This window comes from Hevea brasiliensis, chromosome 9, assembly GCF_030052815.1.
Source record: "Hevea brasiliensis isolate MT/VB/25A 57/8 chromosome 9, ASM3005281v1, whole genome shotgun sequence".
Classification (NCBI taxonomy): domain Eukaryota; kingdom Viridiplantae; phylum Streptophyta; class Magnoliopsida; order Malpighiales; family Euphorbiaceae; genus Hevea; species Hevea brasiliensis.
The window spans coordinates 4,441,141-4,502,088 of NC_079501.1; the positions used below are offsets into that span (position 1 = coordinate 4,441,141).

General features: G+C 33.9%; 9 protein-coding genes, 1 long non-coding RNA gene, 1 other non-coding gene and 1 pseudogene across 15 annotated transcripts; 6 read left to right on the forward strand and 6 right to left on the reverse strand.

Moving 5' to 3' along the window:
- Positions 1 to 209: 209 nt before the first annotated feature.
- LOC110640391 (transcription factor MYC2) lies at positions 210 to 2,125 on the forward strand. The gene has a single exon (XM_021791681.2). It carries the CDS (start codon positions 580 to 582, stop codon positions 2,047 to 2,049), a length of 1,470 nt encoding a protein of 489 aa, XP_021647373.2. The 5' UTR covers positions 210 to 579; the 3' UTR covers positions 2,050 to 2,125.
- A 2,299-nt stretch (positions 2,126 to 4,424) lies between these two features.
- On the reverse strand, positions 4,425 to 6,062 carry LOC110640384 (uncharacterized). Its single transcript, XM_021791672.2, has one exon. The coding sequence runs from the start codon at positions 5,474 to 5,476 to the stop codon at positions 4,529 to 4,531; it is 948 nt and encodes a 315-aa protein (XP_021647364.2). The 5' UTR covers positions 5,477 to 6,062; the 3' UTR covers positions 4,425 to 4,528.
- Positions 6,063 to 6,449: 387 nt separating this feature from the next.
- Positions 6,450 to 10,252, reverse strand: LOC110640385 (GRF1-interacting factor 3). Its single transcript, XM_021791674.2, has 4 exons — positions 9,867 to 10,252; positions 8,480 to 8,556; positions 7,216 to 7,300; positions 6,450 to 7,146 (listed from the first exon to the last, which is right to left on the reverse strand). The coding sequence occupies exons 1-4, from the start codon at positions 9,942 to 9,944 to the stop codon at positions 6,760 to 6,762; spliced, it is 627 nt and encodes a 208-aa protein (XP_021647366.1). The 5' UTR covers positions 9,945 to 10,252; the 3' UTR covers positions 6,450 to 6,759.
- Positions 10,253 to 16,797: 6,545 nt separating this feature from the next.
- On the forward strand, positions 16,798 to 17,497 carry LOC110659208 (probable protein S-acyltransferase 12; annotated as a pseudogene).
- Positions 17,498 to 19,513: 2,016 nt separating this feature from the next.
- LOC110659197 (uncharacterized) lies at positions 19,514 to 20,640 on the reverse strand. The gene is made up of 2 exons (XR_002495703.2): positions 20,105 to 20,640; positions 19,514 to 20,006 (listed from the first exon to the last, which is right to left on the reverse strand). It is a non-coding gene; the product is annotated as an uncharacterized LOC110659197 (long non-coding RNA).
- An 8,281-nt stretch (positions 20,641 to 28,921) lies between these two features.
- LOC131183542 (small nucleolar RNA R71) lies at positions 28,922 to 29,028 on the forward strand. Its single transcript, XR_009151590.1, has one exon. It is a non-coding gene; the product is annotated as a small nucleolar RNA R71 (small nucleolar RNA).
- Positions 29,029 to 32,705: 3,677 nt separating this feature from the next.
- On the forward strand, positions 32,706 to 37,899 carry LOC110659235 (CBL-interacting serine/threonine-protein kinase 9). Of its 2 annotated transcripts, XM_021817103.2 has the most exons (14): positions 32,711 to 33,169; positions 33,354 to 33,416; positions 33,640 to 33,711; positions 33,829 to 33,936; positions 34,063 to 34,146; positions 34,389 to 34,442; positions 34,528 to 34,653; positions 34,732 to 34,821; positions 34,976 to 35,098; positions 35,377 to 35,484; positions 35,832 to 35,948; positions 36,066 to 36,122; positions 37,019 to 37,093; positions 37,339 to 37,899. In XM_021817103.2, the coding sequence occupies exons 1-14, from the start codon at positions 32,993 to 32,995 to the stop codon at positions 37,411 to 37,413; spliced, it is 1,329 nt and encodes a 442-aa protein (XP_021672795.2). In that variant the 5' UTR covers positions 32,711 to 32,992; the 3' UTR covers positions 37,414 to 37,899. The 2 variants fall into 2 exon arrangements, with proteins under 2 accessions (XP_058008481.1, XP_021672795.2); XM_058152498.1 differs by lacking the exons at positions 35,377 to 35,484; positions 35,832 to 35,948; positions 36,066 to 36,122; positions 37,019 to 37,093; positions 37,339 to 37,899 and having other exon boundaries at positions 32,706 to 33,169; positions 34,732 to 34,877.
- Positions 37,900 to 39,640: 1,741 nt separating this feature from the next.
- LOC110672786 (3-ketoacyl-CoA synthase 1) lies at positions 39,641 to 42,149 on the forward strand. Its single transcript, XM_021835660.2, has one exon. It carries the CDS (start codon positions 40,364 to 40,366, stop codon positions 41,951 to 41,953), a length of 1,590 nt encoding a protein of 529 aa, XP_021691352.2. The 5' UTR covers positions 39,641 to 40,363; the 3' UTR covers positions 41,954 to 42,149.
- A 587-nt stretch (positions 42,150 to 42,736) lies between these two features.
- On the forward strand, positions 42,737 to 43,381 carry LOC110672813 (uncharacterized). The gene has a single exon (XM_021835704.2). It carries the CDS (start codon positions 42,821 to 42,823, stop codon positions 43,256 to 43,258), a length of 438 nt encoding a protein of 145 aa, XP_021691396.2. The 5' UTR covers positions 42,737 to 42,820; the 3' UTR covers positions 43,259 to 43,381.
- A 640-nt stretch (positions 43,382 to 44,021) lies between these two features.
- On the reverse strand, positions 44,022 to 48,405 carry LOC110672790 (heterogeneous nuclear ribonucleoprotein Q). Of its 4 annotated transcripts, none has more exons than XM_021835675.2 (9): positions 48,252 to 48,405; positions 46,796 to 47,252; positions 46,589 to 46,705; positions 46,358 to 46,498; positions 46,081 to 46,260; positions 45,121 to 45,322; positions 44,688 to 44,866; positions 44,522 to 44,597; positions 44,022 to 44,426 (listed from the first exon to the last, which is right to left on the reverse strand). In XM_021835675.2, the coding sequence occupies exons 2-9, from the start codon at positions 47,204 to 47,206 to the stop codon at positions 44,257 to 44,259; spliced, it is 1,476 nt and encodes a 491-aa protein (XP_021691367.2). In that variant the 5' UTR covers positions 47,207 to 47,252; positions 48,252 to 48,405; the 3' UTR covers positions 44,022 to 44,256. The 4 variants fall into 4 exon arrangements, with proteins under 4 accessions (XP_021691367.2, XP_021691387.2, XP_021691374.2 ...); XM_021835695.2 differs by having other exon boundaries at positions 44,512 to 44,597; XM_021835682.2 differs by having other exon boundaries at positions 46,796 to 47,216; positions 48,252 to 48,400.
- An 858-nt stretch (positions 48,406 to 49,263) lies between these two features.
- Positions 49,264 to 53,837, reverse strand: LOC110672771 (probable L-gulonolactone oxidase 6). The gene is made up of 4 exons (XM_021835642.2): positions 52,942 to 53,837; positions 50,665 to 50,920; positions 50,166 to 50,267; positions 49,264 to 50,085 (listed from the first exon to the last, which is right to left on the reverse strand). The coding sequence occupies exons 1-4, from the start codon at positions 53,608 to 53,610 to the stop codon at positions 49,361 to 49,363; spliced, it is 1,752 nt and encodes a 583-aa protein (XP_021691334.2). The 5' UTR covers positions 53,611 to 53,837; the 3' UTR covers positions 49,264 to 49,360.
- A 3,727-nt stretch (positions 53,838 to 57,564) lies between these two features.
- LOC110672776 (protein IQ-DOMAIN 17) lies at positions 57,565 to 60,615 on the reverse strand. The gene is made up of 5 exons (XM_021835650.2): positions 59,899 to 60,615; positions 59,527 to 59,799; positions 59,057 to 59,302; positions 58,753 to 58,890; positions 57,565 to 58,663 (listed from the first exon to the last, which is right to left on the reverse strand). The coding sequence occupies exons 1-5, from the start codon at positions 60,025 to 60,027 to the stop codon at positions 57,839 to 57,841; spliced, it is 1,611 nt and encodes a 536-aa protein (XP_021691342.2). The 5' UTR covers positions 60,028 to 60,615; the 3' UTR covers positions 57,565 to 57,838.
- Between the last annotated feature and the right edge of the window lie 333 nt (positions 60,616 to 60,948).

Genomic DNA, 60,948 nt, shown 5'->3' on the forward strand with positions numbered 1-60,948 from the left:
ATTTTTTTTTTTTGAAAAAAGGTTTTTTAAAATTCTGAAGGGGGCTTAGGAATTGGGGTTTTGCTCTCCATTCACGTGCGAGTGGGGACTCATCGCTGACATAGCTACCAAGCTTATTTTTACAGGTTCGGCCCCCACCAACACCAAACTACACTTCAACTTGTTTCTTCCTTCTATTATTGTCCCATGAAACCCTTTGCAATCACTGTAAAGTGTTTATTTATTTATTTTTTTTAAATTGTGTTTCTGCCCCAGTCTAATCAATTGCTAGTAATCCAACCATCCGATGTCATTGATTTTGGCAGGTCTAGTTTTCCAATTTTCATGCAACCAAAACAGAAAATTTTCCTCTATAAATGCCTGTTCCTATTTTTTTTTCTTAATTTTCTTCTTGTCCTCAAACGTTGTACTGCGCTTGGCCTGACTCTATCTCTACTCTTCATCTCTCTTTCTTTTTCCGTACCAACGGGAAAGTCTAGTCCTCTCTTCTCTTTCTTTTTATCTGGTTTCTTTTCTTTCTCTTTCGCATCCATTTCCCTCTTTCTGCCTCTTTGACACAATCAGAATTGATCTCAAGCCATGGAGAAACTCATCATATCTCCATCTTCTTCTTCTTCTTCGCTACTCCCTTCATCACAAGAAACCCCAGCTACTATCCAACAGAGGCTCCAATTCATGCTCCAAAGCCAGCCTGACTGGTGGGCCTATGCCATATTCTGGCAAACATCAAACGATGAAACTGGCCGCGTCTTCCTCGCATGGGGAGATGGCCACTTCCAAGGCACCAGAGATACATCCCCAAAACTAACCACCGTCAACAGCCACCTCCAACACCGCATTCCTACCTTCAACTTAGAGAGGAAAAGACCCGTGAATGGAATCCAAGCTCTCATCGGTGAATACCATGACACAGATGGGTCTATGATCGATCACAGAGATGCCACTGACGCTGAATGGTTCTATGTGATGTCCCTCACTAGATCTTTCTCGGCCGGAGAAGGTATTCCTGGAAAGGCGCTTAGCACTGGTTCTTTGGTCTGGTTAACTGGTGGGCAGGAACTACAATTCTACAACTGTGAAAGAGCCAAAGAGGCACGAATGCATGGCCTTGAAACCCTGGTTTGCATACCTACGTGTAATGGGGTTCTTGAATTGGGCTCATCTGATATGATCAGAGAGAATTGGGGCCTTGTTCAACAAGCCAAGTCTCTCTTTGGGTCAGATCTCGCCGGTCTGATGCCCAAAAATTCCAATCCAACCACAATACCCAACCAGTTACTCGACATGAACATTTCTTTCGCTGATATAGGCATAATTGCAGGAATACAAGGGGGAGATGCAGCCCCTGAGGAGAAGTTCGCACAAGAAGATGAGGCAAAGAAAGAGAGTGCTACAGCGGGCCTCTCATACGTAGACTCGGAGCATTCTGACTCAGACTGTCTTTTAGTTGCTGCTACGACTATAGAGAAAAGAACCCCGAAGAAAAGAGGGAGAAAACCAGCGTTAGGCCGAGACACGCCATTGAACCACGTAGAGGCGGAGCGGCAGCGGCGGGAGAAGCTCAACCACCGGTTCTACGCCCTGCGAGCTGTTGTTCCAAACGTTTCCAGAATGGACAAAGCATCACTGCTATCTGATGCTGCGTGCTATATAAACGAACTGAAGGCCAAAATTGATGAATTGGAGTCACAGCTACAAAGAGAGAAATCCAAAAGGGCGAAATTGGAAGTGACTGATAATACAGATAATCAAAGCACAACCACTTCTGTAGATCAAGCCGGGCCTAATTCTGGTGGAACTGCATTTGCACTTGATATTGATGTTAAGATTATTGGTAATGACGCCATGATTAGGGTTCAATCTGAGAATCTCAATCATCCAGGTGCTAGGTTATTGTCTGCACTACGTGATCTTGAATTTCAAGTGCACCATGCTAGTATGTCCACTGTTAACGATCTCATGGTTCAAGATGTGGTGGTTAAACTTCCTAATGGATTCAGAACTGAAGAGGGATTGAAATCCACACTCGTTAGAGTATTAGAACAATAAGATTACTGCTGATAATTGCTTGTAATGTATACGTAATGGTGGACGGTTTATTTAATTTCTTTGTTCTCCATCTTAATTTCTCTCTCTTTTTTTTTTTTTCCAATTTCTTTGTTTTTATCATTATAGATTACGTAGGAAACGCATCCAATGCTCTTGTATGTACATAAAAAATGAATTATTCAAAATTCTAAGTGGGTTGAAAAAAGCGTTGAAAAATTTTCCCAATTATAATAAATATGGGAAGCCGATGTTGGAATATGAGGCTCAGAGAGAATAAACCAAAATTTGTACATGATTTCCCTACTGTTTCCCTTGCCGATGGCAGCAGCACACTTGAAAAGAAACTATATAACTTAATTACAATTCAATGAATAATTAATGATAGTTAATTGTGGTGTTAATGCACGTTCTTTTATGTATGCGGTCTTGTTTTTTTTTATTAGACCAGCTTCAGAATGTTACTTGCCCTTAATTTTTTAAAGGGAAATCTCATATAGAATCATAAAATTACAGTGTAAATAAGAATTTCTCAATATGCTTACAGGAAATAATTTTTTACATTGCTTAAAATATCCACTTCTGTTGTTTCTTCTTTTGTGGACTGGACGATATAAAGAGGAAAATGGATCATGGAATCTAGACCCCACCACGATGCAATTTTAACATGTGTTAATTATGCATTAATACAAAGTGGTGATGAATAACCAATAGAATGAAGGCAGGTCACCCTCTGTGCAATTTGATTGCGGACAATACAAGGAAAGCCTTACCTGCGGTTCTATCGGGGAAAGCGACCACTAGAAAAAAATGAAATTGGGTAATTGAGTGGACCAGGCCCCACTTCTTTAACCCTTTCGTAGGTTATTAAACATGGATCAGGACCACTGCCTTTGCATATGTCAGCAATTTCGACACTCATTTGCAGGCTTCAAATTTCTGTAATAAGGACAAGATAGATTCATTTTCAAAAAAAAAAAAAGGACCCCCTTCCCAATTGTCTTTCTTTTAAATTCATACTTTACATATGTTTGGAATGGTGTGGCTGTAAGAGTCAGGGTGGGCTAAGATTTTACCTGTGAAAAATTTAGCTGGACAAAATGGAACCGAGGATTTCATGGCCTAATAAAATGAGCAATGGCAGACACCATATTAGAAAAGGTGATCAGTCAGCTTCCGTTAGGGCCACCTTAAACCATAATTTTATTACGTACATTTCATTCACCATATTAAAAAAGGTGATTAGTCAGTTTCCACTGAAAGAGAGCCCAGCAAGTTATCATCCAATTCACGATCAGACGAGACTCCCTCCTTCTCTTGGGCCTGAGAGAGAACAGAAAGATTCTTTCCTATTAAAATCCAAGCCTCTAAATTAATAGTTGCCTCTTTTATCAAATCGAAAGGACAATTTTCATGGGTCCAAAAAAGTTGTTCTTTTTCTGGGGTTTGATCCTAGTTTGCTTGATTGCTTACATTGGAAGATTAAGGAGCATTACAGATGGACGATTGATTTGGATTTGACCTGAAATTTGGCATAAGGTCACTCGTCAACGAAAATTTTCCGCAACTATAGTGAACATTACAAATGGAGATTGCATTTGCATGAGTCTTTTCTCATTAAAATTGGGCCACATATAGCAGGCTCTTTTGTGGGCAACACAGGACAAGATGACAACGAAACTAAAGAAAATAACATTGAAAAGACATGAACGATATCAGATTCCAAAATTAAACCACTCAATTTTATTTGTATTTATTGGAATCTATTTAGTTTAACTCTACGGTGAAATTCATTTCATTATAAAATTTATTTATAAATAATTTTTTTATTTGATATATTTTATAATAAATATAAAATTCATTTTAAATAAAATAAATCTTATATTTAAAATAAATAAAATAAAATAATATATAATAAAAATAATAAATTTTATCACTTAAAATATATATAATTCTAAGTTTGAAATTCATTTACAAATTTTATAAATTTTGATGAAATTTAATTTAGATACAATAAATTTTATGATATTAATTATTAAGATTTTAAAATAAATTTTCACTCAAACTAAATACTAAAATTTTATATTTATAAATAAATTATGCATAATTTTATAAAATTTATTTATATCAAACACTATCTAAATATATATATATAAAAAATTAAATTAATTAAAATTATTTTAATAGAGACAACCATGAGCTAAAATAATTGAATTAACAGTTTTTAGAATTATTCTATTTCAGGCAATATAAAAAAAAATTATAATGAATAATGTCACAATTAGTCATACTCAAATAAATTTATGAATTAACAAAAAAAAATTAAACTAATAAAGTCAAGTCACACCATTAAAAATAAGAAATTGTACAAGTGAACTGTATTTAAAAATATAAATTCAGATTTGACGGGTATTAATTTTTGGGAAAAAAAAAAAGCAATAAAAGTGAGTATTGACATGACAGCAAAAATTTACGTAATTAATTAATTGGAAGGAGCTTGTGCGGAATCGATCACCCAATGTTGACCATTCGTTTGGATTTCAAGCCCATTCATTTGAGCAAACAAATTCACTGCTCTTCTTACTCCTCTATTATCAGCGGCGGTAAAATAATCATGTCCAAATATTATCCCACCGGGTCTCAAGATCCGATATGCTCGGTTTATATCCGCCCAAGCCGAGTTAAAATCATGACCCGCGTCTATCTCAATTAAGTCTCCATACACGCCCCACTCGCACAGTTTCTCCAGAGCAGACCCACTTGAAAACGGCACCGGTAAAACCGTTTTGCTGGCATTCATGTAAATTACATTTTGCATGAACTGATACAGCAGCATGACGTCACCGTTTACTATGTCAATGTACTTGAACCGGTCACGAAACCCTGGCCACCCTCGAAAATCGTCAATACAAAGAATTTGCGAGTTCAGTCCGAGTTTACGTGTCAACTCGGCCATGTGGAGAGCCGACGCGCCCAAGAAAGTACCAACCTCTATGATCACCTTAGGCTTCACTTTTCGGATGAGGTTTTCGAAAACGGCACCGTAGGATCCCCATCCCTTTAATCTTTTGATGCGAAGGAGACTTCTAACGTGCGCAGGGGGGAAATTGTCATAAGGCGAGGTGGCGTTATAAATTCGGTCAATAATCGTTTGACGGACGAGTCTAGAGGAGACCCGCTTAGCGCAATGAGTCGTAACTCGAAAGTTGTCGAGTTGGGTGGGGATGCTGTTGGCGATTCCAAAGATAGTGATGGCAGGCTCCGGAGATGATGGTGGAGGGAAGCTGGGGGATGGGGCTGATAAGTAACCCAAGGCATAGGCTAGCAGAAACAGGATAACATACGCCACGGGAGAATGAAAGAACTTGAGAGAGAAACTTGTTTTCTTGCTCCCGTGTTGATGATGGAAAGGCTGTTGCTCTTCTTTCATGTCTGTGTTGAGTAGTTTCTTGGTTTAAAAATGAAAGAGTTGGCTAAACTTAGTGGTGAAGATAATTATGTTATATGTATTGGGTTTCTTTGCTATTTGTTTAATGTTGAAAGGATTGCTGGAAAATAGAGAACCAACAGGCACCAATTTTATCCAGTATTAGAAGGAAAACAAGAGAAGATAAGAGCCTTTAGTAAGAGAGAGGACGATAGTGTTGCGAGATTAATACTCAGATGGGGGAATTGGAAAGGACCAGGAAATGTAAAGGCAAAGCTACAGACGTGAGAACTGTGAGGGCCATAGCCTGTATTTAATCAAATCGTTTTCCGTAGTCTTTTGTAACTCTTAGATAGTTTATTTTCTTTACTTGGAACAGGTCCCTTGACATCTTCTTTCATTGTCAAATCTTTTGTAGGTAAACATCAACATTCTGTATTTTAATTATGGCATATGAGTCCAATTTGGCCTTAAATTCAATTGTTATGACGATCGCTTTTGAATATCCTTAGCAGCTGGCTGGCACATTACATTGAACATATTTTGTATCGGATCATCAACAAAATTTAGAGTAGACAATTACCAGTTTCTTGCGCAGCAAATCTTTAATGTTTGATCCGATATATATTCTCAAATTTTCTTCTAAATTTCGAGTCTAGCGAAAAAGCGAAGCTTCATGATTACGATTACCCCGCTTTTTCTCTTGGGTCTGACCCTCAACGTACTCTTTCATTTAGGGAAAGGTTCCACGGTATCATTATCTTGTTTTATATTCTTTCCTCTTCTCTTTAAGGTTCTTTTTGTTTCCTTTACGGTTTTCATGATATAGGCTTGAAATGAATCATTTGCATCGGCTGGCATCACGTGATGTATTCAGCAGACCAATGTCAGTACTCAACAATGTCAATAACCGACGAGTTTTTAACAATGGAGCGATGACTCCCCACAATCGCAACAATGATTTCTGAGCCCAGAATTCTAAAACACCATCGCTTGCATTAGTAACCATTGCAAAACGACAAACAATTAGCGAGCACAATCTTCCACATCTTCCTTCTACAATCTACAGCTGTTTCTCTCAATTCCTGGTTTGCATTTAGATTCACTGGCATATCCAGACTCTAACAACTTACCTACCTAATTTGTCAAAACTAGAAAGAAACCAGGAACATCCAATTCTTTGTTCAATCTATTGAGAAATCACAGAACAATATCAATTCTGCGGTATGCAATGCCTAACTATTAACAGCCAGAGGTATCCATGTAGAACCACTGCAGAGGAAATGTCATTTTGCGCCCTCAGAACCATCACCACCACTGTGCCCGGCAACTGAATTCCCTTGACCATCAGTAGCTGATGCCCGAGCATCAGAGGCATCCTGTTTGCTTCCCCCACGAACATCATTAGAGCCTCCGGTTGCAGATGGGCCACCGCTTCCAAGAGTTGCCTCAGTATGCAAGGGATGCATGCCATTGTTGGCCCCCATGGGTCTCATTCCCATTTGCCCTTGAATGGCTGCTTGGTGTAACTGATGAGGATCCTGCATTTGATGAGGATTATTGAATTGTAATGGCATCTTTGGAGGGAAAATGCCCGACTGCTGAGCCATTGCTGCTGCCTGAGGATGTTGCATGTAATATGCTCCTTGCTGCATTGCAGGCTGTGGGGCCATCTGAGAGTGTAGGTGCAGATGAGCAAGAAGTGTGAGTGTCACTAAACTACTAAAAGATCAACTGCATACCTGGGGAGGCATTGTTGGTGCCTGTGGTTGTGCATCAGCAATTGCAGCTAAATACATTAAATTCTTTTGCAGCTGGGCTTGATACCTAGATCATCAAAATCTTACATAGACACAAATGTCGGATACACAAACACACACCAGACATGAAAAAACACTAAAACAAGAACTAGAATGCATGTACACATAAAAAAAAAGATAAGCTAAAACCAAAACCATCTAAGAACTCTTTTCTAGTCCAACAAAATTCAAGTAACTGCCTGCAAGCTTTATAGAGTTATAGATATGCCTCTTTTACTACCAATTTTCAAATGCAGTCTGAACTTGATTCTAAACACATTTCACATGGAACATCAACTCATTGTAGGCTCATTGTGTGATCATTAACCATCAGAGTCATTGTAAACATCAAATTTATTGTTGGTCCCCACCAACAGGAAAATAATGAAATCCACCAACAGGAAAATAATGAAATCTCAGATATTTCTGTAACAATAGTGCATCAACATATGAAGCCAGTGTCTGAGCATTTGAAATTCAATTCCAAAAGCCCATGTTCAAATAATACTTATCTCCACATGATGTTTATTCATCCTAACCGTAACAGCATTATAACAATAAACAAACACTTGAATCAAGTGAGATGAAACACCTGCAATAACAAAATGGTTGTCAAGTTAAAGTCATGGTCTGTAATAGATTAGTAGCCAAACCCTGTAAAGTGCTACATGCACTCCAAGTTACCCATATCATTATCATTAAGAAAACATTATCTAAGATCATAACATCGCACCAGAGTCTACAATTCTACCCCATTTCCAACTGGAGGAAAAAAGTTGTCTTTACCTTTCTTTTAATTGATAACTAAGAATGGATCATAATTAATATTTCTAATTCAGAATCAAAGTCATTAAAAGATCAGGTAAAAAATCTAATGGTAGAATGCCCATGTAACTCCATGTCCTCAACAGAAGATGATCTCATGCTTGAAATTGCATTTACCAATTTAAATATGTTGCCAACTGTTAAAAATGCTTATGGGTTTTCAGGATTCCAAAGTGGCATTGTTCTGAATACGCGCTGAAATAAAAAGTAGAACAGTTCCAGTCCCTAAGGACCCTCAACATTACTTAAAATGCACACAACTACGACCTGGCATTATGGTTTAAAACACACAAAATTAAGAATATGCATAACAACTTCGCACAGAAGCATGAACAGGATTGTGTTGGCACACAAATGCAAATACAGAGAATAAGGCACTTACTGGGCACATTCAGCAAGTTTTCCCAGGTTTTGATTGTCCAATATCGCCATGATCAATTTTTTATTTTCATCAAGGTACTGCATTAACAAAGATGAGTCAAACAACAATGATATCCATATCAGCATACAATCTATCCAAACCATTCATAGCAATAGCCCTGTTTATAGGGTTCAACACTCAAGCAGAACTGAATTTATTAGCCATGTGGACTGCTAAACACTTTATCCACTTGGAAGCAATTTAGTTGGTAGCAGATATATACGATGAAATACTTATTTAATCAACAAAATTGAAGGAGAATAAGTTCTGGAAATGATGTGACATGGTTCACAATATGGAAGAGTTATTTAAAGATTGCTTGGTCACACAAAAAAGGAAGCTTTTTTACAAGTCAATATGCCAGCCAGAGGAAAACAAAATATAGATAGTTCATAACCGAAAGATTATTATCGGATCTTAAAAGTATATTGGCACAATAGCTTATTTCATTATTTAAACAGCCATATTGCATGGTACAAGCACCCTTGGATTCATTTACATCCCATAAGTACGAAGAACATCCATCTGTGCAAGAATGAATCATACATAATTGAATGATAAAGATTTCATTAAAAATAATGCAGGTTCATAACTAACTTGCATATCACTATAAATACACAAACGTTGAAAGAGAACATAAAGTCTCATTTCAGCGAATGAACATAAAATGGGCTTTCTTAGTTTCGAACTTCTAAGTTCCATTTAATCACCGCTAACTACTTGTATAACTTAGTTTTCTCTTAATTTAATCCACGTGTCCGTTTATTTATTCAGTAGTCTTAACCAATTTGAAAAGGAAAAAAGAAGAGAACAAAACTTAAAGGCTGAAGAACTTTAATAGCTGAAACCGACATTTAATACATAAATATTCAGAAGCTATTATTAACTTGATCTCCTTCTTAAAAGTAAATTGTCATCTGCATAAAATCCACAGTTATCAGTCTATCAGAGATATATCTGCGTAACCAACTGATTAGGCATAGTACAAGGTCTACTAATAGAAAACATAGACCAAAAAAAACAGCCTTAATGATAATATGGCATTAAATGATAAAATTTGCTTGCATAAAACAACTGCCAAACTCTGAGCTAATAGGAGAAAAATTAATAAGCCAACCATGTATTCTTGTCCCTTTAACGTGTACTATAACTTCAATTATTCGCTTTCAAAAATAGGCCCCCCATCCCCATCATAAACCCCTCAAAAGCCAACTATGGCGAGACCCATATTTTCAAAACCAATTATCAAAAGCTCAAAATCATTTAATTGACACAAAAGAACACACCCATATCCGCATTTATGCACATAATACGCTATAAATGAAGAAAGTTGAGAAAAAAGATATGCCTTTTGGATCTGCTCAGTGGTAATGTTCGCGGGTGGGTATGAAGGCATCACAGGAATCATCTGCGGTGGCTGCTGCATCTTGTATTCCTATCTTTTAGCTAAAAAAAAAACTTACCCTCGTCACAAATGAAGAAAAAAAAACCTCAAATTGATAAACCCTAATCCAAATATAAGGACAAAGTAAGAAATAATCGCAAGCATGAATAAGGAAACAGATAAAGGGAGGTGCGGCGGGCACCTGCAAGCGGGCAAGTAAGTGTATTTGATTGAGGACTAATCTTCAACGGCGACGAGGTTTCTGCAGGAATTTAGGACGGAAGGTAATTACAAAATCTTTCAAACCATTACTGTCCAGCAAAGTATAAAATAGTTTAATGCATTAAAAAAAATAATTTAAAATTAAATTAAATAAACTTAAATTATAAAATATTAAAATAATAAAATATTTTATAAAAACTGATATTTTTTCCTTAAAATAATTTTAACTCTCAATATTCATTGCAAAACAGATGCTTGTCTGTCTCCTTAACACAACAATAACTTCGCACTATGCTTGCGTCATTCCGCCAGTTTTTTTTTTTTTTTAGATAAAATATTTCATTCAGTCTTATAATTCGTGATATTTAGACTAAATTAATAAACATTTAAATTCTTTGTGAAATTAAAATTTTATGGATATAATTAAAGTATATTTTTAATTATTCTTAGCTTAATTTAATTGACTCTCATTAAATTGGTTGTGTGTATTTTTTATCTAAATATTAAAAATGAGGGCCATATTCTAATAAAAATTCTAAAGTTGGTTAAAATTGTTGCATCATTAAATAATTTAAGCTTATATTTAAATTCTTTTAATTTTATAATTTGTTACTTACTTCTCAATTTTACTTTTTGAGCCCATATTATTTTACGCAAAAAAAAAAACATAAAAAATTAAGTTAATTTTTAATAATTTAAGAATAGAGAATTGCTTAATATTTAATTTGTGAGTAAAATATTCAGAGGGATTTATTTTATATTGTATTATTTAATTGGCCTAATAATTTTAATTTTTCTAAATGGGCTAATATAAAAAACTAATATCATTATTAATTTAAATAAGAGTGATTATCCACACTTTGTAGAGTTTTGACACAATATTATTCAATAATCAATATATATTTGATAATTTAAACTCTATTTTAATTAAATCAAAGCTCATACAAGTAAATTTTTATTTTTATTTTAAAAACCCCTTATAATAAGTATTTTTGAATGTTTATGATTTAACATTTTTTCATTAATATGCTATTATTATGCTTTATTATGTTTTTTTTTTTCGGTGGACATTATGTTTTTCTTTTTTAATAACTTATCAATTAATTATATAACATTTTTTAATAAAAAAAAAAAAAAAAAAATATATAAAAAAAAATATAAATCCCAATATTTATTTCAGATCGATTCGATTTACTAATAAAAAAATTTATTAATTAAGGCATAAAATTAATATTATATATTTATATTTTTTATTTTAAAAAAAAAAAAAAAAAAAAAAAAAAGAGAGTAAATAAAAAAATAAAAAAAAGGGTAAGATGATGTAAAGAAGGAGGACAAAAAAAAAAAACTACTCTAAAGAAAAAAAAAAAAAATAATTTTTTTTTTTATTTAATTTTAATTAATTTAATTTTTTTTTTTTTTTTTTTTTTTTTTTTTTTTTTTTTTTTTTTTTAAAAAAAAAAAAAAAAAAAAAAAATATTATAAAATTAAAATAAAAAAAAAAAAAAAAAAAAAAATTTTATATCATAATCAATTAAAATCAAGTGAGGACGTTAAAATATAATAATAAATTAAAAATTACAAATGAAATTAATAACTTGTATAAATTAAGATACTATTTTTATTCATCTAATTTTTATTTTATAATTCTTTTTTAAAGTGTAAAATTATTAAAATTGAAATTATTAATTATATATATAATTATAAAACAAACTCGAATATTAAAAAGTTTTTTATTTTTTATACTTAACATCTTTTGACTAAAAAAACTAATTTATAAATTGAAAAAATATGGCATTTTTGAAGAAATAAATTAATAATATTTAGAATAAAAAATTATTAATATTTATGCAGTGTAATGATATCAACATTAAAAATATTAATTTATTAATATTTATTAGAATTAATTTTTTCTTACCATCATTTTTTAAATAATAAATTTATTTATTTATTTATTCATAGATGTCATCCTAATTTATTATTAGAATGTGAACATGAAAATATTATCATATGGACACTTAATTCATGTACATTTGTTTTCAAGAAGCAACAATATGAAAACAAAGCCTTCTGATAAAAAATAAATTAAAAAAAAAAAAAAAAGTCAACTGACCCGTATCAGGTGTGCGTAAATTAGCTAATGGCAAAAGCGTATTTTTACTGTTCCTTGAAAATGGTAAAAGTGTTAGCTGATTTAGTAAAAGTGTTGTCTGATTTAATTTATTAGTATGCTGGGCATAAAACCTTACAACGAAGAACATTAACCTACACATACATCCATTCTCCTCAAAAAAATTGGAAGAAGAAAATAGATACCTCTTACAAAGATTTGAGGAATAAAAACACAAAATTTTTATACCTAACTTTGCATATAAAAATACTGTAAATGAGTGAAGAACACATTAATTTTTGAATAGATTAGTAGTTCTCTACCATCTGTAACTTGATGGTATCACATAAGTTCAACTTAATTTTTACGTGAATCCAGATAAGTTGAAGCAGAGACGTTCAAGAAAGTGTATAGACATTACAATAGTTAGTTGGTATGAGCTTTAGTTCATTGCTTATATTTATGGAAGATTAAAAAATTTATTTTACTTATTTTAAATTATAATTATTAAATTTAACATCTTTAATTTAATTAATATTTATATTATTTAATTAATTAAATATAATTTAGATAATAATATTTAATATATGTTTAATTTTTTTCTTAATAAGTTTTTTTTTTCTTTCATTTGAGTTGAGATGGATTGGGTACATGATTGATACTCATTCATGTGAACTCAACCATTAAAATGCAATTATCCATTTCTTTTTTTTTTCTCTTAATAGGGAAAAACATTTCTCTCTCTAAAATACCTTTTCTATTTTGTCTAAGTCTTCAGTAACAGGGTTTTCTAGGTTGCGAGAAGTTCTAGCCTCTTGGCCATCCATCCTCCCCCTATCTCTTTGTTTATACTCTGTGTTTTCCTTTAATCGGTTTTTTTTTTTTTTTTTTGTTATCTCTTGCTAATGCAGTTTTAGTACCCCTTTTGTAATGGGACTTGTATTGGTTTTGTTGCATGTTTGGGTTATAGAACATCAAGATCGAGAGAGATGCTTTGTCATGACTCAACCTATTGGCCGGACCGACACTAGGACCTGGGCCAGTCTAAAGCCCCCAAGGCCCGTAGTAAGCCTAACTATTCCTTAACCCAACTCTAAAACCCATTTGGGCCCAATTTCAAGAATTCAATTGAACAGAGTCCGACCATAAAGTGGACCTTTCAATGGAGAGTTTTTGACTCATTCGACTTGTAAACACAATATATAATCAATTGGAGAGCTCAGCTCACCCTCCACATACTCAAATGTCATAAAAAATAAATGGGAGCACAGCTCCCTCATTCAGTCTAACAAACATGCATATAATAATAAGTTTATAGGCCCAACATGACAATTATATTATAGTCCCCAAAACAAATAAATATTTCTAACACATGCGAAAATTTTAGGAGTTAATAGAATTACACAAACATTAATAAACAATCTGTGAAGGAGAAAAGCAAGTTAACCACAACAAAAATCCTTCTGTAGCCTGAAAAATAATGAACAGGAGTGAGCGTTTGACTCAGAGAGTAAAATATCAATTTTAACAATAATCTCTATAACTATTTAAAGCTAATGCACCCTGTAGAGTGAAATGAAACATGAGCAATATTTTCATATCATAACAGCAAAAAGGTAATTTGGAGCATTCACATACCCAGTAATGTCAAATCATAAATATATGGGAGCTGATCCCCTATACAGCTCTCTTTAATCCAACCTGTGCCAGCGAAGAACTCAAGCCGGACTTTCGCTTAATAAACCAAATCGGGGTCCCAGCGAAGAACTCAAGCCGTGTCTACCCCGAAGGACCGGGTCCCAGCGAAGATCTCAAGCCGTGTCTACCCATCCTATCCATAACCAACACCACATCACACGCACGCCAACGCACGCACACTGCTCCAAATTATCACAACAACATCCATGACACTTTAACAGTTGTGAATGCAACATAAAACGTGCTTAGAGTTTAACTACATAGATATATGCATATGAGTGATGCATGGGCATGCTTGAACATATAATAATATCGAAATTACAATTAAAATTAATATTTTACTTACAGACTTAACAATGATCACCTGGCGGTGAGCGGAGCAAGAAAGAAGTCTCGACTCATCTGACAGTTTTATTACAATCATTTAATAAATTTGACTCAATACAAACTAAGAAAAAGACCAAAGACGTCTTAAGTTGTGCCGAAAATTCGGCAGAGTCTCCCCTATAATATTTGGGTTATAGAACATCAAGATCGAGAGAGATGCTTCCCTTTGAGTTGTCCTTCCCTGCAGGTTGCTTTGAAACTTCTAAGTGCAGATCAGCTGGTAGTCTCAAAGCAGTGGTATCCTGTTGGTCACTTTCTCCTACAGGGAAAGTATGAAAGGCATGTATTAGCCAAGCCTAGTTCCCGATTTCACCCAACACTGCTTCGAGTCTTTGTTCTCTCCCGATGTTGCTGCAACCCTTCACCGTTTTTGGGTTTGAAGACATGTTGAGCATGGGAGAATTTGAATTTGAGTGGGGTGTTTAAAACTCCCCATAAGGATGTTTTTATTCTCCCTTGCTCTCTTCAATTGATTGGCAGTTTTCTCATTGGCAGCCAGTAACTGATGCTGACAAAGAGGAGGTAGTCTACTGTTGAAGACGATTTTGGATCTTACCTGGTTCATCCCTAGGTTTTCTATCTTTGGGCTTGAATTTAGGTTTGAGTGTTTGTAGCAATTTTATTTTGTGCACTGGGGACTTGACCTTGTATTTTTATATTTTATATAAAGAAATATATTTCTATTAAAAAAAATACAATTATTGTAACAACTTAATTTTTTTTAAAGAAATATTTTTAATTAAACTGTTAATTTATTACTATTTTATTCATTGTGTTAAATTAATATTTTTCATAATAATATTTTTATTTAAATGAATATTATTTTACCTATATTATTTATTATTATTATTATTATTTTATTTGTTATTTGTATTATTATTATTATTAAATTCAATTAGAGTTGTTTAAGATTAAATTATATTATATGTAAAAATAATTAAATTTCTTTAGTGTATAATTCTTACTGTTATTACCAAAGTTTTATTTGTTTTAAATATAATAATAGTAGTTTTGACCTATTTGAAGAGATAATAAATACCCAGATGAATAAGTTAGAAAATTTTAGGGAGTTATTATGTAATTAAAAGTAAAAAAAAAAATCATTTTTTTTTTTTTGCAAAACAGCAACAGACTCCTCCCCCGATGGTCTCTCCTCTCCCTCTCGTCTTCCTCCCTCTCCCTTTCTTTTCCCCTCCGGCGAGACCAGCACTAGGCTGATGACGTTTTGGTTGGCTTCCAAGCGGTTTGTTGACAACGAGAAGGCTATTGATGGCAAGGATGGCAGCTAGTTTGGGCGGTGTGCACGAGACGCGCATGAAGGGATCAGTGTCTTCCAAGGCTATTTTTGGCCATCTCTAGCGACGATAAGACATTAGACAACAACAGCAGGCTTCTGGTAGCTCAGGGTTCTTTCTCCGACCAAGAAATGCCGGTTTTAATAGAGTTTCTAGCAAGTTGCGAAGATAGAGAAAGATGAGAGAGAAAGTAGTGGCAGCAGATCCCACTGCCAATTATCTATTTTTACAGTTAGGTCCTGACAATTATCTATTTTTAAGATGGTATTAGATTTTTTTTTTCTTTAACTTTTGAGAGACCCATGATAATATGAATTTAATATGCATTTGTAAAAAAAAAAAAATTAATAGGAAATTAAATTATGTTGATTAATTCATATATTTTTTTAAACATATAAGCCAATTAATTAATTTTACTAAAATATAGGGATCAAATAGTAATTTTACTAGTATTGGCTAATATAAAAATTAATGAAAGGATTAAATAATTTAATAAAAATAAAATATATAAATTAAATAATATATTTTTTAAAATATAAATATTAAATAATTAATTTTAAGTAATTTTTTCTTTAATATAATAATTACCTCATTATACTGCAAATCACATTTTTTTAAATGATAATGACACTTTCTCCTGATAGGTTTTCATGTATGATAAAATAAAAAAAAAATCATCAAAATAAAATTATAAAATTAACTTAATAATAATAAAATTATTTTTAAAATAATGAGATATCAAATTTATTTAAATATTTAGTTTCCAACTGTATATTAACAAGATATTTAGTTTCCAACTATATATTAACAGGTATCAAAATTGTTATGATTGAATTTTAGAAGTTGTTTAATGGTTGTTAATTTTTATTTATGCTATAAAAATAAATGGAATAATTAATAGTATAATTTCTTCACAAAATTTGAATTTCAGTTAGAATTTAATAAAAAAATAATAACAAAAATTTTGAACAAACTTTTTTTATCGAAAAGAATGTTAACATGGCAATTTGAAGATCTATACAAAGTACCACAGTAAATAATCAAACTATCATTTGATGAGAAATATGAAAAGAGTTTTTATAAAAACACTCAATTTAATTAAAAGTTTAAATTTATAAATATCAAGACAAAATACATTTTAATAACCAACTGAAAAAAAAAAAAAATAGAGCGCCAAACCAGGATGGGCCGCCGCTTTAATCCGGGGGTATTCAAATTATGTTCTGGTCTCAAAGTTTCTCGGCTACATGATGATCCTTCTCGTCGCCAGAATAATCGCCGTCTCCTACTACGCCGTCTTGGTTATTACCTGAGGCCCGCAGTTGCTTCGCGGCGGTTTCCACTCCCTTTCGGCTATCTTGATGGTTGCAGTGTTTCATATTCTGGTAATTTTAACTCTTCAATTGCAAGTGCTCTTGACTTTTATTCTTCTCTGTTAAACAAGATAGAAATGAAAAATGCAGCTCGTACACTTATTGTGGAGCTATTTTAGAGTAGTATTCAAGGACTCTGGTTCCGTCCCTGAGAACTGGAGGCCAGTACGATTGGAGGAGAATTTGGAGGGAGGTAGCTGTATTAATGAGTCGGATTATGGAGCACCTGAGAATTTGGGCTCTACATTTTCTGCTTCTGATGGGTTGGATAGGAGACCAGCTGTAGGCTATTGCAATCACTGCCCGAACGGCAAGCCGCCGCGTTGCCACCATTGCTCTGTTTGTAAGCCAACTCGTAATCTTTTTCCACAGCTTATTGATTTTAAATGCATATTTTGATTTTAAACACTTATTCAATTAATACTTTTTAACGTGGTCTGGGAGATTTTTGTTATTCCTTTGATCTATTTATGTTTTCCCCTAGTGAATCATTCTAACGTCCATGACTTAGGCCGGAATCAGAATATTGAACAGGTGGCATTATATCTTTAGTTTGTTCCATTTTTTATACATATTATATGATATAAGATTCTCTATTATCTTGCTAATTATTTTATGTAACTAATGCATGTATAATTGCTGTTTTTGGGATTATATTGGTTGATCGTACCTGTGACTGTGAGTTGTTTATTTGTGATTGCAAGAATTGCAATAGAAGACACAAAATTAGGATGATCCTGCTTCTACTGAGCAAAAATTAAAGTGTCAAGGAATTTGCAGTACTTAATGTTGGAGTTGGTAGAAATTGACACTTGCCTTCGGCTTCCTTTATTTATATATATTTGTTTTCTTGTGATAATGACATTTGAGTAACTAAACTTTATGAAATTTTTCTATTTGAGTTTGGAATTTTTTTTTTTTTAATATTGTGCAGTTTAGTGAATTGGAAAAGAATTTGCAATCACGTAAAGGTTTTCTTTTTCTCTTTTGGTGGCTTCTTGCCCTTGGTCTCTTCTTAAACATAACTTCAAATTTCACGCTGACAGAAGTCATTTAATAAAGCTGTTACTTAAATCTTTTATGAAATTTTGTGGTCATTGAAGCATTTTTCCTTCTAGATGTGGTCTTGTGTTCTATTGGTATTGGTTCTGTTTTTCTTTAAGGTATTTGGCACAAAGAAGACATTATGGTTCGTTCCTTTGCTCTCCAAGGATCGTTTAGACATCATAATTGCTCTTAATGGCCTAGATTTCTCAACAGTCTCTGATGTTGAGGCTTGGTGAGTTTGTGAACCTTCCTCGTTTCAGTTGTCGCAATTTCTAGCTATATATTCTTAACATATTTTTTTATTATTTGGTCTCAAAATGTTCTCTTAATCTGTTAGATTCATATATTTTCAAATCATTGATTGTGAAAGAATAAGGTTAATTAGAAATTATTGGCATGGACAGCATTGTAAATTGGATATGATTTCAGTGTGGGCATCGTAACAGGTGATGCATAGTTATAATTATCAAAAGAAAGCACGCATTTATCAGATAACAGTAACTAATTTGTTAATTATTTCATTGACGTGACATTATAAATTTTACCTGTATGCACCTTTCCTTTTGGATGAATGTATGATTATTAAGATCTGGAGGCTATTTCTGTGTCATCATCAAATTATGTAGCCTCTTTGTCTCCAATATGCAATGCAATTATTTATCTTGCATTCCAGAGCCTGATTGTAAGAATCCATTGATTTTCCTTAATTAAAGTAATCAATTTTGTTTGATAGGTCATTTTTCCAATGTAAAACAAAATATAAATGAATTAATTCTATAATTTCCAAGTAGAAGGTTGAACTTCTCTTTGTTGAACAGTTGTTTTTGGTAATCCATGGGTTTACCTGTCTATTTTTCCATCCCAAGAGATCATCGTTATATTTTCATGCTCAACCAAGCAGTACAGTTGCCAAGGGATGCACACCCACCAAATTGGTGAAATTAATTTTCACATAATGATTTCACTGTTATATTATAAGTCATTAGGTTTAGAGAGTGATGAGATTAATATCTTATTAATTATTTTAATAAAATAGATTGTTACCTTGGATTATCTATCCGTGTGCATTGGTTTAGTGAAAATGAGTGAGTGGCCAGGTGTCACAATACACAGTGCAGGATTAGGACAGGCTCAGATATGAACATAAACCATAACAAAAGTAGAAACTGGGGAAGGCAACATTCTTGGCTTAGCACATCATCCCCTGTAATTTATCAACTACTTTATCATATCACCATTTAAAACTGCACAAGTTGGAACCTGTCATCATGTATACCTCACGCTTATTAATTTAAATTATTCATCCCATCCCATCTTTGCTTATATCTTTAATTTTCAAGCTTCAATCATGCTTGAACAAGAATAATAATAAATATAAAATTGCCAGCATTCATTTTAGTTTGTTTATCCATTAGCCTGCTCCACACATGCTATTGCACCAACTAATCAAAACCTACATTTCTTTGCTAATTGATCATATGTCCAATCAAATCAATTTCATTTTGACCTTAAAATTTATGCTTTATATAAGATGAACAATAATGCACCATCAGCAAAAGCAAATCCTAATATATAACAGCGAGTGATGTAACATATAGCAACCCAAATCAATTACACACTGCAATTTCTTTCAAGCATTTCTCTGAGTCTTCTAATGAAATGATGGCTTGACTCCTTTTGGAGTTGCCGTCTTCCGAAATACAGATTTCTGAGACGAAAAGAGCCACCAAAATGATCACTGGAGTAACAAGAAGAATAAGACCAAAGGGCACCATCCATAGCTGACTACTTGTAAGGTGATACTCATACTCCCAATAACCCAGAATTAGCCCTCCTGATAGGCTCACCAAAAATGAGCACAAACAAGCTATGCACGCCTTCAAAATTTTCCTGGGTTCTTTACGATCACTCTCAAACTCTTCATTTTCCTTGCATGTTCCCATCAACTACAACCAATTCTTGGAGTTTTCCCCTGAAATTTTCAAGAACAGATTGAAGAAATCAAGAAAAATGAACGACTATCATTAACCTTTAACCAAACTACATATAAAAAGAAGAAAGAATACACACCTCAGTCAGTTTGAAGGAGAACCAGAGGGTGTGGGAGCTTGCTTAAACTGCTTTTTAAAGAGAGGTATGGCATAGAAAAGATAAAGAACCGTAGAATATTAGACTGAGAGTTCCACGAGTCGTGCAACTATCCAAGGAAAAACTTGATTGAGCCACCCACCAGACGTGCCTTGTTATCAAATGTTAACTGAAAGGTATATATAAAGAAGAAAATAGAATACGTAGCGTATGACACTAGTGATTGATGTAGATATCCGGGGTAGATTTCATATGTTTTTCAATTCAGTTGTCTTCCTAGTTGTTGGTTTGGAGAGTAGTGGATTTGTTTTTTTCCAGGAAATAGTTGGCTTCATGCTCCCAATTTTTCCAAGAAAAAGAAAAGTCAATTGCCCACAACAAAGCTCGTTGCTGTCCAGTTTACATGAGGTAGGTCATAAGTGGTATCTCTTTTCTTCCTTTATCCTTCATTAAAGGGAGAGATATATGTATTTGTTTTTCCTTCTCCCTACAATAAATTATTCTTTTTTTCTTTTTTAATTAAATCTGATTAGATTCAGATTTAAAATCTCACAATTCTGAAAACTGGCTTAACTATAACTAAATTCTTTTAATCTTCTTAAGAAAAATATTAAATTAAAAATAAATTATATATCTTTAATTTATTAGTCATTACGCTTATAATTTAATCATCAAATATCTTAATGCAGGGATTTGGATATTTAAAACCCAAAAGAGAATAACTCTCATTTTCACGTATAAAAAAAATATTGCAATTTATTTATTTATTTAGGGATCAGTTTATTATCCCTTACCAATGCCAATAAATCAAATAAATAGGCTTATATTCTGGTAAAAAAAAAAAAACAATGGGCTTATATAATTTTACAAGCTGATCTAATGAGTTATAATTATATAAAGAAAAGTTAATTATAATAAAATAAAATAATTATATTAAAAAAATTATTTAAAGTTATGATCAAATACATCTTTCAAGTAAACAAAAAGAAATAATAAGTCAAAAGCTTTTTTATACATAAAAAAAAAAAGTTAAAACTAATTTAACTAAAACAAAATAGACTTTAGTCATTAACTAACCAGAAATTTCTTCTGGCCAGGCCTAATCTTACCTTTTTCTAGGTAGGAGCTTTGTGTGCACAGTTGTATGAAGGCTTGAGGGAAATTAAATACATACATACAAGAGGCAAAATCAGAATTGTATTTTAGGAAGCCAAAACTTAAACAAGAAGGCCAATTAATTATACATATAAAATCTCTTGTTGAAAGATACGAAATTTTGCCTGCAGTAGCCCTGGAACAGGTGGCACCTCCGCCAGTTACATATAGGGATGCCTCGCATCATATAATAATAATAAGTTAATCAAAGGTGGCCAGCCCAAAGCTTTTAGTTAAGTAATTAGCTAACTTACGCAATAAATTAACCCTTGTAGTGTTCTTTCATAAAACCTTCATCATATATAAAATAGCCCAACCATTTAAAAGAGGGATAAAGGGAGAAGAAAAAAATAATATTAATTGAATTAGAATCCTATGCAATGTAGAAGTTCCCGATTACTATGATGTATAATATTTTAACTAAACGAGCTTAAAAGTTTCCATGTCTTTGCTCTGCCTTCAAATCCTTTAAATTCAATCCTCTCCAAGCATGAAGTCAAGCAGTGGGGCAGAAATTGATCTTCACAAAGTGCAACGTAAATTAAGATATATATATATATATATATATATATATATATATATATATATATATATATATATATATATATATATAGTAGATGGTCATTAATTGTTTCATCTGGATTGAGTATGAAAACTTTCAAACTGGATGTGATCTTGAGAATCTGTCCCAAAGTCAACCATCCATTGCCGATAATTTCCACTCGAATTGAGACGAAAATGATGATAATTGATAATGCCTATCGATTAGTAGTACATCAGCAAGCATCACGCAGATTCCCGAGGCTGCTCTAAAATAAAAGGTCGCATGAGGCCAGGCCCGGCCCAGCCCAGCCCGTTTAAAGTAATATTTAATAAATTTTAATTATGAAAATATTAAAATAATAAAATATATAAGAATCCATATACCCATCCTTCAAAATGCAAAGAATTTAATGCTTATCCAAGCTTTCACCGCTTAGTCATCAAGTCAATTATCATTCAAAATCCCCAAACCAACCAATCAAAAGAGAAAGTCATGCTCAAAAGGAATTCTAGGACAATCAATAACCAAAGTGTCTCTATATAGAATGATGGAATTAAATGAATGAATGGATAATTTTCCAATCCCATAGGCAAATTCCCTACTCCTATCTTCACTAATGTAGCAAGTACTATCAAGAGATCAAAGGTCTTTTTAGGGATGTAATTGGGCTATGGGGTTCAAAATGAGGCTAAGAATAAAAATGGGTAAAAAGGGTTCAAAGCATGAGAATATTTTCAATTTTGAAACATAAGGTACACTTCTTATTTTATTATATATTTTTCTCTTTTTTTATATATATGAGGGAGAGAAATACACAATGAGGATTGTCAAGTGCTAGCATAGTTTACAAAACACATAAAAATGGAGGGACATTTGATTCATTAAACTTGTATTTTGCATTTTCTTTTGATGATTGTCCTTAAAATTTGCCACTCCCAAACTCATTTCTTTTAATACTTTGGGTGGATTTCTTTTATTTTGAATGACAATGGTGAAAAGCACATATACTAGCACTTTTACAAGGTGACAAGCATTTCTTCTCCCTTTTATTGCATTTTTTTTTCTTTTCTCTTTTTTTTTTTTATGTACCTAATGTTATAAATAATTATTCTCATGAAAAGGGTTGGAGTGTTTGGTTCATTGGCTAGGTAATAATAAGGATTTCAAGAAAAATTAGGAATAAAAAGGCTCAAAGGGGTTTGCAAGGGTAAATTTTAATTAGGAAAAAGGGCCAAAGGTTTAAAATGAGAAGGTTTAAATCAAAGAATGCCTAATCATCTCTCTTTTCAAGAAGGTTTAGAAAATTTGTTTTAGGATTGGTGAGACATCATTTGACTACCTTATATCCAATAACTCCCTCTAAACACTTCCATCTCTAAAGGACTAGTTGGGTGGCTTTTTGGCTAAGAAGATATAGGCAAGGGATAAACACTTCAAAACCTTGCACCTCTTAGGAAACTTTCAATCCACAAACCCAACTAAAGGTAAGTCAAATCACTCTCATAGGCAACTTTTCAATACTCAAAGATTTTAATGCATGATGCATGATTCCTAAAAATGAGCAATGCATTAACTAAATAGAGGAAATCTATTTGTGTGCAATGTGTACAATTTCTAAGTGATGTATAATGTGTGTGTAAATGTGTTATGTATATGTATGTATGTATGTGTTAAATATTTACAGTATATGTAAATGGAATGGGGTGAGATGCTCCTATACTCAAAATATGAAAAATGAAGTAAAAATCAAAATGTAAATTAGACATTGTCCTCAATGTCTCAAGTAGTGCATTATCAAAACTCAAAGTAAACAGGAATTACGAATTGTGAGATTTAAAAGCCAAAAAGAAAGAGTTAATGAGATTCAAGAAATAATGGGATGATGAATGGCAATAAACATTTGCATAAATATTCAAAAAGGACAAATGTGCAACCACATGCAAATATAGGCAGTATGGACAAATATGAAAGCAATGGAAATCAAAGAAAACTAATGTAATAGCTATCCAATAAAACTTCAAGAAAAAAAACAAACTAAAATTGTTTGAACATATTTACAAAGAAAAAGTCCTACAAGTTTGAACAAAAGTAACTAATCTAGTTCTATTGTTTTGCCCTTGTCCATAGATGTGGCTAAAAATGATGGTGAGGAGGTGATGGAGGTGGAGGAGGCATAAGATCATGAGTCATTATCTCCTTCAATTCTTTTATCTCTGGTTTCCATGACAAGGTCAAATAGGTGATCATGACGATCCTTGAGGGTATCAAGACTTCATATCCACAAAGTATATATCATCACTAAGCCTTTCAAGGTAGGTGAATAAGGCTTTAGTGTTGAATGGATGAAGAGGGTTGTGTAGTGGGTTGTTGTGCAATGTCGTTGAATCTGTTTTGGAGAGGTGTGTGGCATCAAAGTATAAAGTATCTGGATGCTCTTAGGATTAAAACCAAAATGATGAGCCCACCCACGACAATGTCACCTATGGATTTGGTGGCAATATGCAACACATGCTCACAAAAGAAGTAACCAGAGAAACTTTAACCTTGTGAAAAGCGCACCATAGCATGAATAATTCAAGATAGTGCTAGCAATGAGCCTATGAATAAACCTAAGTGTCTAGTATTTGAGAGGTTTTGGAGGTTGGTTTGTGATAATTCTCCAAAATTGATTCCAAATACCTTTGTTTGCTACCTCTACTATGGTACTCTAAATAGACCATCAATTGCAAACACAAGAATGCTATCAAATTCTTCAAATGAAAAATCTCTAAAGTGTCACAAACATCTAAATATCATAATTTGCTTAAAATCAACATCATGCAATTTCGAATGAGGAAATAAATTCCAAAACTAAAGCTGGATAAACAATTTCTTGCTTATGCACAAATTCCATCCAACCCATACCATCAAGATAGGCAACCACATTGTCAAATAAACCAAGTGATTGGAGAGAGTCTGCAGAAATATACCTAGTGGGTTGCACCCTCCTTCCCTTAAGTCTCTTAAAGGTTGCCTTGTGAGTTACATCATGAAGGGACCAAGGTAATTTTGATACCAGTGAGGCTGCTGACGTTTGCTTTTTGCTGGAAGAGGGTGATTTGGCTTGTGTGGAGGCTGAAGTTTTGGGGTTTTTGGGTGGTGGTTCTGAAAATGGGGTGGGTGGTTCTGAAAATGGGGTGGGTGGTTCTTTACGCTTTGAGAGAGGTGGTGCAGAAGCAATGGGTCTCGTAGATTTCGACCTAATTTTCCGCTTGTAGGTGGTTGTGGGAGGTGGTGGAGGTGTTTCTTGTGGAGGGGAATCGGGGTTGGGAGGCCGCATTGACAATGGCGAAACCTGGAGAGGAGATGTAGGAGGAGAATGGGGAGGCGACTCCATGGGTTCCCGATAGTGTGGATGGAGGAGATGAGGGTGAAAATGAAAAATGCAGGGAGAAGTTAGGGTTTATGCGACGAAAATATGAGTGAAGAAGAAGGGGAGAGGAAGAGGTATGCCGGAATAAGGGTCGTGGGGGGGGAAAAGGGAATGAACAAGGATATCGGGAGGTGGAGGTAGGAAAAAAAAATATTGCCAAAAAGAAGTTTTAAACTGGACTTATAAAACTGCATAAGGGGAAAGTGAATGTGCATAGCTTATGCACATTGCTTATGCACCTCTCAGTTTTGGAGTTCATGTGAGGTCATTGCTTAGGCTATGCACCTTGCTTATGCACCTCTTTTGATTTTTGGAGAGTTCGTGCATAAGTTATGCACTCTCCTTATGGAGAGAAAATGCAATATTTGAAGTCATGCTGCATAAGTTATGCACATGCACCTCTCTTTTATTTTTGGAGAGTTCGGTCATGCGGTAGTGCATAAGTTATGCACTCTCCTTATGCATTTCGAGAAAATGCAGGATTTGAAGTCATGCAGAAGTGCATAAGTTATGCACCCTGCTTATGCAAGTTTCGGTAGGTATGAAATTTGACAAAAATGTGGCTATGCAGAGTTGCATAAGCTATGCACTCTCCTTATGCAGTTTTCGGCAGAGAGAGAAAATGCAAGATTTGAAGTCATGCAGAAGTGCATAAGTTATGCACCGCTATGCACCTCTCTTTTATTTTTGGAGAGTTCGGTCATGCGGTAGTGCATAAGTTATGCACTGAGAGAGAAAATGGATTTGAAGTCATGCTGCATAAGTTATGCAATGCAAGTTTCGGTATGAAATTTGACAAAATGTGGCTATGCAGAGTTGCATAAGCTATGCACTCTCCTTATGCGTGAAAATGGCAAGAATTGTGGTTATGCAGATTGCATAAGCTATGCACAATTCAACAAGATGGAGAGAACAATTAAAAATGATTTGCAAGTGTGAAAAATACCCCAGAATGAAGAAATATAATTATATGAAGCATAAATCATGAGAAATTATCATAAAAAACACATCAATATATATAAAGTCCATCAAAATTGCATCACACAAGCTTGTAGAATTGAATCCTGCATAAAAGCCTTTGTGAACCATGCCATTTTGACTCAAATTCTGCAAATCAACATTTAACACATAAAACTCAATAAAATCTGCATAAAGTTGCATTTTTCCACAAATGAGAAATGAACTCTCCAAGTTATGCCAAGAAAATGCAATATGTCCACCTTGAATCTCACAACCCAAATAAGCTCAAAACTACAAAGATGACCCACTTACCACCATATTAACATTATAAGCACAAATACTTAAGAGTTACACACCCAACCTCACCAAGAAACATAAATCATCATTTCATTTTTTTCTCTGCATAAAAAAATCAATCAATTTTGAGAGAGTTTGAAGGACAAAATATCAGTTAAGGGTCACTCCCCAACAGTTCACCAACCTTCCTCTATTGAAATACATTTACAAGGGACAAAATTCAATAATGTCAAAAATTGAATTTGGGGAGATTTAAGATAAAAACAAAAGCTATGTAAATAAAAGTAAATCAACAAAAGTAAAATAAAAGAACTTGGGGTGCCTCCCAAGAGTGCTAATTTATAGTCCTTAGCTGGACTCTTTTCATTTTTCATGGTGGCTGAAATTGGAATTTATTGCCTCTGTTTCCAATAGGTGCTTCAATGAATCTATACTTCATTTTCTTTCCATCACATGAGAAGATCCTTGTTGCTTTGTCTAAAAATCCGACCATTTTTTTCTTGACAACCTTTGGTGCATCTTTTTCTTTGAGAGATGGTTGTTTTACTTCACTTTTCTCCACTTGCTCAACTTGAAAGATTGGTGCCATAGGATAAGGTAGATTACTATTCAAATGTTGTGCAAATGCAGCCTCTTTTGGATTTTCATCATTGATAGTCCCTTCATGGACAAGACAACTTTCAAGAGAAGCCTTTGGATAGCTCTTTTTAAAGTGCTCTTTTCCTAACTCATCAACTATAGCAATTCTCAAACAAGAGTCTACATCTTCATGTTGCTTCTTCTTGTCATTGCCAATATTGAAGACTAACTGATCCTCTCCGACTCTAAGAGTAAGCTTTTCACCCTTCACGTCAATCAAAGCACCAGCTGTAGCTAGGAAAGGCCTTCCCAAAATAATTGGGATATTAGAATCCTATTCCATGTCCAAGATGACAAAGTCAACAGGTATATAGAACTTCCCAACCTTCAAAGGCACATTCTCTAAAATCCCTTCAGGATACTTAATTGATCTGTCAGCTAACTGAAGAGAAATGTGGGTTGGCTTAAGATCTCCCATATTGAGCTTCTCATAAATAGAAAGGGGCATAAGGCTAACACTAGCCCCTAAATCACATAAAGCTTTTGTAGAACATGATTCCCCAATGTGGCATGGAATTGAAAAACTCCCTGGATCCTTGAGCTTTGGAGGAAGTTTCCTTTGGAGGATAGCACTACATTCTTCTGTCAAAGCTACAGTTTCATGGTCTTCAAGTTTCCTCTTGTTTGAGAGAATTTCTTTCAAGAATTTTGCATAAAAGGGCATTTGTGAAAGAGCATCAATAAAATGCACATTTATGTAAAGCTTCTTCAAAACCTCTAAGAACTTCCCAAATTGCTTATCAAGCTTGGCTTTTTGAAATCTTTGTGGAAAGGGAAGCTGTGGCTTATAAGGCTTTGGAGGTATGTATTTCTCTTCTTTCTCTTCAACCTCCTCCTTACCTTTTTCTGCACTCTTTTGTTTTTCACTTTCATCAATTTCTTTCTCATTTTCTCTCTTCTCACTATTTTCACTTTTCTCATTTTTTTCACTCTTCTTATTATTTACAACTTTCCCACTTCTTAAAGTAATAGCTTGACACTGCTCTCTTGGATTTTCTGGTTGGCTTGGAAGTTTTCTAAAAGACTTGGTACCTGAGGAAGATGCTTGTTGTGCAATCTGATTTTCCAGCATTCTGTTATGTGTTTGCATCTGTTCTAGCCTTGCTTTCATCTCTCTCATCTCCTCATCATGCTTAGTTTGGTTAGCAAGAATCTGTTGCAATAAAACTTTTGTGGTGGAACTTTATTCTTGCTGTTTTGGTGGAGGATTCATATTTTTCTGCTGAAAATTAGGCAATGGTTGCCTATTTTGCTGATATGGAATTCCTTGTTGCTATTGTGGTTGAAAATTCTGATTTGAAACTTGACTTTGCTGATTTCCCCATGAAAAGTTGGGATGATTCCTCCAAGTTGGATTATAAGTTTGAGAGTAAGGATTCCCCATTTGTTTGTTTCCATAATCACCAACATATGCAGCTTGCTCTCCATAGTCTACTCCACAGCTGGTAGTTCCCTCTGCATAAGCAACTTGTTGTGAACTTCCAGATGATGATGATGAACTAACCAACATACTCAAATCTTCCATCTTCTTAGCCAAAACATTTGTAAGTGCATCAAACTTTGCATTAATCATGTTGAACGGATCAAGATCATACATTCCTGCCTCTTTTGAGTTGGAGCTGGTCCTCTTGGACTACTCCAAAGATGAGTATTCTTTGCAATTTTCTCCAATAGCTCATAAGCTTCATCTTCATGCTTCATAATAAATTCTCCTCCTGTTTGAGCATCAATAATCCCTCTGATAGCAGGAGTGACATTGGTGTAAAAATTCTGATTTATCATCCATTTTGGAATGGCATGATGTGGGCATTGTCTCTCTAATTCTTTCCATCTCATCCATGACTCATAGAGAGTTTCATCTTCTCTTGGTCTAAAAGCTGTCATTTGATTCCTCAATTCTTGAGTTTTTCTAGGTGGAAAATATTGTGCAAGAAATGCATCAGTAAGTTGCTCCCAATTTGTAATGGAGTTGTGAGGTAAAGAATCAATCCAATCCAGTGCTCTATCTTTCAAAGAGAATGGGAATAGCTTCAATCTTGCTGCATCATCAGACACTCCAGGTTGTTTTTGCATGTCACATATCATAGCAAACTTCTTTAGATGTGTGTGTGGATTTTCAGAAGGATGTCCCCCAAATTGAGAATTTTGAATCATTTGGAGAACTCCAAAATCCATCTTGTAACTATTTGCATCAATTCTTGGTCTTGCTATGCTTTCTCTCAAGTCATCAAAACGAGGAAAAACATGATCCATCATACTTCCCCTAGGCACATTAACATTTATAATCTCTTCACCTTGGGCGACATTTTCATTGTTTCGATCATTTCATTCTTTCATCAGCCATGTTTGCTTCTAATTCAGTTTCTCTCAAAGCTTCTTTTCTTTTTCTGGTTTCTTTCTTGTTGGCTTTACAAAATTTCTCTATTTCAGGATTGAACAATAAGGATGTGTCACTTGTGCTTCTAACTCTTCTCATAAAAGATTAAAAGTACCTGAAAAAGAACAAACAAACACAAAATGAAAAGATAATAAAGATAAAACTAAAAACGACTAAAATAATCAAGAATTCAATCTTAAACAAACAACTCCAAACTTGATGTGGCCCAACCGCAAGTGCAAAGTAGTATAGAAAAGATATCGTTGAGTTGTGTTAATGATTAAATTTTTGATATAAAAAGTTGACTAAATTGAACTATCTTTGAAATTAAAGTAATAAATTGATGGGTATTTGAGTATGAAATCTATATGTGCAAAATTAATAATCTATCCAAAAATGTATTAATTAAACTAAAATTGCATCAAATTGAAATAAGCAATTGAAATATGGCAAAATTTAAAATGGCAAGCAATTAAATTTGATTAGAAATTAACAATTATAAAAAGGCGATTTCGGAGTTCGAGATTTCGTATTCGAGCTATTTTGGGATTTTTTAATTGGTTATCCAATCTTGTGGAACTTACGGGTTTTAAGGAGATTAATTCTTAAATCCTTTAAATACCCTTTCGAGTGAGACAAAGAGTGCCTTAATCAATCTAATCCTACTTTCGTGGAGTTAGAGTTAATTAAGACCCATTAGGTTCTTTAATTAATCTGTGAATCCTCTTAATCCTTAGTCTATTTTTAGATCTAAGTTAATTAAGTCCAATTTCTTGATTATCTATCACAAGGCCTTCTCCTTTCGGTGCCTCAACCATGGATTAAGAACATCACTTAATGGGATCCTACACTAAGCATGTCATTAAGCACACAAGAAATGAATAAAACTCATTAAGACCACAAAATATGGATTACCCAATCAAAATCCACAAAATATCTCAAATATTACAACCCTTACTCCAGAATCAAAATAAAACTACTCACTACCCATAATGTTTACAAGATATCCTTAGTTTGTATGGAAATAAAGCTTTAATCTAAGCTAGGAAACAAGAAACTAAACACTAGAAATGTAGGAAAAATGTAAGAAAGGAAAGAAATCTCCAAATCTGATTGGAAATGGTGTGAGAGAGATTTGTGACTCTTCAGCTGCCCTTTTTGCTCCTCTTCCTTTCCTTTTTCTGCTTCCCCTCCTTCTTGCTTCCCTCTTAAAATGGGAAATGGGGCCATTTATAGCATTTTCTGACATGGAGCCCTAAAATGGTGTGTTTAAGGAGGGATTTTCTGAGAGAATCTTATTAATGAAACCTTTGTTTCACTTATGGTTATGCACAATTCCGTGAGAGTGCATAAGGGAGGCGTGAATCGCATAAGCCATGCACTCTCCTTATGCACCATTCGATTTTTCTCCAAAACTTGTTTTTGACATCTTTGTCACTCCTCAATGGCAAAAATTCTCTTCAGTCCTTCAAAAACACCATTTTTCTTACAAAATAAAGTAAAAATTACAAATTAATCCAAAATTGACAATTATGAAAAACTAACTAAATAACTAATGAAATTAGCTAAAAATGACTAATAATCAAATAAAATGGCTATGAAATTAAATCTAAATGATTATGCAAAATGTATGTATCAGTGATATTATCACATGATATTTTTTATTTAATTTTTTTAAATATATTTAATATAAATTTAAATTATTAAATTAAATATTTATATTGAGATATGTGTATAATTAATTAAAATGTATATATATATATATATATATATAAATTTATATATAAAAATTTAATTTAACAATAAATATATTTATCCTCACACGAGATCGAGCTCTTTTGATACATCTAATTTTTTTTTACTTTTCTTTTAATTATATAATAAAATTTTAATATTTAAAATAATAAAAATAATCATATAATTAAATCAATTTTAAATAATTTTATATCTTTAAATATTTTTATTATATTATTATATTTTTATTATGAAATTTTTATTAAAAATTTTAAAATTAAAAAAATAATAAAAAGTATGAAATAATATTTAATTAAAAAATAAATTATATTAAAAATAAAATATAAAATAATTAATAAAAATTAAGATATTATTTAATTTTTATATATTAAACTTATTAATAATCACTTATTAATACACGGATAATTTCTTAATTTTTAATAATAATTAAAATAATATTTTTTAAGTCTCAAATTAGAATGCTATCCCTACGAAGAACTGGTACACGTCAGGTGGAGTGATGAGGTTATTAACTACCAAACAGAGAAATGAAGGGTCGGAGACAAGTCAACCAATTTTTATAGCGTATTCCACCACACAATCCATTTTTTGTACGTTCTCATTTATTTGCATGAATATCCACTTCCAATATCTTATGTCTATCCTCATCCTCTCTTGTTTAATGACAAATTGCCCCCTTGTTTAATTATGTTCCCTCATTTCTATATAATTTTTTTCAATCAAAAGATAAATTAACATTTCATTAATTAAAAAAGCCTGGCTCCAATGACAAAATAAGAATACACAACAATTAAAATCAGCTAATTAATCTATGTTAACCTATTAACATCAAACCTTAATTTACAAGACTAACCCATCGTGGAAGAGATAATTGCAATTTAAAGTGATACAATTAAGTTACTCATTATTCTAAATATGACATCCAAAGTTAAAATTTACTAATTAAAATAAAAAGTTTTTCACTCTTCTTATCATGTATGGCTTATTTTTCTATTGAATAAATGAATTCAATTAAGATTTTATTTTAAAAATTTGGAATGGACTATATGCATTCTCTTTTTTCACTCTTGACGAATTTAGGTTAAATTTTTAGAAATATATAATATTTCTAAATCATATTTTACTACTCTCTTCAAAATCAATTTAGGTATATTACTTTGTTTTTTTCTATTCTCTAACATAATATGCTTTACTTTCCTATCGAATTTCAAAGAAAAATCCTCCTAACTATTGTGATCTTTCAAACCTTCAAGGTAATCGAACTAAAACTTCAGGCGTAGGAAAAATTTTCTCTAAATTAAGAGAGGATTTTATTTCTATATAGTTTATGATTTCAATTTACTTTAGTGATATCAAGGGGTAATTATGTAATTCAGCATTCAAGTACTGAATATTTGGAAATTATTGGAAACAATAATTGCCAAAAATAGCAGACACGGAAACACGGGTTTATCGAATGTGTGGATAATCAGATGTCCAGTGGACTCCACCACACCCTTCTCCTTTACCTGTCCTGCACGCTCCTCCTCTAAATTTCTCTCCGTCTCTCTCTCCCCTCTGCAACACAAAAACAAAAGCTTCATAGTCTATATGCACATCCAAATTAAATAGGACACGTACGTATACACCGATGATACCAACATTGGTGTGGTGAGGAGGAGACTTACAGGCAATAATTGGAACCATACCTATCACACTATTCCATTGATCGGACTGCAAACCAGGGACAGAATGAGCGTGAAAGTACCTTCAACGCGGACGCGCGTAGGGAAGTACGAATTAGGAAGGACCTTAGGTGAAGGCACTTTCGCTAAGGTCAAGTTCGCCAAGAATGTCGAGACAGGCGATGGCGTCGCAATTAAAATCCTTGACCGGGAGCAAATCCTTCGTCTCAAGATGGTCGAACAGGTTGGCCTGGATAAACTTATATGTATAACTGAAAATATTATCATCTTTTTTGTTTGGAAATGTGACATTGATGTTATTATTAGTTTATTTATTAGCGGTTATTTGTTCTTAATCCGAATCCAATCTTTTTTTTTAATAAAAAATTTGACTTTAATGGTGTTTATTTCTTTATTTTTTTTGGCAGTTAAAAAGAGAAATATCAACAATGAAGCTGATCAAACATCCAAATGTCATCAAAATCTATGAGGTGCAAACGTAAAACATTCAGATATGCAGCTTGTTGGAGAAAGCGAAAGATTTATTGTAAATTGAATATTATATGTGATATTGACAAAAATGTGAAATGGTTTTCCTGCAATTCTTTTTTAAGATTTTACAGCTATTTTTTATGCATGTTGTGAGTCTTGAGTGACAAATTTGACACCTATATTTTCAATTCATTTATATGACTGCTTGTCATCTATTTTTAGGTAATGGCCAGCAAATCAAAGATCTACATTGTTCTTGAGTTTGTTGATGGAGGAGAGCTCTTTGACAAAATTGTAAGAAATTAGTTCTTTGTCTATTTTAGGGTACTAAGTTTCTTTTGCTGCTGTACGCCGAAATTTTTTTGTGTGTTCATTGGTTATTAATTGGCATATTTGGTTTTTTCATCCCAGGCAAGTCGCGGGAGACTTAAAGAGGATGAGGCAAGGAGATATTTCCAGCAGCTCATCAATGCTGTAGATTACTGTCACAGTAGAGGAGTGTCCCATAGAGATTTGAAGGTTTATTAAACTCTTTTATATGCCTGGATTCACATTGTTGATGACTCTGTAGAGAAAATTTTCTTGGACTTCTTCCTTAATGGGTACGAGTTATCATTAATGGGTGCTCTGCATTTTTCTTGGCAGCCGGAGAACCTACTTCTTGATTCATATGGAGTTCTTAAAGTTTCAGATTTTGGATTGAGTGCAGTCTTGTCGAAACAAGTACAGGTAACCATTATTTGATTGTTTCATATATGCTGCAAGTTAATGCAATGAAAGAGTAGCATTGATATGCTGAGTAGGTCAATTTAATTAATGAGTGATTTGATTGATCACTTCCATCATCAAGGTTTAGGTAAACAAAATGAGGATTCATTTTGTTGACTTTAGTAAACATGTGCACCATATATGGGCTTACCTCTTTCTTAGGGAAATAGAGGCTGACCTTACTAACATTCTTCCAATAATAGGGAGATGGGCTGCTTCACACTGCTTGCGGAACTCCAAATTATGTTGCCCCGGAGGTATTTACCTATGACTTGATAGAGATAATATTCTATAATACTGCAACTTACATATGCTTGTGGCACATGACATTTTTTTTTCCAGGTTCTCAAAGACAAAGGTTATGATGGTACAGGCTCTGATGTTTGGTCTTGTGGGGTCATTTTGTTTGTACTTATGGCTGGATACTTACCTTTTGACGAGCCAAACCTTATGGGTTTGTATAGAAAAGTAAATGACACTAGGACTTTTGTTCACTTTTTTCTAGTTTTATAACACAAAATAATACTTTTCAAAAAATAATTTCAGATTTGCAGTGCTGATTTTGCATTTCCATCGTGGTTCTCTTCTGGTGCAAGGAAACTGATAAAGCGCATTCTTGATCCAAACCCTGTTACAGTGAGTTCCAGAGCCCATCCCTGCTACTGCTTTTGATTTCTGGTACTTGTTATGGGGTGCGTACTCAGAGAATGGGCATATGAAACATATAATATGATGCATTCTTGTCTTAATGCATGTGCATTTTGTTAAATTGATGCTGTTTTTGCTGCAGCGGATAACCATTCCTGAAATATTAGAAGACGAATGGTTCAAGAAAGGATACAAGCCTCCACAATTTGGGAGGGAAGATGATGTAAATCTTGATGATGTTGATGCTGCTTTTAATGACTCAAAGGTAAGAATTAAAATCGCTGGTCTGGTCTACTCTTAGCCATGATGATTATATAAAATCATGCTATTTTCCAACTCTTTTATGCAAATTCTTTCACAAATAACATTCTGTAATGAGCCACACCAAATTTCTAATTTTAAGTGTCTAAATTATTTTGATGAAATTTATTTGGGTTTGGCTTGTGCCTGAGTTTGTGATTTCATATGCCAGACGGAATTGAGAAATGATAATTGAGAATGCTCACCAGCTGACTTTATTTATTTATTTTAAAAATGTTGCAGGAACATCTAGTAACAGAAAGGAAAGAGAAGCCTGTGTCAATGAATGCTTTTGAGCTTATTTCTAAAACCCAGGGATTTAGCCTCGATAATTTGTTTGAGAAGCAGGCGGTATGTATAACTATAATTTTCTTTTTTTCATTGTCATTGTGGGTATAGTTGTTCTTGAGGGCAGGGTGCACTGTGCGATGGTGGTGTCTAGGATTGATTAGATGATTTTTCTCACTTGAGAATATGCACTTTGGCTGTTAATTTTAATTGTTTATGGCTTGAATCTTCCTAATTGTTGCATAGATAATTATCTATCAATCTTATTTTGTCAGCTTGGATAGAGTCTTTCTTTTTTAGCATATGTAAATATGTTCTTTATGTCTAATATTCCTCTTTATCCCTCTATCTGCCTTTCTCTCTCTCTCTCTCTCTCTTTTATATTTTTTTCCCGGATCTCTTCACTTTAGGGTTTTGTGAAGCGAGAAACCCGTTTTGCTTCCCATAGCCCTGCAAATGAAATTATGTCTAAAATTGAGGAAGCTGCAAAGCCTCTGGGCTTTAATGTTGACAAGCGAAACTACAAGGTAATAATTTTTAGTTTCCATGTACTGCCCAAAACCAGTATCTTTTACAATTAAATATTCAGTTTAATTTGTTTCTCTTTAATTTATTTCTCTTTAATTTATTTCAAACTGTTGCAGATGAAGTTGAAAGGTGACAAAAATGGGAGGAAGGGTCAGCTCTCAGTTGCCACTGAGGTAATGAGTTATTAACCCATGATGTATGCAAGAATCAAGATCCTTCTGACTTACAAATGAAGTGTGAAATAGGTTTTAAGGAATGAAGAATAGTTTTTCCATATTCAATAATTTTCGTTCATAGAAAAAGATGTTTGATGTTGTTATGGTAATATATGTACACATCATGCTATAGCTTTGCATTGCAATTTCAAATTTTGACAACTTCAAGCCATAGAGTTTTATTTTGATAACCCCTTATTTGCTCATTTTAACATGATTTAAGAACAACACTTTTTTTTCTTTTTCTTTTCAAAGATAGAACACACATATACCCGGGTTAGTGACGGGCCGGGTGTAGTGATAAGAATGGACCATCGTTAAAATTATGACAATTTTAATCAATGCGGTATTCCAAAGGACCAGCCTACTGGCAGATAGATTTGTTTCGGTTTTTTCACTACAGACTCACACGCACACAGGCTCTTCCTTAGGCTTTTTGTCTTTTTTTTTTGTTGTAAAAAATAAAACACACACATTTAGGTTGGTGACGAGAATGAACCGCTGTTAAAAGTATGATAATTTTACTAGAATCCTTTTTCCTATGTAATTCATATTCACACACACTTTATAACCGATGTGGGATTTCAAAGGACCAGTCTGGCAGAAGTTTTTTTTTTGTAATATGCTGCCATTCTTTTCCACCTAACATTTAGGTTCAATGGGCCTGATTAAAGAATTGAATCCTGACTAGTTGGGCTTGTCTCGATAAGTTTTTTTACCTTAACAATATGTTGCTTCCTTTATTTATAATGCTATATGGTATGCAATCGGAGCAACATAGGTTGTTGCTCAGTCATTTCAAGTTGTTGATGCCATAGTACGATATTTAATAATTGAATACTTTTGGACTTCAGGTGTTCGAGGTGGCGCCATCATTGCACATGGTGGAGCTCCGGAAAGTTGGTGGTGATACATTGGAGTTTCACAAGGCATGTCAATATTCTCATTTTGAATTCATTCCCAAATCATAGTGGTTCTTAATTAGTTGGGATGCTATGAATGAAAGAATGAGGATCCATTTTTGAATAATTATGAATACATTTGCTTTTCATTATTCCATACTGCATGCATTTCGTCAGTCATCATACAATGCAGATCGAGGGAATTTTGATTTTTGAATGGCCAAAGTTTACGGTTGACTAATTTTGAATCCCTTTCTCTGATCATATTGCAGTTTTATAAGACTTTCTCGTCAGGGTTAAAAGATATAGTCTGGAAATCTGAAGGAACCATAGAAGGATTAAAGTAACGTCTCTCTCTCCGTGCATTTGTGGGCAGCACATTTAATTGAGTCATAATTTTCTTGTGCAGTTTATAACAGGAGCTGCCGCATTGTGTCCTGTGTTAATTGATTCATTGTTATTTTAGCTCCATCGCATGCATGTATGAATCTGCAAATTGGGCACGATGCATTAAATGTTATATCATTTATGAGTGGAGTATGAGGAAATAGTTTGATTTGTACTGTAGTCTAATTAATGGAGTGGTGAACAGAGAATGGACTCAGCAAATAGAGTATGTTAGGCAGAGGTCTGGTGATCCCGTTGAAAGAGGGAGGGACATGACATGCCTAATAGTAATAGTGTTTAGCCCTTCATTATGATTTGATTTATGAGCTTGGTATGCAGTTAGAGTTGCCTGATTTTATAACGGATTCTATTTGGGCTCTCCACCCAAATTAAGTGGGCTGCCAATTCTTTCCAGTCAACCTGTTAATATGAAAATTCTGTCTTCATCCACGGTATTGCTTTTTTTTTTTTTTTTACATTAATATGAATAATTACTTGATAATTGAATAAATGTGATATCATTTTATTTTTTAATATTTTTATTAAAATTTATATAGTGTAATAAATGAATATTTTAAAATTATTAAATAGAATAAACAATTTCTAAAGTTAATATAATATAAATTTAAAATGTATGTGAGAAATAATTAATTATTAGGAGTAACTATTTCATTTCATGAACTAAACAAGTATACCTTAGGATTATAAGGAATGACTGACTGAGAGTTGCATCGTAATGCCATTTTAAGAAAAAAAATAAATTACAAATTAATTCTCTCTTAAAAAAATAAGTTTATTTTATTAATTATCTCACATAATATTTTTTTTTTTATCAATGGAATATATAAAATGACTTGTACATAAATTTTTTAATAAGCCTATGCTACATAGTCTTAAACATGATATGTAATTATATGAATTGCCAATAAGTCTTTAATTTTGTTTTAAAATTGAGGCTTTAAGGTCTTTTGTAGTCCAGTCAAGAAAATTGGTATACATCTTTACCAAAGGCATTAAAACAGAACACGGATGACATCCGACCCAGTTAGGTGAACAAAGAAGAAAATTAGATCCTAGCCTTGTAGCCACCCATTTCCAGTTCTCACATTCCCTTGAGGTTAGGCTTCTCGTCAGCATATGGATTTTCCATTTTCTTTTTTATTTTAATGAATAATTTTATTAATAAAATCTAAAAAAAAATAACATGTCATGTTTAAATTAAACCCAAACTATCAGGCCTCCTAATATATTAAATCTAAAATATTAAGTGAAAAAATCTAAATTAACATATGAGACTCGAACTAAAAAGTAGGATTAACAGGAAAAGTTGCTATCCTAATCATAACATGAACAGTATATTTGTCGCTGAATTAAGCTAAGATTTAATCAAATCTTATGATAAAAAGAAACTTATAATCATAAATTAGTTGCCTTAACTCTGAATAATCATATTGAAAAAAATGATATAGCATCCATCACAACCTTAAAATCCATTTTGAAATCAACACTATCCATATTATTGCTATGCAACCAAACTATAGTCTGTCTGAGCACAAGAGCTTCAGCACAATTTAAAGAATAAATAATATATATATATATATATATATATATATATATATATATATATATATATATATAAGCTGACTTAATTTGTATTCTTAATATATATATAAAATAATGATTTTCTTGATATACAAAATACAAATTTAATATTACTACATATTAATGTTAATAAGAGAATAATGCCTCTTTAATTTTTTTTTTTTTTAATTTTTACAGCAACTCATCTTTACATTCTCAAAATAATAAAAAATTTCTAACAACTCAACTTATCGACTAGCACAATAATTTTTGAATGCCTAAATTAAAACAGCTCAAAAGCAGAAATTGACTTTATAAAATAATGGAAAAACTTAAATTATAAAAATGTTTTATCTTGTTGATTTTGGCTTCACTAAATTTAACAATTGCTTTCCTTGACCGGACATAACATTATCTTGTAAGGATTTTATCTTCATCGTAAATTCTAAAGCCTTAAAGAGTATTACACTTGAATTATAATATTAAACTTCAATTTTACATCATATTTTGTTGATTACTTCATCAAAATCGACTTTAACCGGACCGGCGATCGACCAGGCAGGAATCGTCTCCTCCTGATGGCAAATTGACAATGGCGTCGAAGTTAGCGGCTACTTTCTTTGACCAAAATTCATTAATTGTTCCCGACGGCTAGTCACCTAAATTCCACCAGCCATGTTTCCCATAATCGCCCTTGTCTTCTCTTCACATTTTCCCATTTGGCGTCTGTCCAAGGGTTGGAGGTCTTGGAGAAACATGGTCCATAAAAGTGACACGTGAACCCATCACTGTGAAACAATGTTTTTATTTGAGCATATGCCAAGGAGAGATGAATTATGAAGGGGAAATGTTGAAACTTGAAAGAAACCTCACGTTCTCACATGGACCAAACAGGTCAATTGACCCACCTCCATCAAACACAACATCAAACAACCTTTTATTTTTTTTTTCTTTGGTTACCAAAACAAGACATGGGAATTTTTGGACCTAATTTTTATATCGTTGCTAATGATATCCAAGCCTTTGCATTCGCATGGTGGTTGAGCTATCCACCTTTCCTGGAACTACTCACCATAAATTCAAGACTATCATTCCAGCTTTCTTGCAGTTCATATAAATTATAATGAACTTTGTAGTGGTACAACTACAGCTTCCCCATTGTTGAGGTTATCTTGAGCTATTTTTAGGCGTGTAGGATTTTGCTTTCAATTTAATTAGGCGTGTAGTTGAGCCTTTTATAGACTCTCTTTTATAAATTAACAATGCCCTTCTCATTTTTCCAAGCGAGCAATCCAAAACAATACTCAGAGAGCTCATCTACACCAATTAATGGATAGTATAGAGATGGATAATGAGAGATTGACGGCGGAGATGGCTTTCAAAGACTCCTTCTCCGCCGTCATTAAAATCCGTCAGCGTTTGCCTGATTTCTTACAGTCCGTCAAGCTCAAATACGTAAAGTTAGGTTATGGTTACTCATGTAACCCTGCCACCATAATCATGTTTCTCATAATTTTCCCTTTGTCCATAGCTACGCTCGTTCAAATCACTGGTCTTCAACTAAGCCTTGTTTACGAGTTATGGACAACTCGGTCCCTTCAACTCCATGAAATCGACGCCGCCACCAGTCTAGCTGGTTCTGCTCTATTAATCGTCCTTCTTGCAGTCTACTGGTCTAAGCGGTCCAGACCTATCTATCTGGTGGATTTTGCGTGTTACAAACCGGAAGACGAACGGAAGATGTCGGTGGAGTCTTTCATGAAAATGACGGAAGATAGCGGCTTGTTTGACGACGAAACTGTTCAATTCCAGAGACGGATATCGATGCGGTCGGGTCTAGGTGACGAAACTTACATACCAAGAGGAATAACTTCTAGACCACCTAATTTGTGTATGGAGGAAGCCCGGATGGAGACGGAGTCGGTCATGTTCGGAGCAATGGACTCGCTTTTCAGCAAAACTGGAGTTAAAGCAGAAGAAATTGGCATCCTCATTGTGAACTGCAGCTTGTTTAACCCAACTCCATCTCTTTCCTCAATGATAGTGAATCACTACAGGCTTAGAGCAGATATCAAGAGTTATAATCTTGGTGGAATGGGTTGCAGCGCAGGGCTTATCTCTATAGACCTCGCTAACGACCTCCTGAAAGCAAATCCCAACACTTATGCAGTTGTGGTGAGTACAGAAAACATAACTCTGAATTGGTATTTTGGCAAGGACAGGTCAATGCTGCTTCCCAACTGCATATTTCGCATGGGTGGAGCTGCTGTTCTTCTCTCGAACAAGGGCCGAGACAGGGGCCGGTCCAAGTACCAGCTGGTCCACACCGTTCGAACCCACAAAGGCGCTGATGACCAAAACTACCAATGCGTTTACCAGAGAGAAGATGACAAAGGAACTGTTGGGGTCTCATTAGCCCGAGAATTAATGGCGGTAGCTGGAGATGCGTTGAAAACAAACATCACTACACTAGGTCCTCTGGTATTGCCTTTAAGCGAGCAATTTATGTTTTTCGCAACCCTTGTTAGAAGAAAGCTCTTGAAAGCGAAAGTGAAGCCTTATATACCGGATTTCAAACTTGCTTTCGAACATTTCTGTATACATGCTGGTGGGAGAGCAGTTCTGGACGAGTTGCAGAAGAATTTGCATCTCAGTGATTGGCACATGGAACCATCAAGAATGACTCTGCATAGATTCGGTAACACTTCCAGTAGCTCATTGTGGTATGAACTGGCATATACAGAAGCCAAAGGTCGGGTCTCGGGTGGGGACAGAGTGTGGCAGATTGCTTTCGGGTCAGGTTTCAAGTGCAATAGTGCGGTGTGGAAAGCGCTCAGGGCCATTTCCCTGGGCGAATCAAGGGGTAACCCATGGATTGATTCCATTCACAAGTATCCTGTTAAGGTTCCAGTGGCTTAACTTTCTTCAGTTCAATTAGATGGCAATATATGTGGGTCTTAATTTGGTCTTATTTTTTTGGGGATCATCCGGCCTTTGTATTAATACGCACTCCCCCCAAGTCGTCACATGATAAAAAATATGATTATGGCGAAGATCATGCTTATGGTATTTGTAAATATGAAGAACACATTAATGAGTAGTTATTATTGCCTCATTCTCCTCCTCCTCATCATCATATCATCATAATAAGGTGATATCACAAATCAATTTTTATAAACTATATTAAATTCATTTTTTTAATTGAATAAAAAGTAAACTATTCACATCAAAACTAAGAGATTTATAAAGGAGAAAAATGTCTTTTAATTAATTTTTTTATGCATAGAAAATGAATACTTTCTAATTATATAAATGTTAATTTTGAATATATATATATATATATATATATAGAGAGAGAGAGAGAGAGAGAGAGAGAGAGAGAGAGAAGAAAGAAGGGAAACACTTGAATAGCGAATAGGCATATTTGAAGCTGATTAGTTGGCAGATTACAGGAGTCTCCCAAAAGAAGTGTGATGCATAGAGGCAGCCACAAATGCATTCAGTGGCCAGGATAAGATAGAAAAACAGTTGGCTTGGATTTTCTGATGGTTATGTTTCAGAATTGATAACCCGACTTGGCTGGACAAGTGGCTCAGTAGCAACTTTTGCCTTTCTAATTTTGATTTTTTTTTTCTCCACCCAAAAATTCCATTATATATATATATATATATATATATATATATATATATATATATATTCGTTTGTTTTGGATTCATTAGATTTTTCTTTTAAATAGATAGGTTGACATTGACAAAACCCTAGAACAATTGAGAACTCTCCAAGACCATGTGGGGTGTGTCCCCAATTCCATTTCCGCCATTCTTTCCTTTCATTCCTAGACCCACCAAAGCACTCGTTTCCCTCACGGTCTCTGCAACCTCTCAGCCCTTTCGCCAACGCTCTTCCCCTAACCCAAATCAGCAGAAGCAACGAATACGAAATCACGAACCAGAAAACGATAATCAAAGAGGAGCAGCAACCAATCAGCTGAGTGGGTTAGATGTGCTTTGGGCTATGAAGAGAGCGGCTGCTGAGAAAAACAGAGCAGCTGCTACTACTAATAAAAAGAATAGGAAGAGAAAAGGATTACTCTCTGCAGACGGCCAGAGGGAGGAGTACGCTGTCGACTATAGCAATGTCAGGCCTTTGTGCATAAAGAGCGAGTGGGGTGCTCGGTTGGACGAATTGGAGAAGCGACTTCAGGAGATTTCTGAGACCAAATGAAGAAATTTTAGGCTATCGTACTCAAGTATCGTGGTTGAATGCTTTTTAACTAATCAACGTTTCCCCACTTCTTTTTCCTTTGGCCTGCTTACTGTGAATAAAAGGATATAAATTTTGTTTTTATGTGATGTTTGATTGCTGAGAAAATTTAAGACCTATGTTTCATGTTATAATTCTGAATTTAGCAAAGTTGGAATGTTGACGTATTTTGGTATTTGATCGTCTTGTTCTGTATGTTTCCCTTTATTCAACAGGCAAAGCTCCCATCTTTAACGGCATTCAGGAGCTGTATCTTAGAAGAAGGGATAACTTAATAATTTTCCATGCTCGTATCCTTTCCTAACAGTTAACGGCTTTCGAAAAAAAATTACGACCTTAAACAACAGTTTATCACAACTCATTGAATTGAATCCTTGAACAGCAGAAGCACAACTATTTTTCAGCTTCGCCCATGGCTTATCACAAAGACATCTGTCGTGGATTCTTGCTGAGGTCCTTGTACCCTCTTGTCCATTACGGGTCTTCTTCCCAAGGCATAAAATTTCATCTCTCTTTAACGAGACTCTACTCTCTCGTAGATCTCTGGCAGTTACAGAAAAAAAACTCTCTTTTATAGCCGATATTAAGAAGGCCATCTTTTGCAATTCTTTTAGATGGAAATAAGGATTGCCATGTGCATTTTGATGTCAAATTTTGGATATGGAACCATGGCTTGCACAACTATAAAACGATTCCTGCTGAGTGCAACAAGATTACAAGACAATGCAAATAAATAAAACAATAATATAGGATAATTACTAACTGTCAATCGTCTCCTACCACATCAAAGTCACAAAATACTTCATATTCCTAATTCTAACATCCTGTTTTCTTCCTCTTTTCATTCTTTTTTCCTTTTTAAAGTTTTGAGTGTTTTGGGATGGGGGAGAAAAAAGGGGGTGAAGGCTCTGTTATTTTGTTCACGACAACAAGTTCCCCAACTACAATCTCTTCATTCCCTAACAAAAACTATGGCACATCTCTACACCTCTAACACTAATAGGGGCGATACCTTCTGCTACGATTGCCATCGTCCCCACTGCTTCCAGCTCGCGCAGGCCCACTTGGACCATTGCTACGATCGACTCTCCTAGGCCGCGGTTGTGGCATCTGTACTCCAGGCTGCTGACTGCACAATCCCAAAACAGCAAAACAATGGTTTAAAATCTCTCATTTAGAAAGTAAAAACACAAGAGATTGAAATAGAATCTCACAGAACATAACCAATTCGACCATCTGGTAGAACCATTGGCACCATATGCATCCCTGCTGGCATTGGACCCCTTCCATATATAACTGGCTGTTCATGCAAGGAAGTTTAAAAGATGAAGTTTGACCATAACGGAACTATGTAAAAGGTCAGAAAAACTAATTTAAGTCCATAAAATACCTGCTGAAAACTGGCGGTAACACCAAATCCAGCACTTAAAGAGCCATATGGACTTCCGGCAAACCCACCATATGAAGGATGTGTCACCTGGTTCGGATGAAGCCCAGCCGTGTAAGGATGAAGCCCTTCAGGTTTTTTATCAGCCTGAGGCTTGGCAAGGACAACTTCCAACACTTGGCCTGTCATTGAAGTTCATTGTGTTATAGACTCATTGTGTTAGAAAAAACTGACACCAGAGAACAATAATAAAAAGAAGCATAAGCTGCATTATCTCCAGTAGCAAGGCTTGAATTCCCAATGGAACCCACATGCATGCCAATCACAGCTTCCTTCCCCATTTTCTGGCTGGGGTTGGATTACTGCCTTGCTACTTCATTGAAGTTAATGCCATATTACTTGATCCACAGTTCACATAGATGTTTCTGAAAATTACCATCAATTTCATATTTCTCATTATCTTTCACAGCCTTCAATGCACTTGACCTTTCCGCATAATGAATGAACCCGAAATCTCGTTTTCCAGCTTTGCCAGGTGGCATAACAACTTTCGTCACTTCCCCATGGTGCTGGAATAGTTCCTTCAATTGCTCAATAGTAGTGTTCTCAGGTATATTCTTTACATACAAAGCCTTAACCTGGCATCCAAAACAGATATGGGGTTAAAGACTAAAAGCTCAACATTTCAGTGAAGCATGACAGGCAGCCAAAAAACAATTTGGCCCAACATCTTTTGCACAAATAATGATATTGAATCACTTTTTTACTCTAGTTAAACAGATAATACCAACTTTAGATATCTCCTTCAATATTCTAAAAACATAAGCAGTTCAGAGCATGTGACAATGTCCAATATATTGGAGGGCTTTTGCGAGAAATTGGATATTGAGATTCCCGTTACATTAACAATGCAAGGAATAAAACCAAAACACAGTTTCTCAGACATGTTATCAAATATTCAAAGTGGAGATAACTGGGCACCAGAAGAACCCTGATAAGCGAAAGTAGTCAAATGGAAACTAACTTATGGTGCAAGAGCTTTCACAAGCAATTTCATCATTTGCATTGAAAATCATCTCTCCCCACTTTCGCCTCCTCATATACACTAATTATTTTAGCCACAAAGTCATCTCAAAGAAATCAAATAGGAGAGGAGTTTAGGCAAATGAACACCAAGTGAATTGCTATGCACGCTTCATGCACTGAAGTTAAAAGAGAGAACTCTATAATTTACTGAAGGTGGAACTGTAGAAGAGAAATCTATAATCTACTAAACAATATAAGGAATCCCTAAATACTTAGCCATTGTTTACTAGACAATGGATCCCTGCATAAAGAATTTGACAATTTCAATCATGAAAGAATCAGCTTCTTCAACTATCTTTTAATAATTCACCTGAGCTGCAGCAGCAGAATGATCAGGTGTGCCCTTTGGATCAGCCCAGCTGACAGTTGGGGTATTTCCATCCAGCTTAAAATTTGCAATTAGCATTTTCTGCCTTGAATAATCAGCACACGCATTATTGTAATACAATATAAAAGCAAAACCACGATTACGGGCTGGATTTTGAGGATCCTGCAATTAACAGAACATGATAACATTAACAAGGCAAATGGTTCCTACAATTCACCATTAACGTATGGTAAAATCATATTTCAATTCACAACTTTACCTTTATCAGCTCAATGACTTCCACTCCAGGACCAACCTCTTCAATGACTTTTCTAAATTCATCCTCTGTCCAGCTTTTTGGAACATTACCAATAAACAATCTGTTCTTGGTTTCAGAAAGCGAGCATCTTAAGGTTTTCCCCTGCAGCAGTGATGCAAATTGTCTTTTAAAAGAAATAAAAATATATGCAATTAATCAAGTGATGGAATTGTTGCACCAAGTCATGATTACCTTGAACTCCTTACTATGAAGCTCTTCAATGGCCTTTTGAGCAACCTCCTTTGATTTGAAGGCAACAAAAGCAAAGCCCTTGCTTTCACCAGAGTCCTTGTCTTTCATTAACCTTATCTGAAGAATAATTTACAATAAAATACATATTAAAAATGACAAGAAGAAAAGTTCCTATATATCATGAGTACTTATCTAAACAGTTATGACCTCAAAAATTTCGCCTATGGGTTCACAGAGATCCCTCAAATCATCTTCTAATGCATCCTTTGGAAGCCCACCAATGAAAACTTCGGAACCATGGGGTGGAAGGGCAAGAAGTTGAGCATGCTTCTCTTTTTCCTCTTCATTGACAGAAGCAGTGGGCTTTTCTTCATCTTCCAGAGGCTCTGTATCGACATGAATTCTATCCATTTCCGGCGACTGATCTTTCTGAATAACCCCATTTTTAGAGTCCTCATAGTCCTCTTCAACATTTTCTTCATTATGTGCATCTCCATTATCATCTCCTCCATCATCATCATCATCATCTAGTTGATCTTCAACATCATCATCTATTTCTTCCATGTAATTGTCCTCGTCAAGATCCACCCGTTCCTCAACTTCTGTTCCCTCTGCCATGGCTGTTTATCTGTTTCACGCCCCAAGTATTATCATCCAAAAATAACTGCAGTTACATGGGGCCAAATTAACTGCAAGCTTGATTAACCATTATGGAAAATGCATTGAACTTGCAAGGATGTGCATGTGCTTAAGGCACGAGAATCAATAGGGGCGGGTAGCAAACCAAAGAGGAATATAAGGCTGGGAGGACATACAGAATTTGAAAAACTACCCATGTTTCAGATGGAAACTGGGAAGCTACAAAACTTAGCTGCTAAAAGGAGTGCAGTTATGAGAACTTGAAATGTTACTTCTACATCAAACTTGACAGACTTGAGGACAGACCAACTAATTTTTGGGTTGCTCGAATTGGTGAACAAAGAATCAGAGAAGATACAGGAGAAAAAGAAAAAAAAAAAAAACGCTAAAGTTCCATTGCACTGAATCCCGCAAAAGGAAAAAAAATAGGAAAATTAAAAAAAAAACTCCACTGAGATTGAGTTGGTATTAGAGCATCAATTGAGTGAATTAAGATGAATTTTGCAAATTTTCTTCTTCATTCCCCCTTTCTACCGCATCTAGAAAATGGGAAGATAGCTAGAAAAGACAAAATAGGTGGAGTAGAACCAATAATAAACATTTTTAAAAATTTTGAAGCTCGATCCTGAATAGAAGGGGGAAAAAAAAAAGAAAACATTCCGTCTTAAATTGGTTAAATCAACAATAATTTATAAATTTCCTGAGGAAACACAACAAACGATCCCATTAACACAAACCCATTTGAAACCCAAGTAATGCTAAACGAAACAACAGCGGGAGTGAGGATGGACACGAATCAACCCTAAACCCTATGAAATAAAAGGATGATAGAAGGATATGGAATCCAAAACCCTAAAACAAGAAATTGAAAATTGAGCAGATTGAAATGCAACGAGCAGTGGAAGCATGCTCAAAAAAAAAAAAAAAAAAAAGCATCGAATAGGGCAAAGTGTAAAGACACAAACTTTTCGGACACAGAAAGGCAAAACATAAAGGAATCAATCATAAGTGAAACTTGGCGTACCAGGAGGTGTTTGTATGTGGAGACTGAGATTTGCTTTCTGGGACTGTGTGTGTTTGGTTTGTCCGTTTTTTCCTCTCTTATGCGTTTTTGTTGTCCGACGACTCCACGAACCCCAAACATGGGTTTCTCTCCAGAATACCCCCAATTAGGACAAGGCTCCAATCTAACGCTTTACTGCTTATTTCTTGTCTAAATTTTGATCAATCAGATAACGCCTCATCAGCAACGTCAGTGCCACGTTACCTTATTATGGCTATGAAATGTCTTCAATGCCCTTAGATCAATCATTTCAATTTTACTATGCTCAATATAACTAATATTTTTAATTAGGAGTATTTTCCGGCTAAATAAAACTTCATTTATTAAATATTAAAAATATTAAAAATCTATTTCAATTAATTAAAAGCCTGGAAATTAAGGATTAAAAATCTGATAGTGAAAGCTATCTCTAACATTATATTTGGATAGAGAAAAAAAATTAGGGTGAGCAGAAAATTTGGTAGTAAAATAATTTTATTTTTCATTATTTTATATTTAGGCAGAGAAAAAATAATATAAAATAAAATTTAAAAGAAAAATAAAATTATTTTGTCTATTTTCACTTTTTCTCTATTGAGAAAAAAAAATATAAAATTATAAATATATATAAAATTATAAATATATCTCTATATTATATAACTTTTTATTTTTTAATTTAAGAATAAATTGTAATTTTATTATTTATAAAATAACTTTTTCCTTTATATTTTTTTTATTATCCAAATATAAGAAGAAAAATAATTTTTTTATTATTATTAAATTTTTTATTTTTTTTATTATTTTTCTTCCTCCAATCTAAACGTAATTTAAGACTTTGAGCTATTAATTATTGGGTCAACCTTCAACACAAAGCCATGACAAAATCATATAAAGAAATCATGGAAACTCATTATTTTAAAATTTTCATATTAAAAATAATTCTTTGTTTGAATTAAGTTTTTACTGAATAAGAAGAATATTAAACTAAACCCAGTTTGCCTTTGAATGAAAATATAATTATAATATCCATATTTCCATGAGATCTCATAACCAATCAATATAGATCCGATCCGATCCTTTGCCCCGGATAATCACAATTGCTTCTTTTCACTGATAAGGGTGCAAACCCTTGCGTTCTTATAAATTTTACCTGGTCTGCAGAAATATCCCTTATTTGGGGCACAATGAATGTCCTCCGAGCATATACACAATCCTTCAAGTGCACACCCCTTCCTTACTATGGTCACACTGCCTTTAAGTCCAAGCACTTGATCTGTCCACTCATTGGAAAATAGCCCAGTTGGATCATACATCTGCTTAACCTTCAAAAATTCCCCAGCGTTTTTCAATTTCTTGACAGCTCCATCAAATGCTAGGTTCTGATTCTTTCCCCAATGAGGCAAAGCTCCATATTTAAACAGGGCTAGTTGCTCTATTTCTTCAAGTATATCTTCATAAAGCCTAGGAGTCATGGGGTCTTTGCTTCGATAATATGTGATATCAAAGTCTATCGCATCTTCTTGCTTGCCCAAGTAGGCGCTTGAGGCCTTAACATAGCGCATGAGTATACCATTGTATTGTTCTAGGACACACAAGGCTTTAGGTTCCAAATTGACAAGCCTTTGCACGTCTTGAATGAAGTTCTTAACAACTGACAAGCTGATACTGAAAGTGGTCTGGAGAAAATACTCTCCCTTGACTCTTGGGTCCCAAGGACAGACAGTAATTAATGCATCTTCAGGACTATCAAGGCAAGTCCCTGATGATTGGAGGCGATTGTGATATCCAATTACAGGATATCCTGTAAAGCCAATACCTGCAAGATCTTCAAAATTTTAGTAACATAACCCCATCTTTAATGCCAATGATAACATTTATAGTTAATTATTGATATACCATTGTTTGTTAATCCATAAGCTGAGGTCAGGAGCGTAGTTGTAGTTAGTCTTGCACTAATGCACTTGCCTTCAGCATTACCCAGAGATTCTTGATTTTCCTCTGATTGAAAAAATAATCATATACATAGTTATATGCTCGTTAAACATGCAAAATTCAAGGAGTAAAGGGCAAGACTTGGCTATACCAAAGATGTATTACACTAAATTAACAGATAAATACCACGTAATGTAACTATTTTATAATTTATCAATGAACCATTGACATATTTTGATATTTTGTACTCATTTACTCGTGATATTCATTTATTATTTTTGATATTTAATATAAAATTGAGCTCATATGAGAATTAATTTTAATAATCATTAAATCAAATATTTATATTGAGATGTGTACAGAATTAATTAAAGTAGTTACGTTCAATTGTTTTTGTATAATAAATTCAGTATAACTAAGTATTTTCCAGCCATGATTGAGAATGAATAAGTATATATATAACCTGTGGTTCTAACCAAAGCTAATCCAACTGAAAGTGTAGAGCGGAATTGGATGATGTCATATAGACCATTGCCAGATGTGTTAGAAGAAATTCGATCGTCGATTCGATAGACTGCCTTATGCTGACTAGGGTACCATGATATGTCTGCAAACTCATGTTTAAGGCCAAAGCTTGATGCTTCATCCCCCAGGCCTTTGTCATTCTTGACCACATAAGTTATGGATCGCTTGAAAAGAGGCTGCAGTTGCAAAGTAACCTGTTTACAAATGAAATTTTAATTAATTTCGTTTATTTTAATTTTATTTTGTATTTAATGAAAACTTAAAAAAAAAAAAAATGCAATCCAAGCTGGTTACAAGAAATTAAAAACTCGATTCGCACTTGTGGTTGAAAAAGGCAACCTGGCTGACACAGACAGCCTTGACTTTGAGGTTATCTCCTTGACTATTTGCACAATAAGTGAAGAGCCGTAGGATTTTGAGCTGTAAGCCTCAAAGCTATTTATGACTTGTGTTTGTGTAAACTAGCCTTGCAGAAATTTATTTTTAAAAAATTTTTATAAATTACTATAAATTAAAAATATATTACATAAAATATATATATATATTTAATAAATAAATCTAATAATTTATTTATTTTTTTAATTAATAGTGATATTATTTTTCTCTTTAATTAATCCTTCACTTTAACTAGTTAAATCTAGTTTCTCAAAATTTTTATTTTTGAACTTTCTTTTCAAATTGACTCTAGCTTTTCTATGGACACTTCATTTCGATCGATCGGTTGCTCTGGGGAAAAAAAAAGTGAACTTTATCGTTAAAATTTTTACGAAACTTGTTTTTCAGAATCATCCTCTCCGCCATAACTATGAATTTAAAGCCTAATTCTACCAAACTAGTCATAGAAATAAATTAAGCTTGAAATTTTAAACTGAAGATTCAATATTCAAATTTCAGTGAGATGAAGGGTTTACAGAATGTAAAAGAACTAATTTTTACTACATAATGAGTTTCAATAAATGGGAAAATTAAAGAAAAAGAACGCTTGCTTACTTAATTAATTAGCTTAATTAGAAAGCCACGTTTATCATTGATTCACTACAGCATTATGTGATGCCACATTTAATTATAGCCCCTAATAATTTTCTGTGCTTAGTGAATATAAGCGTGCATTACTTAAACATCATTGAAGTTTTTTTTTTATTATTTTTTTAATTTTCATAAAGCTTATAACATTGGCAGAAATTAAGTTTAGAACAAAACGTTTTGGGCCGTTTTTTGATAAGACATAAGATGAAAAACAGCAACATGAATCCATGTAAAGAAAAATCAAGAAAAAGAGCCAAAAGAGATTAGGTGGAAGAAAAGAAAACATAACAAAAATGCCACTTATTACATCCAGATACGTGCTGATATGCTTTCCAGTTTCTAGCTACTAGCTCATTCCACACATAGGACAGGAATGAGGTTTCCCTAATAGGGCGGCAGGAGAATTAGCCATGAATTCTAATAATAGTTTTTCCCATATTTTTGCTCCAAAATATAGTAACCGGTGGTGTATGTATAATGAATATATTTTAATTGTTAATTATAATAAAATTTATCACAATCAATAGTCATAATATGATTATTGTACATACATATATTATATTTTAAAATTTTTCAGTAAGAAAAAAAAAAGTCAATAAAAATAGATTTTATGTCCCATAGGCCATCAGCCTGGTTTCCGATCTGATAATTGAAAGTCTTAAGAATGTGAAGATTGTGCCATTTAGTCACTAGTTCATTCATTGAGTGTCCTTAATAATGCAAGAGATTAAAATTTAAAATATAACAGTCACTAGTTGAAAAAATAAATTTAAATATTAAAAATTAATATTTTTTGAAATAAATTTATTTATTATTTTGTTTTGTTTAATTTTTATTAAAATATTAAGCCGAGATTTAATATTTTAAAAGTAATTATTTTAATGCTATTAAGTAAAATTAATAATTTTTATTATAACAAAGTAAAATAACCTGTCAGGAACTAAAATTGATGTATATGATACCATTTTATTTAACATTAAATAATAAATACTGTAACATATTTTAATCCATGTAATTAAAAAATAAAGCTAATAATTCTAGCTAGCTGCATAAATTAGTACCAAATTGTTTCTCTTTACCAATTGCTTTGTTAACGACAAAAAATATAATTCCACCATTGAGAAGCCAAAATGCCAAATCCCAAAACAAAATTTGAAAATTACGAGACAACATGAGCAAGAAAACTAACCTTTGAAATAACTCCAAGAACTCCTAGAGACACCTTGGCAGCATTGAGTTCACTGTTACTCTCATCGAGCCTCCGGACTTTGGCGTAGCCATCTTCAGGCCCGCCGGGGCTAACAATCGTCAATGCCACCACATAATCATGAACCGAACTCCCTTTACCCCACAACGTGCTTCCATGCGCACCCGTGCTCAGTAGGCCACCGATGGTCAAGCCCCACCAGTACGGAGCATAAGGCAATGCGAGCCCTGCCTTGGCAGCTTCGTTAATAAGCTGCCTCAGTGTGACGCCGCTCTCTACATTGATTCTCATGGATTGAAGGTCAATCTCCAATACACGGTTGAGGTATTTGGTGCTTATGAGCAGCCCATCTATACCATCTGGACAAACTAGCTTAGGGATGCTATGAGAGTAGCGAGTGGCCACTTTCATCTTCCTTTTCCCCTTGGTTGCATTGGCTACTAGTGAAATGAGCTCTTCTTCTGTGGTGGGATACACCGCGTTTGCTGCTTGGCATATGCTTCGATCAGGGAAAGTCCCATAAGAATTAGTGATAGTGCAGTTGGTGTTTTTCGAAAAGCATTTGATGGGATCCTCGGGAGGGGTACAACTCACTATAATGAGAAACAGGAAGAGAAAAGTCGATCGGAAAACTTGTCGAAATGTAACCATGTTGGAATATGAGGGTGGGTTGTGATGGGTTCAATTTGTAGTTTGTATTGATGAGAGAGCGGTTTGTAAATGTAGTTTGATGTATACAACAGAGGATGCTTTGAAGTCAAGGACTTGAATTACTTGGGCTATTGCCTTTTTTTCTCTGCCTTCGTTTAAGGGGCTACTGTAGTATGCAGCTTAAATAATGAAGGAAAATGGGATTGATGCTATTTTGCTATTTTAACTTTATTGACGTTGGCAGAAGGACGAAAGTTAAATCCTAAGTGAAAATGTATATAAAGAAATTCTTAGGTAGATTTCTACCATTTTATATATAGATTAATAATTCATATTATTATAATTATAAATAAATATTAATTTATTTTTAAAATTTTAAATTATGAATTAATAATATAAAATAATATATTTATAAATACAATAAATATTAAATTTATTAATAATTATTCTTTAATTATAATAACATAAAAGAATTCTATTGATTTACTTATAAATGACGGGACAAATTAAATTTATCATGAATTAAATAAAACGTATTAAAATTTTATTTATGAAATGTGAAAGTGAATTAATTTATGACAAAAAAAAATAAGTTATAGCAATAATGAAAATGTATTATATTTTTATGTAAAAATAATTATATGGATCATATTATAGACAGTGACAAATTCACCTTATTAAATGAGAGATCAATTGACATCTCTTTTTATTTTAATTTTTTACATAAATATAAATATTTTTAAATTGACCCTTTATAAATTTAATTTTTAACTTTTTTAATCAACATTAAAATAAATAATTTATAATTGCATGACTTATTTGAATATGATAGATATTTCTCTTCTTTTCTTATAAAAATGGTAATAAAGTTAACTAAATTTTATCTTATTAAATTTTTAAATATCAAACTTTTAATATTTAAAATTTAATTTGAAAATTTTATTTTTAATATGCATAATTTTTTAAATATATTGATTTCCGAAAAAAAAATTCTAAACTCACCTCTGATTATAGAAGGACAATTTAGTCTAATAGTTAAAATTACATTTCCTAAACTGTGAAATTAATCACTTTAGTTATGGAAATAGCAAGGCTTATTCTTTAAATAATTTTATATTTATTAATTGTATATTTATATTAAAAAATATAAATGTTTATATTAAAATTTTTTCTTATATTGTTTATTTTAAAAAAAATAATGGGTTTATTTTATATATGGAATATTAAAAAGGAATTATTCATTTTATTATGTGAAAATAAGGGACGAAATGGTGCTTTAGAATTTGTCGGTTGGATTGGCATTATTTTTAACGTGAAAATTAATAAAACAATAACCGCTAATTGGAAGCACCTTCCGTTTCTTCACGTGGCGCACCTTCAAAGACAAGGTGGCGAGCGGTGTTATCTCTCTTTACACTCTTGCAGACTTTGTAAGCCAAGTTTAATACGTGGGAGATGGAGGAAAATGTTTTATTATTATGGCCATTGCACTATTATAAGCCAACACATTTTCTTTTATTTATTTATTTTTACCATTGAAACCATCACAAGCAACATTTCCGGCTTCTGCAAGGTACTATTGCCATTCAATTCAGAATTTTTGTCAGTGGACGCATTGTGATTGTGTACATTTACTATCTGTTTCCATGTCTGTCAATTTTGGATTTTTGTTGGTTAGACAAGTCTCTGCCACAGAAGATGTCTGTATTTTTATTTTCCAATAAGTTGCAGCAATTCGTTTCCATAAAAAGTGCTTAATGAGTAGAGTACAGCTCTTAATCTCACTCCACTCTGATTTGAGAATCAGTCTTGATCCCAGTGGATGAAATATCTATATAATATATATAAAAAAATAAAAACTGAATATTTTGAATGTAATTAAAAAAGAAAAAATTAATTATTTTAATAGGTTTAAGGTGAGTGCTGCGAATTGCAATCTCCTCTCATTGACTTGGCTAAGTGTAAAAGCAATCTTGGAAAATCCGCCTGTCCACATCGATCAGGTTCCACATATGTCCTACAGATGTCGTGTCTTGATTTTATTTTATTTTTATCCGATGGTTAATCTAAATTAAGATATATTAACTAATATAATTAATCTAAATTAAAATTTTAATATAATTTTAAAAGTATTTCTATTTATATTAAAAATTTAAATTTTATAATCTTAATTCTTTAATGAAAAAGTATATATATTATATATTATAAAAATACTTAAAATTATAAAATTTATTAATATTTTCTTCTTCACCTTTCTTCCTTCATCGTATTTAATTTAAATTGTACCTTTTTTTTGTTTCCTTTCTCATTCATTTTATTTTTATTTATATTGCATTCTTATATTATATCTTAACAATTATATTTAATCTAATCTAATTTAATTAATATTAGATTAATGTGTTTGTAAAAAGGTTTAATCAATCCTATTTTGATTTCAATTAAACCATTAATTCTTATTCCATTTTGATTTGCATCAATCTTATTTTAATTTGATTAAACTGTTAATTATAATCTGTTTTAATTATGTATTCAACTGACATGTCTATCAGAATCGCTATTTTAATAATTTTTTTTATTAAATTTCATTATTTTCTTTAAGTATTATGTTAATTACTTAATAGTTTAAATTTGTTCTAATATTCATAACGTATGAATGAAGAGGTACACTTGTGAACAGAAAAAAATATCTCTATATATTTATATTATTTATAAAAAAAAATATTAACTAAATACGTTTATTAAATTGAATTCAACTTAAAGCTTTTTTTACCCTACGTGATAGTTCTAAATAATTGGAATTAATTTATAATATAATTAGTCATAAAATAAATTTCAAAATAATTCGTAACTTACACAATTCATTTCCAATATTACAAGCTTGAATAGATCATTGGAGCCAACAAGAGGCCTAATTCCATTCGAAATCATCAAACAGTGTAGAAAGCCCATGCGAGAAACTCAAAGTCTGCCAATGATTGTGAAGTAGGCCCATTTTGTGATCCAAATCCCTCGGGCCCATGAAAAATAAGTCGTTTGAATTTTAAATTAATTATTATTGAATTCAGCTCGTTAGCTATAACTAAGCAGAAGTGGTCATGTTTAGGTCCTCACAACATGCTAATGAAACGAACCCTCAGCCCTTTACCCAACAATTAGCATCTCAATAGCCCCAAAAAGGAATATGAGTGAGCAGAAAGAGCAAAGTATTCTTAAATAGCCCATTTTTCATATTTGTCCAATGAACCGGCCCGTCTAAGAAACCATTAAACCTGCCTCTCACCTCTTCTGCAGGCTGGACCATTAAACTTTTATGGTGTTGACTTTGATGAATTGATAAAAAATGATAGAAATTATACATTTACCAAATCCCTTTACAAGGCAATGAAAAGTGGGCAAAACCCAGTTGCAGGATTTCACATTCTAAAATTTTCCTTTCACGTTTCACTTTTTTGAAAGATGACCAAAAGTTGCTTTTAGTACCCACCTCCCACCACACCAATATACAGTAGAAAGAGGAGCCATATATATCAGCATCAATTACATGATGATTATGAGTTTCTGTGAGGATAAGGCTTCCATGCATCATTGCACATGATCTTTTGAGCTTTTGACGTCGGGAAACCGCTAAAAGTTAAAGTCGCTTGATATGTACCAACTCAGAAAACGGGAAGCCCAACCTACAACTACAAAAGCTGGTGTACAGAGATGCCGTTTATAAAGCGAGAGTGAGCAAGACATATGGCTTTCTTCTCATATCAATTATCATGGTTTCTTGGGTCCACTATGACGCTTCTGTTGATTGTCTATTGTTAAAAAGTGCTTAGTATATGATACGATCTTCTCTTGGCTAATGATCGCTCACGCATTTTAATATTTTTTTAATCTCATTAGCAACCAACTTATTAGCAGTAAAAGAGACGAAAGCATTAGAAATCGATTAGCAGCACTCAAATGTAAATCGTCAAGAAGAATTGCTTGAAAGAAAAAGGCCACACGCCCATAGTTACAACTTCAGATGAATATGTGAAAAAATAACAAAAAAAACACTCGATTTGAATACCATGTTCAAACTATATACGAAACTAGCTATCCAGAAACTCAATTCAATTATCTATTGTTTGGACATTACAATCCAACGACCAGCAGTAGGGTCACAGTCTTAAAATAAAGTGGAAGCCTAAAAATTCAGGATTCGAATTATGGCACTCACTACTGCGGGCTCATGGAATCACCTCAACCACCTCCTGAGGTCGCTGGTTGAAGAAGGTGAAACCTCACCGCCAATGCTGTCCGTACAGAAAGAGGAATAGTTAGATTGTTGTTCTAACCCACCAAATTGTACACCACTAGCACTCTTAAAACTTGGACTCCTCAAGCCATGCCCAAAGCCACCCCCATAGCCCATCCCTACACTACAGAGATCTGGGGCAGGAAAACAAAGCCTTTTCTTTGCCGACCCAACTCCGTCTCTCTCTGGAGTTGATGGCCTTTGCCTCGGTGCACTTTGGGATCTCACTCTAGCCTTAGCAGACTCGGTTGCAGCCATGTAATTAGGCAAGGTAGCATTACCAGCATTACTACCACTGGCCCCAACCCTTCCATGTCGATGCAAATTGCCAGTGTAGTAGTAATTGGACCTCAGGCTTGGTGTTTGAGAAGGATTGTAGCTTCTATATTCTCTTGCAGAACGCGGGTTCGCTGACCGGACCTGAACAGGCCTGGATTTTGATGGAGAGGGTGTAATGGGAGAGTGGTAGAGAGGTGCAGTTTGATGAGCTTTATGGAGCGGAGAAGCGAACAAATGTGAATTGGATCTTTGGTGTTGGTTTTGGTGATATTGGCTTTGATTGGTTCTTCTAAAATTCGAAGATAAGTATGAGTAGGGCTGTGAGGTGTCAATTTCTACAGTTTTGATGGGGTCTCTTTGATCAGTTGAAGCTCTGGCTCTGCTCCTATCCTGTGTCTTTGCAGCTTTCCAGCTGTCAAGCCATTGTGGTCTTTCTTGGAGCTCATCTTCATTCCCTATTGACGGGCTCCTACCAGTTCTCCATGTCTTTGAAATGGGTTATGGCAAAAAATTGAATAAGATCAACAAGACGATAAACAAAAACAGAGGAGGCAGAGGATGTGCAAGAAATGAACCTGCTGAGAGAAAGCATGCGGCAAGGTCTTTTCACGCTTGATTGCAGCATCTTTCCTGTGTTGTAACATGGCCTTAACCTCCTCAATTGTGTGAGGCCGTTCATCCCAATCATCAACAGTGATACTTCCCTCTCTTGACTGTCACAAATTGAACAATCCATGAGAACCTTTAGCTTTGAAAGTCAGAAAACAAAAAGGCTAAGTTCGCTTAGCATTACGCAGTTTTCTTGTTGTTTTCGAAAACATAAATTTTGCTACTATTACTGTTGTCAAGAACAAGAAAAAAGAATCCTCAAAAAATTACCATTGATTTTCTGTCTGAAATGTCTTGAAGATATCGCGATTCAATTACGCTATTGGTGTCGTTAAATGTCGACTTCCTGCTGCCTTCATGGGAAAGCCTCATGCGTTGATCCAGCGCCCGAGCCTGTACTCGAACCAGAGCTTGCATGCATCTCAGTGTCATCTTGGCTTGTTTTCTCACATTGTGTCCCCTTACTAAAGCTTGCAACTTCACTAGCCCTTTAAGCGCACGAAGTGCCCTCCTTGCCTTCAACCACCGACACACACCATTTTTTTTCTCACAGCTATTTGTAATTCTTCATTTACTTTAACATTTACAATCGAACTAAATTTAAAATCTGAGACATCTAACTAATCCTCTATCCCAGACCGTAATAGCTTTTATGACTGCTGAATAATTAATGCTTTCAATCGAACTCAAGTAGGAATTTAAACCTCTCAACATTCTATACATGTATAATATTAGCTTACCAGGTATCCTCTAAAAGCGGTTTGGATAACAATGGCTGCATATTGTTCTCTGGTCTCGTAATAAGGCCTAGTGAGCCGAGCTACTTCCAATTCCACCGCCGCCTGGGCAGTGCCTACCGCAGTCTCAGCTGCCGCGACAGACGCATGGTCCGTCGGTGCCGCCCTACCACCACCAGCAGAAGCTTTATCAGTTGCTTCCTTCGAAGGCGTCTGTTGTGTCACCGTTTCTTGATTCGCGGGTTTCCTAAATATCCATCTTTTCTTGTCTCTCTTCTGCACAAAACCCATAGAAAAAGAAAAAGAAACAGGAAATTGACATAAGAGTCATAGACAAATCAAGAAACAAAAACCGAGAATAGAGATGCCAAAAACCTTTTCTTCATCTTCTTCTTGTTCATGGTCCTCTCTTCTTCTGCTATTCCTCTTATCAGTCTCTTTAGAAGGAGATCTAAAAGCCCTTTTCACAGCAGTCAACCATGAGCTACCTCCGTTCTTCCCCATCAAAGGATAAGTTCAAACCAAGCAGCATTTACAAGAAGCCAGAAACTGCGAGGTAAAGACCAAAGAAAGATAGGGTGTTGATTGCATTTGGATAGAAGAGTTAGCCCCCCACCCCACGTCCTTAACTGTGACAGCCTGACACGGTCTCAGAGAAGATTAATTAATAGAATGTAACGTGGAAGAGTAAAGCTAAAATAGATTGTTTGCAAGGCGATATTCTATCTTCTTTAATCTTATAAGGCAAAAACTAAGAGATTATTTATTCCTTTCTTGGACGGTAATGGTTGCGTCAGGGCATAGTAAGTCAATATTTTTTTTCTGAATTGTAAAATTCAGACAGAAACAATTTAGTATTAAAGAGAACGTGAACGCGAGATCGAGCAGAACGTTGAAACTTGGAAGCCATGACCATAAAGAAAGAGCAGAAAGCAATTTGGGTTGGGCGAGGGTGCACAGGGACCAAAACAGCCATAATGGGGAATCACAGCCAACTTTTTCATTTCGCTTCACCTTGTGTGGAGTCACGTGCTATCGCCAAAACGAGAGAGCATCAGATCAGGTGCATTATAGCCCACGGGAGTCTTATACATTCAGCAATCAGCTCAGCAGAGCAGACCATGCTTCTGCTGTTATAAAATTGGGAACCCATAGTAGGCCTCGGTTCTTCCACTGCTACAATGATTCAATTTTTTGTATTTGGCTCACATCAACCATTTATTTGATTCTGATGGCATCTTGTCTAAGTTTGACAATTATACATTATTTTAGAAATTGATTTCAATTTTAATTAATAAACAAAAGTGAAATTAAAAAAATTATATTTTAATTAACTTTAGCATTTGTGGCGATGATCCGACGACATCTGCGAGCTGGAAGAAGATGAGGCCTGAGCCCATATCCTTGAGGCGAGCGTGACATTTT

Bases quoted from the DNA above. Each gene is read 5' to 3' on its own strand.
- LOC110640391 (XM_021791681.2), top strand. From the start codon at position 580: ATGGAGAAACTCATCATATCTCCATCTTCTTCTTCTTCTTCGCTACTC.
- LOC110640384 (XM_021791672.2), bottom strand. From the start codon at position 5,476: ATGAAAGAAGAGCAACAGCCTTTCCATCATCAACACGGGAGCAAGAAA.
- LOC110640385 (XM_021791674.2), bottom strand. From the start codon at position 9,944: ATGCAGCAGCCACCGCAGATGATTCCTGTGATGCCTTCATACCCACCC. The intron at 8,557-9,866 runs GCATATCTTTTT...TTGTTAATGCAG, and splicing joins CCACTGAGCAGATCCAAAAG to TACCTTGATGAAAATAAAAA. The intron at 7,147-7,215 runs GTATGCAGTTGA...CTACACTCTCAG, and splicing joins CACCAACAATGCCTCCCCAG to ATGGCCCCACAGCCTGCAAT.
- LOC110659235 (XM_021817103.2), top strand. From the start codon at position 32,993: ATGAGCGTGAAAGTACCTTCAACGCGGACGCGCGTAGGGAAGTACGAA. The intron at 33,417-33,639 runs GTGCAAACGTAA...ATCTATTTTTAG, and splicing joins ATGTCATCAAAATCTATGAG to GTAATGGCCAGCAAATCAAA. The intron at 34,822-34,975 runs GTGAGTTCCAGA...TTTTTGCTGCAG, and splicing joins TTGATCCAAACCCTGTTACA to CGGATAACCATTCCTGAAAT.
- LOC110672786 (XM_021835660.2), top strand. From the start codon at position 40,364: ATGGATAGTATAGAGATGGATAATGAGAGATTGACGGCGGAGATGGCT.
- LOC110672813 (XM_021835704.2), top strand. From the start codon at position 42,821: ATGTGGGGTGTGTCCCCAATTCCATTTCCGCCATTCTTTCCTTTCATT.
- LOC110672790 (XM_021835675.2), bottom strand. From the start codon at position 47,206: ATGGCAGAGGGAACAGAAGTTGAGGAACGGGTGGATCTTGACGAGGAC. The intron at 45,323-46,080 runs GTGAATTATTAA...TTTGGATGCCAG, and splicing joins ATTCTGCTGCTGCAGCTCAG to GTTAAGGCTTTGTATGTAAA. The intron at 44,867-45,120 runs GTAATTTTCAGA...CTTCAATGACAG, and splicing joins TGAGAAATATGAAATTGATG to GCCAAGTGTTGGAAGTTGTC.
- LOC110672771 (XM_021835642.2), bottom strand. From the start codon at position 53,610: ATGGTTACATTTCGACAAGTTTTCCGATCGACTTTTCTCTTCCTGTTT. The intron at 50,268-50,664 runs GTTATATATATA...TTTTTCAATCAG, and splicing joins AGCTTTGGTTAGAACCACAG to AGGAAAATCAAGAATCTCTG. The intron at 50,086-50,165 runs GTATATCAATAA...AAGATCTTGCAG, and splicing joins TTATGGATTAACAAACAATG to GTATTGGCTTTACAGGATAT.
- LOC110672776 (XM_021835650.2), bottom strand. From the start codon at position 60,027: ATGGGGAAGAACGGAGGTAGCTCATGGTTGACTGCTGTGAAAAGGGCT. The intron at 59,800-59,898 runs GTTTTTGGCATC...GGTTTTGTGCAG, and splicing joins AAGAAGAAGATGAAGAAAAG to AAGAGAGACAAGAAAAGATG. The intron at 58,664-58,752 runs GTTCATTTCTTG...CCCATTTCAAAG, and splicing joins CGCATGCTTTCTCTCAGCAG to ACATGGAGAACTGGTAGGAG.